General features: G+C 42.8%; 1 protein-coding gene across 1 annotated transcript; it reads right to left on the reverse strand.

The window, feature by feature from the left end:
* Positions 1-15,549: 15,549 nt before the first annotated feature.
* Positions 15,550-41,046, reverse strand: chrd (chordin). The gene is made up of 25 exons (XM_078210093.1): positions 41,017-41,046; positions 38,284-38,374; positions 37,814-37,917; positions 36,094-36,224; positions 35,854-35,993; positions 35,633-35,747; positions 34,213-34,309; positions 33,404-33,545; positions 33,155-33,295; positions 32,735-32,817; positions 32,019-32,166; positions 30,627-30,733; positions 30,263-30,379; positions 30,020-30,176; positions 28,315-28,556; positions 26,374-26,487; positions 25,714-25,920; positions 25,504-25,597; positions 24,425-24,475; positions 21,271-21,374; positions 20,391-20,493; positions 19,877-20,031; positions 18,523-18,616; positions 15,734-15,775; positions 15,550-15,614 (listed from the first exon to the last, which is right to left on the reverse strand). The coding sequence occupies exons 1-25, from the start codon at positions 41,044-41,046 to the stop codon at positions 15,550-15,552; spliced, it is 2,874 nt and encodes a 957-aa protein (XP_078066219.1).
* Between the last annotated feature and the right edge of the window lie 31,043 nt (positions 41,047-72,089).

Below are 72,089 nucleotides of genomic sequence, written 5' to 3' on the forward strand. Positions count from 1 at the left end.
AGTCGCTGGCCTCCCGAACACACTTGGGCCAGCCTCGAACCCCGCCCCCCCCCCTCATCGCTCCCAGCCCGCCTTGATGTTCCTCCCCTGCAGCCCAATCTTCCGATTTTTCTTTTCCCCCCCTCCACCCCCCCCGAATCCCACCCGCCACCGGCAGCCCCGGCCACCCACTACAGTCCCAACGCCCCACCCTGCAGCCCTGACCCCCCCAGCAGGCTGACTCCCCCCACTCTCACTGACCGCCCCCCCCCCAGTGGGCCTGCCCCATCAGGCCCACCCCCTTGGCACTGATTAATGCCCAGTGGGCAATGCCAAGGTGCCCTCTTGGCATTGTCACTTTGTCCCTTGGGGCTGTGCCAGCAGGCCCAGGCTGGCACTGCCAAGGTGGCAATCCCCAGGGGGCACCCTCCCTGGTGCCCAACCCTCTGGGGTGAGCCTTGATTGCCCCCCCCTTCACTCCAGCAGCCTCCATCTACCCGCAAGTGGGGAGCTATATTAAACCCCGGTGGAGTGAACCACTCCTGGCGAGGTGGGGGGAGAGGCAAGTGGGCCTGGAGATTTCAGTACCAGGCCTGCTAATATTAAAATTGTATTCAAATGAACATTTGCATAAATTATGCAGCTCAGCACCGATTTCTGGCGTGGAGCAGACGTTGCTGGAAATCCGATTGCCGAAGACACAGGGAGACAGTGGCACCCAACAGGGAACCCGCTTAATGGCCTCCACTCGAGTCTCCCGGCCTGCTGCACTACAAAACCAGTGCAGCTGGCTGGGAGAATCATCCTCATTGTTTCTCACATGCTTTACAGATTAAACATACTTTGCATAGAGTACATAGGGGAGGGGGAAAGGAAAGGGTGCACAATATAATGTTACATTCATAGCTAGGGTGTAGAGAAGAATCAGTTTAATATATGATATATCCATTCAAAAGTCAGCAGGGAAGAAGGTGTTCTTGAGTCTGTTGGTACGTGTTTTCAGACATTGGTATCTTTTTCCCGACGGAAGAAGCTGGAAAAGAGTGTGTCTGGGGTGTATAGAGGGATATTGGCCAAATGTGGGCAATTGATTATGCTGGCTGCTTTTTTGAGGTGGTGGGAAGTGGAGATCGAGTCAATGGATGGGAGGCTAGTTTGCATGATGGACTGGGCTATGGTCACAACTCTTTGAATGCTGGGGAAGACAAGGCTCAGACAAGAAGTCTGCCCTTGCCCCAGTTAAAGATCTTTATTGGTCATTTAATGGCCACTTAAGGCCCCTTCCGCACCCAGCCTCAGTTTTTAGGCTGGCAGACAGATGACAGCTCATTGGGGGAGTGGGGGGGGGGGGGCGGGGGGACAGAGGAACAAAAATAAAGTAAGTTTGATCTTAGACTGGAAAGGGTGGAGGCCCTCCACGTAAACCACCTTCTGACTGGTGACACCCTACCGTTAAGGCCCAGTGACCTCGGAACCTTGCTCCCCTCCCCATGACCCATTGTCATGTGGTCATCTCAGATTAAATAAAACCTTAACATTCAGTGTCATAGAGTCATAGAGGTTTACAGCATGGAAACAAGCCCTTTGGCCCAACTTGTCCATGCCGCCCTTTTTTTTAAACCCCTAAGTTAATCCCAATTGCCCACATTTGGCCCATATCCCTCTATACACATCTTACCCATGTAATTATCTAAATGCTTTTTAAAAGACAAAATTGTACCCGCCTACTACTACTACCAGACACTCACCACCCTCTGTGTGAAGAAATTGCCCCTCTGGACACTTTTGTATCTCTCCCCTCTCACCTTAAACCTATGCCCTCTAGTTTTAGACATCCCTACCATTGAGAAAAGATATTGACTATCTAGCTGATCTGTGCCCCTCATTATTTTATAGACCTCTATAAGATCACCCCTCAGCCTCCTATACTCCAGAGAAAAAAGTCCCAGTCTATCCAGACTCTCCTTATAACTCAAACCATCAAGTCCCGGTAGCATCCTAGTAAATCTTTTCTGCACTCTTTCTAGTTTAATAATATCCTTTCTATAATAGGGTGACCGGGACTGCACACAGTATTCCAAGTGTGGCCTTACCAATGTCTTGTACAACTTCAACAAGCCGTCCCAACTCCTGTAATCAATGTTCTGACCGATGAAATCAAGCATGCCGAATGTCTTCTTCACCATTCTCTCCACCTGTGACTCCACTTTCAGGGAGCTATGAACATGTACCCCTAGATCTCTTTGTTCTATAACTCTCCCCAACGCCCTACCGATAACTGAGTAAGTCCTGCCCTGGTTCAATCTACCAAAATGCATCACCTCACATTTGTCTAAATTAAACTCCATCTGCCATTCGTCAGTCCACTGGCCCAATTGATCAAGATGCCGTTGCAATTGGAGATAACTTTCTTCACTGTCCACTATGCCACCCATCTTGGTGTCATCTGCAAACTTACTAACCATGCCTCCTAAATTCTCATCCAAATCATGGATGGACAGTGGACCCAGCACTGATCCCTGAGGCACACCACTGGTCACAGGACTCCAGTTTGAAAAACAAACCTCTACAACCACCTTCTGGCTTCTGCAAAGAAGCCAAATTTGTATCCATTTATCCAGTGTAATAACAGAACTAAAGAACAGGCTAAAGTACAGCTTTACAGTCTTCTCGAGTTATCAGTACAAATTAAGAAATTGGGTTTGCCTGTCCGCAGATTTCCTTCCCCTGCTGTTGCCTTGTCAGTATAATTCTCCTCTGCTCAAATAAGGTGCCAAATCTGCTTTTGGTTAACTGGACAAGCTTGTGACAGTGACCTCCAATTAAACATTTGCTCCATCTGCCTGCAATATACTACACTCTTCACATTCTAACAAAGGATTGTACATGGAGTTGGTGTGAAACACGTTATCGCCCTAACCTCTCAGGTTTGCTTTGGCCTGATGGTAACTCTGATCACTTGCAATTGTACTGTACGATCTGCAGCCTCAGCAATCTAACAATCTGGCTGTCCACCTAACAAAATTAACTGTCCTGTTGTACTACGTTCTGCAGCTCCCGGTGACACTGATAGGATATTCATTAGGTATATTGAGATTGTATCTGCCGCTTGTCATTGAACAAATCCAGGCACTGTCAACTAGAATTGTTTCTATGCTGCTTTGGTCTCACTGATTCTGCTATCTGTTCACACCCAGCATAATCCTTAAACAGGCATTTGAAAATCAGGAGCTTTTATTTCTGACTTTTACAATTAATCTGACACATTTGACATTCCTGTTTTCCCATCTATCAAATGATTCCATCCATGTGTAGAAGAGTACTTCTTATAGGTAATTCTACCTTCGGCAACAGCATGATTTCAGAGTTTATGTTATTGATATAAAGTCCAATAGTCCTACCAACAAAACCTACTGCTATTGTTACCGTCATCGCCTGTAATCAGCGTTACTGTGGCTGCACAGTTAAAGTTATTTGGACATTCTCTTTGGGACAATGGATTTACGTCACTCAACACTGTGTTCATTAACCTTTTGTATCGAAAAACTAAAGTCATAATTCTCAGGCGGGCTTTACCCCAAAATTGGCAACATACCAACCTGTCGACCTGGTTCCTATCTGTATAATATTTCAGGAAATAATGTCGAGTTTTTCAGTGAGTCAGACAATTGTTTCCAGCCTTCATCCCTCTAAACAGAGGCTTTTGCCAAACTAAGCCAAAGGAATGCTTACAATCAACAAAACTGATAAAGTATAATTGTATTCAACGTACCTACCAGAGAGTTGTGGAAAAGTGAATAATTGGTCACTTTTGCTGTGGTCCTTTCTTCGCTCAAGATCACTGTTACCTTGGTCACCAATCTTCATTGAATTGATCAGGGAAACAATTGATTGAGAAAACTGATTCGTTCTTTTGTAAATCAGCCCTTCCCCATTCCTCAGAATGCTTTCACATATTTCGGAATTAGTGATAACTCTATGGCCTGAGTCAGAAGATTGTAGGATCAAGTCCTACCACAGATATTTGAGCATATAATCAAGGCTGGCACTGCAGTACAGTATTGAGGGAGTGCTGCACAGTTGGAGGTACTATCTTTCTGATGAGTTACTTAAACTGAGGTCTTCTCTGCCCTCAATTTTTTTTCATTGGCGGGAAACGATCTTCTGTCGGTATTTAGAAGAAGATATGGGAGTTCTCCCCAATGTCTTGGCCAATATTTATTGCTCCACTGACATTGCTTAAAAAAAAAGATGTTTTTGTGATCTAATTTCTGTTTGTGGAACCTTGTTGGGCAGAATTTTCCTGTCCCACCCGCCCAGGGAATCGTAACGGGCAGGACACGGGCCATGCAAGGGTCCGTTGACCTCGAGTGGGATTTTCCAGTCTTGGGGCAAGCGCGGCTGGAAAATCCCACCCGCTGTGTGCAAATTGATAATGACTATATTTCAAATGAACTTCAATGTTTGTAAAGGCCTTTGGGATGTGCGGAGGGTGTGAACTTGCTGTCTAAATGTCAGTGCTTTCTTTGTATCTAATTCAAATTTCATATATCAATCTTCCATTCTCTATTCAGCAGCCTGTCTGCCACAGTGGCATGTTTGCTGCAAGCTGTTACATCACTACTCTTGCAGCACTTGCAGCAATACTTTATAAGTCACAAGTATATTATAGACATAGGGTGGAACTTTATGAAAAAATTCTAAGGGCGGAATTTTACCGGCCCGAGTTTCGTATGATCCCACCTGAGAATGGGGTTCTCCGAGCCTCGCCCGCCTCCGGAATCGGGGTGGGTGTGCCGGTAAAATTCCGGCCTAAGTGCTGAACGAATGAAAATACAGGAGAGTTTCAGACTCATTTTTTGGGGGAATTAAAGTAATCTAGTAGTCAAAAAAAAAAGTGCCAGGATGTGAATCTCACCAATCAGGGGTGGGGGGAGCCTGACCTTGCTTCTCACCTGATCTTACTGGCTTGCCTCATTCGTCGAAAGATATAATAGATATGAGGCATTTAATTTTAATTATTCACTTATTAAAGAAAGGAGGAGAATGAAAATAAATCTGAGGAAAGAAAGAGAACAGTGAAAGGGAGGGAAGGACAGCAAATTGGGGAAAGAGGTTTGGACAGAATCACAGAATTGTTATAGCACAGATGGAGGCCATTCAGCCTGTTGCATCAGCACCAGCCCTTCAAATGAATAATTGACTTGGTGTCATTTCCCCAATTTCTTCCCTTAGTCCTGAACATTCTTCCTTTTCAGATAATATCCAATTCCCCCTTAAGTGCCTCGATTGAAACTACCTCCATCACACTACCACTCACTGTGCATCCAAGTTTCCCCTCACATCTCCACTGATTCTTTTTGCCAATTATCTTAACTCTGTGCCCTCTTGTTTTCCATCCTTCTGATAGGAAATTGTCCATATTAGCTCTGTCTAGACCCCTCGTGATTTTGAATACTTTTGTCAAATCTCTTCTTAGCCTACTGTTCTCCAAGAAAAACAGTCCGAACATTGCCAAACTGTCCGCGTAACTAATGTTCCTCATGCCTGGAACCATTCTTGTGAAGTCTTGCGAAGATGTTAAAATATATTTCCAAATCAAAGTACATTTCTGGAATATTTTCACGGTGTATAATTAATATGATGGTAATAGAACGGCCGATATCAAAATAGCTTTACCAATGTAATATTGGTATTAGTTTCTGTTTTATGGAGTGTGTGCTGGAAATATTTAGAAATATAGCTGGCTCAAGGAAACTGGAATTACCCAAAGGGTTAAAATCACAAAGTGCAGCATTTAAGATGGATGCGTCTCAATAGTTTCCATGAGTTAAAATTTCCACAGCTGTCTAGCAGATCAGCCACAGAACATAATGGTGATGGGTTCTAGCAGCACTTTGTTGGTAATTATGTAGAATACGTCACAGCAATTAATCTTGGGAGCACAGAGATTCACTGTACACCAGGAATGCCTGCTGCTGCTTTAGCAAGAAGCAGCACTTCTGTCAAAACCATTGCAAAGTTCATACTTGATTTTGGGACTTAAGTCAGAAATCATTTCTGTTCCTTTGATGTCAACCTACTGCCTATAGAGAAATTACGGGAACATATGTGCATGCATTGAACAGTCCAAGGTAGAAATTTGGGAAGAAATTGGTGCATTATGGTATTACAATTATATTTTGTTTTATTGTACAGCGAAGTACCAGGGTTCAAAGTACAAGCCACTATCAAGGGAGAAAAGCATAAATGACAAGTTGAAAACAAATCAGAAAGTAGTATTTAGATTTTGAAATCCTGAGTCTTTTAGAAGAAAGGAATATTGTGGGAATAAAGGATATTCCTCACTAACCAAGCTTCTTGAAGGCAGCTTCACCAATGGAGGAGACGCAGAAATTCTATTTGAAGCCACAAAGATGAAAAAAAACGATAAGGTAAAGTGTAAACAAACATCAAAGTTAATAAAATAAAAGCAAAATGCTGCCAGACCTGCTGAATTTTGCCAGCACTTTTTGTTTTTTTTAATATCAAAGCTAAGAAACTTTTTTGAAGAATAAAAACAGATTTTCCTTCCCCCTTGAAGGTCACGGAGAAGATTAACATGTAATGATTCAGTCACTGCACTGTGAGAGTTGCGGAGGTGGTGAGTATTGAAGAAATTAATTAATATAAAGTGGAATAATCAGAAATAGAGTAGATGGCATTGCATGATGACTGGAACAGATCCTTTACATTAAGTTGGAACAGGGTTGGAGAGGGGATGTCTCTTAGGAAGCCTTGAATTAATGGAAAAAGAGTCTGAGGACAGACATTAATGAGAACGCTGAAGAAGTAATTTGAGAGGAAATTAGATTGAATAAATGTAGCTTTGGTGATACAATGTTAACTTACTCAAAGTAATATGGCACCCAAGCTTGTGAAGCATTTGAGGGATGCCCAAGACAATTACAGATGATTCATCAAAGCATCAAACAATGGACACTTGCAGAGGCATAAAGAGCCAGTTTAATGGAATATTCGCCACATCAATAACTATACTGGTGGCCTTGGATCAAGGCACAATGAATAATGCAATGAATAAGCTGAAAGTCAATCGTAGCTTCTATAACTTTAGAAAATGCTGCTGTCACAGTAAATCAAAGGGTAAGTGGAATCACCATTCTTGTGATTTGGACAAACACAGGCAATTTCCAATGGAAAAGGAAAGATGGGCTTCGGAGTAAAACATATTGGAGAGATATAAACATATGAAAAGAAGAACAAGAAAAGACTATGAGGCCAAGAAGTTCATCTCATCCAATAAGCACCATTCATTCATTCTGAAGCCCAAGTGAGAAAAATCACCAAGACAGAGGTTTTATCAAATTCCAATAGGCAGACGTTCTGACAGATCTGCTGAGGTCTGCTGAAGATGCCCTCATAAGAACAGGATATGGCGCTCGACTCATCGATCAACAGTCCCGACGCGCCACAGCGAAAAACCGCACCGACCTCCTCAGAAGACAAACACGGGACACGGTGGACAGAGTACCCTTTGTCGTCCAGTACTTCCCCGGAGCGGAGAAGCCACGGCATCGGAGCTTTCAACATGTCATTGATGAAGACGAACATCTCGCCAAGGCCATCCCCACACCCCCACTCCTTGCCTTCAAACAACCACGCAACCTCAAACAGACCATTGTCCGCAGCAAACTACCCAGCCTTCAGGAGAACAGTGACCACGACACCACACAACCCTGCCACAGCAACCTCTGCCAGACGTGCCGGATCATCGACACGGATGCCATCATCTCACGTGAGAACACCATCTACCAGGTACATGGTACCTACTCTTGCAACTCGGCCAACGTTGTCTACCTGATACGCTGCAGGAAGGGATGTCCCGAGGCATGGTACATTGGGGAAACCGTGCAGACGCTATGACAACGGATGAATGAACACCGCTCGACAATCACCAGGCAAGACTGTTCTCTTCCTGTGGGGGAGCACTTCAGCAGTCACGGGCATTCAGCCTCTGATCTTCAGGTAAGCGTTCTCCAAGGCGGCCTTCACGACACACGACAGCGCAGAGTCGCTGAGCAGAAACTGATAGCCAAGTTCCGCACACATGAGGACAGCCTAAACCGGGATGTTGGATTTATGTCACATTATCAGTAACCCCCACAGCTTGCCTCCTGGGCTTGCGGGCTGTCCTGTCTGGAGACAATACACATCTCTTTAACCTGTGCTTAATGCTCCCTCCACTCACATTGTCTGTATCTTTAAGATCTGGTTGGCTGTAGGGATTCGCATTCTAATCAGTATTCTGTAACTTGATTTTGTGTCTCTGTGCCCTGTTTGAGAGCACATTTCCACTCCATCTGATGAAGGAGCAGTGCTCTGAAAGCTAATGGTATTTGCTACCAAATAAACCTGTTGGACTTTAACCTGGTGTTGTTAAAACTCTTACGAGGTTAGAATCTGCCAGAACAAAATTGAAATCATAACTTTTAGTGGCATTCACTTTATGGCAATTTTCCCAGTTTTTAGATCAATTATCTTAGAGAGCAAACAGTGATGTGGGAGGAATCCTTTCCTGTGTTAGATATCTGTTGCAGAGTTAACAACATAATGGAAATGACCATGACCAGGGATGGGACTATCCTTCCTCCCACCAAACAGCTGTGAGAGGAACCAAATATAAAAAATACAAATTTACACATTTATGAATATATATTTTATAATACATCTATAAAATATACAGAGAGACTAAGCAATAGTTCAGTCAGTAGAGTGGGGAACAGCAACAATGTATGTTTAGAAGGCATCTTTAACATAGTGAAACATTCCAAGGCACCACATGTGATAATCCCCAGGATTTATATGGGGAATCTCTGATTGACCTCCCAGCGGGACTCATAGAATATGAGTTCCTGTGGTGATTGGTAATTACCTTACCAGGTGGAACACATACCCCGGGTCCTTTATAAAGCAGCTCCTAAGTGGGCCCATTACTGTAACGTCCTGGTTAAGATCTGTATGCGTTCACCACAGGCTTGTGGTTTCACTTTACTTTTACATTGTGCAATAAGTGAGAAGTCTCACAACATCGGGTTAAAGTCCAACAGGTTTATTTGGAATCACGAGCTTTCGGAGCGCTGCTCCTTCCTCAGGTGAGTGTCCACTCACCTGGGGAAGGAGCGGCGCTCCGAAAGGTTATGATTCCAAATAAACCTGTTGGACTTTAACATGATGTTGTGAGACTACTTACTGTGCCTACCCCAGTCCAACACCGGCAGCTCTACATTATTGTGTAATAAAGCACTGTTCCTTTACAACTGACCCCTGAATTATTACACTGCACAAGAGCATTTGACCAAAATCTTGGTCATTGAGGTGGATTTTAAAGAGTATCGTAAAAAAGAAAAGCAAGTAGCGAGGCGAAGAGGAATATAAATTTCAAATTGAATTGAAATCTCAGTCACAGTTTGGAGATTTCCTGGCAAGGTAATTCATTCTGGTTAACCTTTACCATCCATATTGTAACCTGCATGGAAGTGTTATTTCTTTTTCCACTCCCTTACTCTGTCCTGATAAAAGAAACCCATCCTTTCATGAAAAGTTTAATATTCCCATGCTTACATTTATTGGTTTAGGATTTCTCATTTAGAAATTAGCTTTGTTCGAAAGACAAGCAAAAACATTTGAACAGCTGGGGCTGTTGTTTCAATACATACATCTGGCATTTGATGACTATTGTAGAGAATGGAAACAATGGTGATGAGACTTTACAGTAAATGTCCAGAAAATAATTGCTTTTCAAGTAGTCTTGTATTTTCTTGGAATACTTCTGTTCATTGACCTGTAACAAATGAAAATGTTTCCCTTCTCAGCTTCATAGAATCATAGAATCTACAGTGCAGAAGGAGACCATTTGGCCCATCGAGCCTGCACCAACAACAGTCTCACCCAGGTCCCATCCCCATAACCCCTCATATTTACAGTCCTAATCCCCCTGACACTAAAGGGAAATTTATCACGGCCAATTAACCTAATCCACACATCTTTGGACTGTGGAACGAAACTGGAGCACCCGGAGGAAACCCACGCAGACATGTGGAGAATGTGCAAACTCCACATAGACAGTCACCCAAGGCCAGAATTGAACCCGGGTCCCTGGCGCTGTGAGGCAGCAGTGCTAACCACTGTGCTGCCCTATTTGTTCTTCCTCCTGTTTAGTCTCATGGAGTATTATTCTCTATCGGAATCTTGTGCTTTGATTGTGAAATGAATGCAATGGCACTGAGCTCAAGTTATACCATTTTCCTGCACATAAGTATTACGGGCAAAATTATTGTGTCTGACTCTGGCCCCAGTTAGGAACAGCACTGTTATTATACACTGAAAACTAATTACCCAATGCCAGATTTTAAAGTTAGGAGGATCCTTGGTGTAACAACGTTGATCAGGCAATTGAGATTGGCCTGCTGGAATATGAACTCCCTGACTAAGGGCCAAATTGATGGGCCAATCAGGGAGCCTCTTGCTTTGTACCTAACCAGGAGTGTCAGTTCCTCTGGAACTCCTGGTGTAGACTGCTACTCTGTATGCTATTGTCAGACTTGTAAATAAAGGGATTTTGGTGAAGGGACTTCTGCCTCTGAGGACTTTTTACAATTGGTACAAAATTGGTTTTTTCCACAATGGGACTGTGGTTTTTATTTTGTATTGCTATGGCAGTAACTAGATATAATTCCAGAATTTTAAACAGATATTGTGGTTAATAGCCTCCTTACCCCTCATCTAAGCCTCATTTAACAAATAGCAAAAACTTTTTTTTACTGACATTAGGTATATTTGCCTGCATGGAAAACAACAACTTGCAATTCTGAAACACTTTTAATGCTACAAGTACACCAAGGCATTTCACCTGGGGTAGGTAAAGAAGGAAGGCCATGCAAACATTGAGTTGAGATGAAGAATTAAGGCAGGTGATCTATGGGCAAGCTTTGATAATGGAAGATCTGTAGCAAAACAAAAGGGTTGTGGAAGAGAATACCAGTGTGAAGGTTTGTAACGTTCCATGGAACTGTCACTGAAGGTGGAGCTGAAGGAGAGGAGAATGTGAGAGCTGAGAAGCAGGGGTGGAGAAGGGTGCAGAGGGAGGGCAGAGTGAGGCCATAGAGACATTTTAAAATAACAGCAATGATTTTTAAATGAAAAATTCTTTGGGGGATGGAGAAGCAGTGTAAGCCTGTGAAAATAGGGGAGATAGGGATCATAGAGGCTTACAGCATGGAAACGGGCCCTTTGGCCCAACTTGTCCATGCTGCCCCTTTTTTTAAAGCCCTAAGCTAGTCTCAATTGCCCACGTTTGGCCCATATCCCTCTATACACATCTTACCGATGTATATGTCTAAACACTTTTTAAAAGACAAGATTGTAGCCCCCTTTACTACTACCTCTGGCAGCTTGTTCCAGACACTCACCACCCTCTGTGTGAAAACATTGCCCCTCTGGACACTTTTGTATCTCTCCCCTCACCTTAAACCTATGCCCTCTAGTTTTAGACTCCCCTACCTTTGGGAAAAGATATTGACTATCAAGCTGATCTATGCCCCTCATTATTTTATAGACCTCTATAAGATCACCCCTCAGCCTCCTACGCTCCAGAGCAAAAAGACCCAGTCTATCCAGCCTCTCCTTATAACTCAAACCATCAAGTCCCGGTAGCATCCTAGTAAATCTTTTCTGCACTCTTTCTAGTTTAATAATATCCTTTCTATAATAGGGTGACCAGAACTGTACACAGTATTCCATGTGTGGCCTTACCAATGTCTTGTACAACTTCAACAAGATGTCCCAACTCCTGTATTCAATGTTCTGACCAATGAAACCAAGCATACTGAATGCCTTCTTCACCATTCTGTCCACCTGTGACTCCACTTTCAAGGAGCTATGCAAACTTACTAAACATGCCTCCTAAATTTTCATCCAAATCATTAATATAAATGACAAATAACAGTGGACCTAGCACCTATCCCTGAGGCACACCGCTGGTGACAGGCCTCCAGTTTGAAAAACAACCCTTTACAACCACCCTCTGTCTTCCGTCATCAAGCCAATTTTGTATCTATTTGTATTCATTGTATCCAATTTTGTATCCATTTGGCGACCTCACCCTGGATCCGATGAGATTTAATCTTATGCAACAACCTACCATGTGAAAGGCCTTTGTCAAAGGTGAGCAAGACTTAGTGCAGAGTCATTTTAAATGTGGCTTGTGTGCCACATCCACCTGAGAATCATCCACTACCTGTATCTGACAGTGACAATCAGGCTTTCTTCTTGACATCTTTATCCTTGTGGTTCTCAGTGCCATTAAACTGCAAAGATTTTGGAGACTGGTTAGGCCCATGACATGATTTATGGATTCAGATCAATCAGAAATCTACCAGTTTTTGTCAAGGAACATGCTCGTTGCAAGTGTAACAGATACAGGTGTATGTCTGGGCTAAGAAGAGATGCACTCAGAAAGTCAAGACAGTTATTTGGATATATCTCTTTTTCTCTGCCCTACATTACTTAAAGCACAGTGTCTAATGTTTGAAACATGCTGTCATTTATTACTGACTCTGAGATACATGGGTCTTTCATCTTTATTATTTGATCAGGTGTAGCCCTCAAATACTATTTGACAAATTCAAGTTGAATTGTAGCTGACACCTAGAATTAGTATCAAGATAGGCCTGATTATATTCATGGTCAATAAACATTATTGTCACCATAAGAGTATTAAATTGGAGTAGATTAGATTTCATTTATGACTATATAATTAATTTTCCTCTATATGACTCTCATATGAAATGTTTTATAAGGGATATCCAGAACTATGATTGATTATTAATTTATATTATTTGGCTAAAGGTTCAATTCTAATTCATCTAAAACAGACCATTTTAATGAGGGGGTAGTTGTATTTGTTACAAAATCCTTGAAGTGTGAAGCTTTGTGAAAGCCATTTTGAAGATCTTCAAATGTTCTTAAAAAGAAAGATGGTCAAGGCTTTAGCAAATTTTAGTTAATTTTATAATGAATAGTCTGAAGTTAAAAATGGCTAAAGCTAGTTCCATCTCCGTTCTTTCTCCTCAGACTCCAAGTTTATTAACCTGTGAGGTTATAGTCTGCAAACACTTAATGTTCCTGTCTGAAATTTCTATCTCAGCTATTTTAATGGAAGAGTTTATGTTCAGTGGGCTAACTCCTCTGCAAAACAGCAGAGAGAGGAGTTTTGGACAGTACCAAATGTTAAACATTAAAATAACTTGCATTTAAGTTGCACCTTTCACATCCTCAGGAGGATCCAAAATACTACACTGCCATTTCATTCTTTTTGAAGTGTTGTCACTGTTGATACACAGACAAATATGACAACTCACTGGCACAGTAAGATTCTGCACACAGGTATGAGATAAACAGCTAGTGAATTTGTCAGTGTCCCATCGATTCAATCAGGGACTCAATCTTCCTTTTCAATAAAATCAAATTATAATAAACCCTAAATAAATTGGCCTACGGAAGCCATCAGTGGAACCTTGGATATGGGCAGCACGGTGGCACAGTGGTTAGCACTGCTGCCTCACAGCGCCAGGGGCCCAGTTTCGATTCCTGGCTTGGGTCACTGTCTGTGCGGAGTCTGCATGTTCTCTTTGTGTCTGCCTGGGTTTCCTCCAGGTATTCCGGTTTCCTCCCACACTCCGAAAGACGTGCATTGGCCATGCTAACTTCTCCTTCAGTGTACCTGAACAGGCACTGGTGTGTGGCGACAAGGGGATTTTCACAGTGACTTCATTGCAGTGTTAATGTAAGCCTACTTGTGACACTAAAATAAATAAACTTTAAACTATCGTCAAGCAGCCTTTCTTTCTCTGTGAAGTTATTTTAAGTATTCTGATCCTTTCCTCTCTTGACATCCATTTAAACATATTTTCTTAAGGCAGATAGCAGCATAATGATCAACGGCAGGAAGTCTTTATATTTTTTCCCCTCCAGCTCAAAGGCATTGAGGCTAATCACTTGTTAATGAACGAACATTAATAAAGGAATTGGAACAATGCTGGAGTACGCAAATGACCGAGAAATCCATTTTCAGATATTTTGTAGCTTTGTTGTTCAGCAGAGATCAGGAGCAAATCTGGAACCTGCACCTCCCCAATAGTTCATCAGTATACCACTAGATAGGTGTGCCCACAGAACTGTTGGAGACTGTGCAGGGTTGGGGAGGAACCATCAGTGTGTTTAATCGTTGGTGTTCTGTTTATTACTATTTCTTCGCTATCGTATTTGTTGCTTGTTGTGACTCTTTCCATTTATCACTGTCTCAAAACTGAAGGTAGAATTTTATTTTCATTATTTGTGACTAATTGGAAGTAAAAATCAGCAAAGCAGGAAGTAAGAGTTCAAATATATTCCAGCACTGAGGTGTGATTTACTTACTATTTTACTAACTTCTGTTAAATAGAAATATATTGATGAGAACATTGAAAACTGAATGAACTTACATTATTTACATTGCACAACCTCACCTACAGCAGAGTCCAGGTCATCATTCACATTAACACAGCAACATGCAGTACAGACAGTGAGGGCATACTTCTATTTATATGTTGTCATTTACAGTGAATGTTAGCAGGTGGTCCTCGGGCACAGCCCTGCACCAACTGTCCTTTATGTCCACCACACTCAATCTATTGCATAAAGCTCTCAGCAAAAGCCTGCTTCCAGAGGTTTACAGATGAAGTCTGTATGAGGAATTTAGGAAGAGTGCAGCTGGTGCTTGCTGGCGGTGCGCATGTGAATCACCTCGTACACACAATCTAACACATCAATTATCCCACACTTTCCTCCCTGGGGTTTCACATATGCAAATAACAATCACAGAAGCGGCATCCCATTCACAGTGAAGATTAAAAAAAGGTCAAATGCAATGGGAGATCGAGTCACGTGAATTAAGCAGCTTCTCCCACTTGGGAATTTGCAACAGAAACTTAACAGCAAATTGTTAAAAGACAACGAAAGATATCACCTTCATTCATTCCAATGTGTTCTGAGCCTTTTTCTCAGGAAATCCCTCACTGGATGGAGTTCACACTCCCATGTGATTTTCTTAGCTTTAATAACATGATTCTGGATTTACATTTCAAGAAACATTTCACATATGGATGAGAAGCACAATGTTTTCTCCTTTGCAAATAAAAATGTCTAACAATACGCAAGAAATCCACTCCCTATATTTTCAATATCCTTTGAATAGAAGGAAGAATGGATGATAATGGTTCACGGAGCCCCTTTTGGGATGAATGTCATCTTTAGCCCATCCAAACACCTTTTGGAAGCGTTTCCAAACTGAGCTTCATGTAACTAATAGGATTCTTGCAGGTTATGAATGCTCCTTCATACTGGGACTGGAACATATGAGGTATGCACTTAAGAATTCAGCGTGAAGAGCAAATCACAGGCTTGCCGAGAGTATTCAACGTCTTTTGTTTTGCTTTGATTAACTGCACTGAGCGTCAAATCTACTGAGTGCGCTTAAAATGACTGATTTTTCTTCATGTGGCTTTCAAATGAAGCTCTCAAAACTCCAGCTTGATCAACTGAAGAAGACATTACAGCATTTATCACATGCATACACTGTCCATTGCATGTGTGGAGTGCATTCATCCAAATTTGGTCTATGGTTTAGAAACCCAGCTGCTCTTCCCCTTCTTCTGACCTTTAAATTTCTCTCCATCTTCATCATAATACGAAGACAAATCTAGAGATTTTTAAAAAAGTATTTAACTTGTTGGAACAAGCTGTTGGAAGCAATGTGTTAAAGGTGCCAGAGCAGAAATCATTAAGCAGGTCACCATTTATAACATTTAGAAAAACATACAGGTTTCTCCCTTGCATTTTAACTCTTTAGGAGGATTATTTCTTTGCCTCAAGATGCTGCTGCCTCTTGCACTATTCTGAAGATACATATGGATGAGGTAAATTGTCAGTCTAATAACAGCTTTGATATCTCATGTATAAATTTGAGAAATAGCAATAATATGCAGACAGTTTGCAAAGCTAACACACAAACTACATTTCACCCTTTGACCTTCTACCTTCCTTTTTAAGAAGCAAAAGATTCTAACTCAGCAATTAGCGAGATCTCTGCATTGTATTCTTAGATTTATTATTTGAGAAATTAATTGGCTCCCTGCTTCTGATGCAAAATGTACATGGAATAGATTGAGATACATTTTCAAATGTTGTTGCTCCTTGGAACATAAGAATATAGGACTTGAGAGTAGGCCATTTGGTCCATCAAGCCTGCTCAACCATTCAATAAGATCATGGCTGATCTGTTTGTGTCAAAGCGTCATAGAGGTTCACAGCATGGAAACAGGCCCTTCAGCCCACCTTGTCCATGCCGCCCTTTTTCTCCCCAACTCCACTTTGCTATCTGCCTCCCATATTCGTCACCAAAGTCTTGCTGCCATTTATGCCGGTGCGATCTTACGGTCCAGCCGACAGCGCACCCCCGCTACAGGTTTTCCGGTGGCAAGGGGTGCATTCAATGGGAAACCCTGTTGACAACGGTGGGACCATAAGATCCCACCACCAATGAACAGCGGGCTGCCTCCTGCCACTGCAAAACACATCAGGACAAAAATCCCACCCCTTGTCTATCAAAATTTTGTCTATTTCTGCCTTCAATGAATCCAATGATGCAGCCTCCAATACTCTCTGGGGAAGAGAATTTCACACAATAATGATCCTTTGAGGGGAAAACTTCTCCCCATCTAGTCAATAAGACCTCTTGTTTTTTAACTAGCTCCACAGTATCCTCCAGGTATCCATCCAATCAAATCCCTTCAGGATCTTGTATATTTCAATAACACAATTTCTCGTTCTTCTAAACTCCAATAGGTACAAGTCCAACCTTTCTTCATAAGATAAGCCCTTCATCCCAAAAATGACTTGAGTGAACCTTCTCTGATCTGTTTCAAATGCAATTATATATATTTTTCAAATAAGGAGATCAAAACTGTACACAGTATTCCAGATGTGGTCTCACCAAGGTCCTGTAAAGCTGCAGTAAAATGTCCCTATTTTTACATTACATTCCCCTTGCAATAAACAGCCACATTCCATTTTCCTTCCTAATCACTTGTTGGACCTGCATACTTACTTTTTGTGATTCACGTACCAGGACACCCAGATTTCTCTGTGCCACTGAGTTCTACAATCTCTCTTCAATTAAATAGTACACTGCTATTCTATTCCTCCTGCTCCATAAACATCCAAGGTACTTGGCAGAACTATGAACAATGATTTAAAAATTTAAATAAGGATCCAATGCTCATTGTAGGCACGGTGACAGAGTGGTTAGCACTGCTGCCTCACAGCGTCAGGGACCCAGATTCGCTCCCCGGCTTGAGTCACTATCTATGCAGAGTCTGCACATTCTCCCCATGTCTGCATGGGTTTCCTCCGGGTGCTCCGGTTTCCTCCCACAGTCCAAAAGATGTGCTGGTTAGGTGCATTGGCCATGCTAAATTCTCCCTCAGTATACCCGAACAGGCGCCAGAGGGTGGCGACTGGGGGATTGTCACAGTAACTTCATTGCAGTGTTAATGTAAGTTTACTTGTGACACTAATAAATAAACTTCTGTGATATTGGTCCACTACAGTGTCTCATTTGTCATGTAGTAATCTTGCTCAGCAACTCAGAATGCTAACAGGCTTGAAAGGTTATTGAGGGACACTATTAAAATAATTAATTCATGACGGACAGGTCACTTCTTGGTTTGCCCTATTAGGCGCTTGTTTATGTTATTTAGCTTGTATTCTTCTTCATAAAACTGAATGCTGACATCTGAGAAAAACCTTTGTCTGCTTTCACAACACTTTGATTGAAGTCATGGATGATCTGCTAGGGCTGCCTTTGAGCTGGAAGACCAGGGGGTGCAGCAAGAAAAAGTGGAGAGCAGGAGCAGATGGGGAGAGGGAGGAGTTGAGTACTGCACAGGGACTTCCAGGGAATTCTTCCTCAATGAACTTCGCTGAGGAGCATTGTCTCAGATACCTTCACTTCACAAAGGAGGTTATCACCCTCACCTCACCTGCTACACCACAACTGGGGCCACAAACTAAATCCTGTGGTTCCGAAGGTCATCGTGGCCCAAACTGTATACAACAGACTCTTCCGAGGTGACAGTAGGTGTTATTAGTGGCATCTTGCGGTCGACAACAGTCGACAACAGGAGGTTACTGAGTCACTCTACAGCAGGAGGAACCCCAGTTCACAATGAAGTGGAAAGCAAGACCAGAAAGCACAAGCCTTTGCATTCCTTGCAAGCCTCCCCGAGCTGCCATATACCGTGAATCATCAGCTTGGCAGCTTTCCGAATCAAACTCCCTCAATGGGCAGCTTCAGAAATACCTTCAGAATGCAATTGTCTTTAAATGGTGGAAAGATATAAGGAACTCTAAGCTGAGTTATTTTAAAGTAAATCTGCTGAGTTTTACCTTCACACTCTGGACAACACTTATGTTGTCGCTTTACAATGTTCTCACAGGTTAGGACTGGACACTTCCCTCGTTGACACTTTGTGGACCCTTCCTAAAATTCCAAAGCAAAGCACAATTATCAGATTTTGCTACACGTTCGTTTCCTGTAAGTCGCTGTTACATTCAGTGAATCTAATTGTAGTCTTAATTCCAATTCTAACTCAGTTGGTGTCAGCCTTGGCCCAGCATGACCACTCTTGTCTCTGAATCAGAAAATTGTGGGTGCACAATCGGTTTCCAGAGATTTGAGCACATAATCAGTACAGTCATAAGGGAGTACTGAACTGGTGGACACGCTATCTTTCAGACAAGCGTTAATCTCTTAACCAATATTAGCAAAACATATTTGGTCATTGTTTCATTGCTTTTTGAGGGATCTTGCTGTGCATTAAATTGTTCCTGTGTTTCCCTATTCCAACAGTGACCACACTTCAAAAGTAATTCATTGGCCATGAAGTGCTTTGTGTGATCAGAGATCCTCATGGGTACTTAGATTTACAAATTCTATCTTTCTAAAGAAATCTCAAAAATGAAGTTTAATATATTGCATTTCAATGATTTCATAAACGGTCAAACATTTAGAAGGCTCTCTGGAGGTATATTTGAGCAAAAACCTACTCAGTATTCAATAAACAGTTTCAATTGATTCATCTGCATCTCAGTAAATAGATCCTTTAAAGATCCCCTATATTTAAAACAGTGATTAAAATATCTCATTGGCTGTAAAGAAAACCCCCTGGTTTCTTTCCCCACTCATTTGACTTCTCTCTTCTCTCTCTCTCTCTCTCTGGAAGACATGCACCAGTTAAAGACAGAGGACAGGGGATGGGTTTCCATTAACACTGCTCACTTAGCTGAGAAAAGTATTCTCTCACTGAGAGAAGTACATTTTCTAATTTTCTCTCCTTCTCAGTAAGGACGCTCTGCTCTCTGTTTTATGCCCCCTGACATCAATGTGTCCAATCTCTGAAACTCAATAAAGTGAGGACTGAAACAGTGTCCCATCAATCCAGTCTGACACTGTGTACTAATGCTCTAATATACTATAGCATATAGTTATTATTTCTTAAGTGAACTCACAAAAACATATATGAATTACATGTTGCATGGAATTACCGTTATAATTATTCAGAAATCTCCCAAAACATCTTACAACTAGATTTAATTTTCTTTGCAAACCAGTAAAACAAATTACATCTTGATGACAGCATCTTTATAAATTCTCAAAATAATAACTCTGCATTTCAAGCAATATCAGCACTTTTGATGTGGTCTGAGGTATATGATTCTTAATGTTAAATAGAATACCTACATCACACCAGCAAGTAATGCATTTCATTTCCCCAAACGGAGGAACTTCAGGATGCCATTTATTATTGTTCGTGTATATATGACGCCCAAATTTGCAGGGCCTGGGCCCATCAGCCTGCATCATGTCTGTATGGTCAAAAGGGGCAATCTCTGTAACTGTGGTAAAAAAGCAAATTTCAGAAGCAAGTTCAGGGTATCTATCCACAACTATGTACAGTTTATTTCTTGATGGGCAGTGTATATGGGTATTCTGGGGTACTTTTCAATAGGTTGCTGATGTTGCCTGACACTAATATTTGAGCAAACGCCCATATTCACCAAACAGTTTCAATTGATTCATTTGGATCTCAGTAGATAGATCCTTTAAAGGTCCCCTACATTAAAACAGTGACTGAAGTACTTCACTGGCTGTAAAGTACTTTGGGATGTCCCGAGGTTGTGAAAGGTGTTACATAAATGCAATTTCTCTCTTAGATAAAAGATTGTAGAAAATTAAGCCAGTGCAGATTACTAACCTGGGCACTCTTTACAGCAGTCTGATGCATTCCTTCTAACAGGTTGGCTACAAGGCAGATGAGGGCATTGAACCTTCTCACAGTGAACCTCCCCAGTTGCCCCCTATGAATGAAATATAAAGAAATATTTTGACATTAAATTATACATCACCAATATTATTGTAAAGCATCACCACATATAATGAAGACCTTCAGATAGTTAATAATTTTACTGTTTTTTTAGTGAGCAAAATTATTAGTTCATTATTTTAGTTTAGTAAAATTATTACATTCATTTATTACTTTATATGAATGGTAATTTCATTCTCGTTCCACATTTCCAAAATTTTGCCGACCATCGGTTATCTTGAATGGTCCAGTCTCACTTCTTAAAAATTGAAACTACGCTTGGCCACTATCTAATTCTCCCTGGTTCATCCCACCTAATGAGCTCAGAGAGATCATTTATCGGATCTCTGCACTTCCTTCGACTCCTTCAGGATTCCAGGTTGTATCCCACTGGGCCCTGGCACTTGGTCTTCCCATAGCTTAATTAACTTAACTAAAATGTTCCACTTATCCATCACAATATCACACACTCTTTGGGTGTCACCTTATCACCAATTGAAAACAGAACCCTCTGTACATGTGCAAACTGAGTTCCCACCACAGTTCCCTTTAAATGATAGCAGCGGAGTGGGAACAGCTGTGAAGAGCTTCCCATAATATTCATGAATTAGATATTACTGATGTCAAAATAATTGCTCATTTTATTCACTTCTGGGTTCAAACAGTTCTAACAGTAGAGATCAGACTTTTCAGGAATATACTTTAGATCCTTTAAAGAAGAACTTTATACTTATCTGATTTAAGTTCAGAAGAATCTGAAGGAAATCCTTACCTTACAAGTGCACACTGCACATTTCACATAGCCAAAGGGTGGTACAAATGGATGCCAGGTTGTCCCAGCAGGATGCCATTTCTTGTCCCCATCAAAATAGCAGCCTGAAATATAGTGTGATTGACAGTTCATCAGAATAACTAGCTTCATTTGCTCCCTCTAGGGTCACGTTAAACATGTTTTCAACAATAACAATGACTAATATCTTATTATTCCAAAAAATAAAATTCTAACAAAAAAAATCAATCTTTCTCGACATAATTGCCTAAATTTTCTATAACTCATTTCCTCTCCCAATTTTACAAATCTATTTACTTTAGCTCTCTTGTAGAATATTCCCAGGATCATACGTCATTGCTTGGATGTAATATCAATCATGTAACCTGTTTCCAGCCTTCTGCTAATGAATGGGTCATTGGGAGAATGCTTGAGAGAACCCCAGGGTAATTGGCCCTTGGAGCTTTACTCATCATAGAATCCCACCACACTTTGGGATGTTTTGCCATATATTAATCAACAAATTAAAGCAGCATATCAGAAGAAATATTCACTTAAACAAAGCAAAAGCTGAAATGGAAAGAATTCTACTAGTACAATCAGTAACAAATATCAAAGAGCCATGAGAGATTACTGAAGAGAATTGAGCCATTTAGCCACCCCCATGCCAGCAATTTTGGTTGAACAATTCTAAAAGAGGTGGATGGAAAGAGAGTGGACAGAATTTAATGTGCCTCTCGGAGCACATGGGGGGTGGACTGCTGTTGGATTGGAAGGGAAGATGGGAGTGGAATGTCCTTCGCTTTCCTAATGCCATGGTATTCTCTCAGTGATGGGAATGGTTGAGGCAGTCTTCCCGCTGAGGCAAGGGCCACCTGCTTAAAAACCTCTTGCCAATGAGCACCCATTTCATCAGGGCTTTGCCGGCTGGTCCCAATGAGATGGACACCACCCCCCCCCCCCTCCCCCCCCCCCCCCCCTTCACCTTCTTCAGGTACACCGCAGCATCCATGCTGCTACTGAGGACTGGGTGCAGTCCCAGCAGCAACCATTGCTCCCAGTGAAGCCGCTGGAACTGAATCACTGCTGGCCCTCCAACTAGCTGACTACTCTAGGAGGAGGGATCTTAGCCCTTAAAGGTACAGGAGCCGTGGTGTAGGCAGTGTTAATTGTCTGACGGTCAAAGAGTATGCCTAGGACTTCCTGAAAAGGTTTAGGTTGCCTTGCCCTGAGTTTTCCAGCCCTCTGCCAGGGCCACTGCAGCCTCCACAAAATTCCACCCAGTAAATGCAGTGGCAGTGATCTTCCAAAATTCCCATGATTCAAGAACGGTCCCAGTGGATTAGATGGCAGCAAACATAACGGGAGGGATTTTACGGCCCCGCTTGAACCAAGACCAGAAAATCTCGCCCGCGGTCAATGGATATTTCCATTGTCCGCCCCTCGCCCAGTCCAATTCCGAGGCAGGCGGGGCTGTAGAATTCTGGCAAACATCACTATTCAAGAACGAAGGGAGAAAGAACATAGAGTAATTAGTCTGACATCTGCCATCCGGAGAATGATTGAATCTATTATTATGGAAGTGTTATCAAGACACTTAGAAAATCAAAGGATTAGGGAGAGTCACAATAGCTTTATGAAAGCGAAATCATGTCTCACAAATTTGTTGGAGGTTTTTATGGTATAACTAACTGGTTATATACAGGGGAAAAAAGTGAATGGAGTACATCTAGATTTCAAAAAGGCATTCGATAAGGTGCCACATAAAAGGTTATTACACAGGATAAGGGCTCAAGGGGTTGTGATAATAAATGAGTTTGGACAGAAGATTGGTTAATGGACAGAAAACAGAGAGTAAGGGAAAACAGAGCACTTTCAAGTTGGCAGGATGTAGCAATTGGGGTGCAAGGTTGAAGGGGCCAATGCTATCTACAACCACATTAATGACTTGGATGAAAATAGGGAGTACTGTATTTAAGATTACTCACAATACAAATTTAATTGGACCGTAAACTGGAAGGAGGGCGTAAAGTGGCTTAAAAAGATATGGACAGGGTTAAGTGAGGGGGCAGAAATTTGGCAGATGGAATGTATTTTCATCTTGGTGGTAGAGTGGGGAAAAAAATGTTTTTTAAATGCTGAGAAGCTTTTAAATGTTGATGTTTAAAGAGATATTGGTGTTCTCGTACAAAAAATGCAGAAAGTTTGTATGCAGGTACAGCAAGTAATTAGGATAGCAAAAGGCATGCTGGCCTTTATTACAAGGAGAGTAAGGAAGATTTGTGAGGCCATACCTCAAGTACTGTGTACAGGTTTAGTCTCCTCATCTGAGAAGGATACACTTGTATTGGGGGGGATGCAGTGAAGGTTCACTAGATTGATTCTTGGGATGATTGGGTTGCCATGATGTGGAGATGCCGGCGTAGGACTGGGGTAAGCACAGTAAGAAGCCTCGCAACACCAGGTTAAAGTCCAACAGGTTTGCCAAACCTGTTGGACTTTAACCTGGTGTTGTGAGACTTCTTACTATGATTGGGTTGTCCAATGGAGAATGGGAAGTTGAGTAAATTGGGTCTATACTCTTTGGAGTTTAGAAGAATGAAAGGTGATTTAATTGAAAGTTTCAGTGGGGCTTAACAGGGTGGACACACAGAGGTTGTTCCCCCTGGCTGGCGAGTCTAGAACACAGGGGCATAATCTCAGGATATGCTTCAATCACTTACAAATGAGATGATTAGGCAGTTCTTAGGGGGCTGCGAACCTTTGGAATTGTCTACCCATAAGGGCTGTGAATGTTCAGTTGTTGACTATATTCAAAACTGAGATAAGTAGGTTTTTTGAACTCTAAGCGGATCAAGAAATATGGGGATTGAGGGGGAAATGGTTAAATGGCAGAAGGGCTGTGTGGCCTCCTCCTCTTTCTATTTCTAATGTTCTTAAAAACATATCCCACTGGCCCATACAGCTCATAGCCCTGTGTCTTCTCTGCTTCAAACATGTAACCCCTTGTTGCTATAAATAAACAGCGGAACTCTTCCCTCTAAATTACCTGTTAGATTTCTGACCATTGTCCCAATTGATATCAAAACTTTACTTAACAACAGCACACTGGACCAATAATAACATTTTTATAAATGAAGTTATATTATAGACTTACCTTCAACCTGCTCTGCTTCTGTTTTCTTTTCAATTTTTGTTTCTACTTTATCTGTCAAAATTATATTAAAAATATCAAAACCAAATAAAAATTGACGTTATCAGTTCAGTAGTAAATATTTATTTTTTTCAGTGGTTATGAAATGAATTAAATATTTTCACTGGTTGTCTCATCATTGCACTGGACGGGGTGCAGAGGAGATTCACCAGGATGCTGCCTGGGATGGAACATTTAAGTTATGAAGAGAGTTTGGACAGGCCTGAGTTGTTTTCTCTAGAGCAGAGAAAACTGAGGGGCGACCTGATTGAGGTGTTCAAGATTATAAGGGGCATGGACAGAATGGATAGGGAGCAGCTGTTCCCCTTATTTGAAGGGTCAGTCATGAGGGGACATAAGTGAGGGGCAGAAGGTTCAGGGTGGATGTGAGGAAAAACATTTTTTACCCAGATGGTGGCGACAGGTTGGAATGTGCTACCTGGGAGGGTGGTAGAGGTGGGTTGCCTTACACCCTTTAAAAAGTACCTGGATGAGCACTTGGTACATCATAACATTCAAGGCTAAGTGCTGGTAGATGGGATCAGGTGGGAGTACAGGTGTTTCTCGAGTGTCGATACAGACTCAATGTGCTTCTTCTGCACTGTATGATTCTATGATTCTATCATTCTATACTGATGTACATTCCATATTTATAACGCAATGTGAGCTTACTGGGGACAGCAAATTATGTGACATGAGACACGGCAATTGAATTTTGAAAAGCAAATTGCAATAGTGTGACATATACAGAGTATAATTAACTTGAAACCTGCAGAACAAGGAAACTAATGCACAATTTAGAATCTAAGAATGAAATTTTACGGCCCATCGCAGTATGGGTGATGCCAGAAAATGAGCCAGTCAAAAATCCATCAGCTTCAGCAGGACCAGTAGGACAGATTGTAAAATTCCACCCTAAGTATCCCACCAAAGGGTCCATCCCTTTCAATTACTACTTTTTTTTCTATTGAGCACAACAGTGAAGGATTTGACAGTTGTTGTTATCTGTGTAGCACATCACATTCTGATAATTTAAAATATACCTTTACAAACAGGACAGCATTTATCCTCCACACGAACAACTTCCGAACAGTTCAGAGGAAGGCATATGATGGGGTCACATATAACAGTCCTTTTCTGAAATAGAAAGAAGTTGTGCAAAGTTTGAGTGAATCTGGTCAGACGAAAATCAATTAGCAAAATAAAATCAAACCAACTCTCAGTGTCACTCAAGCTGACTTTCATTCTGTCACCTGGCAACTACAGATGGAGCATTTCCTGTCATAGTCTGGTGCCCATCGAGACTCGTGAGCTCGCCGCTGCCCTTCAAAGAAACAAGAATTTGGATCTTTCTTCAACTCCTCCGGATCAGGTTTAATTTCCTGAAAGAGACTGTCTTCATAATCGGGTTCCTTGGGTATAACAAATCCTTTCGACTCGCACTGGTTTTGAATCAGAACCTGAAGAGAATGGCAGTTTTAATAAGATCAACTATGATTTTGAATCTGAAGCTCTGTTAATAACGACACGCAGTACAAAGTCATGGTCCATTTCAGCTACTTGGATAGATTACCGGGGCTATATCCAGCTGAGTGCTTTATTTAAGTGCAGATTTTCATGGTGAGATATTTTAATGATCCAGTTATGAAACAGAGATTTTGCAAAATATTTCTGTAGTACCTTATTATCCATTGTGGACAAACAAATGACTTTTTACATGAGCTATTAACCAGGATTCAGGTGAATTAGCTCAAAACATATCAGTTTAGCGCAGGAAAATGCTGATGTTTAAGCAGTTTGCTAAATATAGTGGATCTTTCTTCAAACTGATCTTTCTTTAATTTTCCATAGCAAAGTCCTTATTTACGATGCGCTAAGAGCACATTTTCAATAATAAATGCACCTATACATACCTGTCCTCGTATCTCTCCTTTTGGATTAAGTTTTGTGCTAACTTGAATAAATGCAGTTCCTCTGTTAAGATGTCTCAGAAGTTCAGTGCTGATATCCTTTAATATCCCTTGAGCCTAGGTGACCATCACAAAGTAAGTTAGTTAGGCCTGTGGTGAAAATCAAGGTATCACCATGTCAAAGCAGGACAAATGACTTGTTGAGATGTCACTGAAATTTCAAAATATCACTAATTAACTATACAATCCCTAAAATGCATGGGAACATTATTTTGCAGAAAGGAAATTCAAATACCATTAACTTGTTTAGTAATCATTCACATCACGTTTGGACATATTTAGAGGGGGACATTAAAATGGGATGTGAAGAGGAGTAAATATAGGGCTGAAGCGGTGTGAAAGTCATGAATTAATGGAGTACATATAAATGCTCTCAAAGGGTGGATTTGGTCTGTTTAACCTTCATGGTCTGAAGTTTTTTAAATTCCCTGCTCTTCAAAAGTGAAGAACCAGGCTGAAACTGTCAGTGAGTGTTAAAATAAAAACATCGGCTGCAGGACTGCTTGGATCAGCAAGCTGTCTGGAATAGGTTAGAAAAAACACTATCATCGGTTCATGCAATTTCAACAGAATTCTTTGTTGACATTTCCCAAGGACTACCAGTATGTTATTATGAATACTTGGTTGAATTTCATAAGCTACAATTATCTCAGCAGGATGTTCTAAGTTCACAGTTTAATTGACAGTTTAAAGATAATTAGCTGTCTTTGATGTGGAGTCAGAAATAAGTTTGTTTTTATAAGAGATTTACATTTGAGGAGATGTAAAAGCTTTTGAATGGGTTTCATGTGTGAGAAAATTTTCACTATCACGTATGTATGAATGACAGTTTTATCAGATTGTTAGAAGTTTATGTTTTTCATCTCCAGGTGGCTTCTGAGGGCTGTCAATGGTGGATACTGAGTGAGTGGCTATGCAGGTGCTTGTGGGGCATGGGGTGAAGGGGCCCATGAGTTGGCTTAGGGGCCATGGGAGGGCATGCGGTGAAGGAATTCATTGGCATGAACGGGGCAAGGTTAAGACGTGTGAGTAGTGAGAAGTAGAGGGTCTAGTGGGGGTTTTCTAAAACAACAAAGTCCCAGGGAACCAAGGTGGGCCTTCTCTAACTAGCTTGCCTCGGAACTCGCTTGCCTCCATGGCTACCTCGCATCTGCTTTCGGGATTGGCTCAACATAATTCTGCCCTCATCTCCTCAAAATGAAAATTGGGTCAAACAGGATGCTTTAAACCAAAGGAGATCGTCCCCTCAGTAGTGAAAATCTGGTCCAATCTGTCTGTAGAGAGTAAGATGATCAAATCCAAAGGCCCAGTCATCTCATAACGTAAGTATCACAATGTGCTACAACAAGAATGAGCTACACAGGAAATTACTTCTGAAGTAAAACAGTTTCTGCTTTTCCATTCACATTTTCTTCTATCGTCTACTGAAGGTGCTCACCTTCTGCCAGGATATGAGTCCTCAAGCACTTGAAGACCTTCAGATCCCTGATCTAGTGTCTATTCATTTGAGAATCTCAACAGAGAGCGTTGGCACACTACCTCAGCATGGGTCCAATCTATTCTCACTGGAAATCAGTACATGAGCACTCTTGCAACCATTGGATCCAGAGTTGGAACCCCAGCTGATTCAACTCTTTTTCATGGATGCTCAGTCAATATTAACACTCGGGCTACTGCCCAAGCTGAGATCAGCAAACTCAGAACCAACCAGGAATCAAAGGAATTGTTTAATGTGTCAATTACACATTATTATTGTTGTCGATGAATAACTTTCTGAAGGAAACCTCATGAAAATTCTGCCGCTAGTCAAATTCCCCCCAACTATATGGTTGCATGATTTTTCTTTCAAAATTACAGTATGGTACAACTTAAACAGTTTTGTACCTCTGATCCGTAGAAGCCTTTAAGGAGGCGCTTGTGTTCCCCACTGTTATCATCCATTTCCCCAATCTCAGCAAATCCGTGGAGGTGTGCATTAATAGTAATATCTTCAGCTTTACTAAGCCCAGACACAACTATCTCATAGTGCAGGTGGCAACGTTCATCCAAGGACACCCATGCATGGCCTGCTGAACCAGTCTTTATAGGAGGCACCACAAATTGTCCAGCGAGAGGAATCGGAAGCTCTGTGGAGGAGAGATTCTTTGCATTAATATTTTTAATATTTCACATTGAGCTGAATCACAAACAGGTTGAATTTTGCAGTTTTATCACAGAGCCCAAAACCTGATACAAGAGGTAAAAACAGAGTATGCAACCAGTAAACACAATGCAAAAGATACCAAATGAAAAATAGAAAATGTAGAAAACATTTATGAGAATGGTTCCAGAGATGAGGTAACTTCAGTAACGTGAATAGTTTGGAGAAGCTGGGTTGTTTTCTTGAAAGAAATAAAAGTTAAGAGGAGATTAGATATAGGTGTTCAAAATCATGAAGGATCTAGCATTTAGAGAGAAACTGTTCCCTTTGGCGGAAGAGGCAAGAACCAGAGAAGACTGATTTAAAGTGATTGGCAAATGAACCAAAGATGCCATCAGGAAAGATGTTTTTATGCAGCGAGTGGTTAGAATCTGGAATACATTGCCTGAGAGAGTGGTGGAGGCAGATTCAACTTTCAAAATGAGCTGGATAAGCACCTGAAGAGAGAAAGATTTGCACAGCCGTGGGGAAAGAGCAAGGGAGTGAGAATAGTTAAATTGCAGAGAGCCAGCACAGGTTTGGACGGGCTGCATGGCCTTCTGCTGTGCTGTAAATAGAGTAAAGGTTTGTTAGCATCTCAAAGGAAAAGACACTTAATGTTTGTGGTTGTGACCTCAATCAGAATTGATTTGTTATTTCTCACCTATTTTACTCAAACTCATAACATTACACCATTTACCAACCTGCCCAGATCCTTTTGAGTTACTGCCCATTGGCTCCTGCCATTAACACCCATGAATTTCAACAGTTGTCTATCCTCTTGAGTTATTTAGAAAACTTGTAAACAACAAAAACAGCAACACATACCTTTGGGACTCCTCTGGCAACTGGTTAGCATTTTAATACCTCCCCATGCACCACCACCCATTTGTTGGCTAATTTCCAGCCACCGCCAGTGCAGCAAAACACTTAGCCATGCATCTTGTGAGCCTTTAACATGTGTTTTAGTGCCTTTGCAAAAATGCCTTTACAAAATCCAAATTGATAACAATCCAGTAAATTGGTTGAAAGCAATCTGCCTTTTCTGAACCCATGTTAACCCGCATCTGTTCTTCCATCTGATCACTCATTAAAACCTGGAACACGTTTCCCCATAATCAAAAAAGGCTCACAGTCTTTCTGATTTGAGGGCACAACCCTTGCTATTGTTCTAAAAGGCAGGAGTCACATGCAGATCTGAATACAGCATTTTCTGTTTTTATTGCATAAAATTAAGTTGAACAAATTAAATGACAGGATTACTGCAATAAATGTATTTTTGTGTAAGATTTCTAACTAAATATATTAATTGTTTTGAATCAAAGGCTGCCATAAAATGGGCATCTAGCCGTCCACTCTCAGCTGAACAGTTGTAGACTTTTTATAAGATATGTCTTCTATTTTCTTTACCATAGTATCTTGCTTGAAGTCCACTATAGAGTAAAGAACTGATTTGTCCTCTTAACTCTCCCTCTTCATACTCCTTTGTTGCAATGTTGAGGAAAAGCTCATTCTGCAACAGCATATGAATGTCTCGAGCATTTAGCCTATTGCTAACTCCAATTGCCTAAAGTCACAAAAGCGAAAGTTAGAATTTATATTACCAATAATTATTTATCAATGCCTTTGTACTTTTTTCTCCAAAGTACTTACAAAACTATTCCTGTAGTCAGAGGTTATGTCATGTAAAATATTACGTTTATTCTTGCGCCGAGGTTTAGTTTCAATTGTGAGTCCTATAACTTCACTGGCTGTGCCGGCTACTTGTACCTGTAGTAAAATAACCACGTGCCACAATTATTTCCCAGTAACATTTTCAATTGGCTGTAAACAAGTATTTGGAATCATCTCAAATTATATTTCAAAGTATAAATGAAGTGAATATAAATCATGAAGTATAGAAATGGTAGATAATTTAGAAAATGTATGCGTGTAAGTTCATTAGAAAGGACTGTTTTTAATAGTTTTTGGTGTAGTTTCTTAGACAATAAACTGAAACAAAATGTGCAATTTTTACCTGGAATTCTAGGGTGCCATTATCATGCAAGATGAATTTGGCTGAGCCAACAGCACCGGTTTTAGTTGGTGTAAGAGCATTCCCACCTGATAGCACACTCTGAATAGCTAATAGAAAGAAGGAAAATCAGTTTTAAAAAATCAGATTGAATATATTCAACAAATTGGATTATACACAACAATACAGCAGTAGAAAACTGTGCAAGAAGCATTGACCTGGTCTAAGTCATGGAAGAATTTCAATATTAATGCTATTTAAATATTAACCATTAGGAGGCCAACGTCTGGGAGGGCAGACAGGTTTTCCCAGCTTTTGCTCTTCTACCAATCCTTATACCACCCGGAAAATTTTTGGTTCTGATGGAGGAATCTATTCAGAAATATGGCCAAAAACCTTCTCAGATTGTGAATGATAATTAAAAATAGGATTCGAGTCCAGAAATCATGTTTGCACTAATTGCCAGTTTGTTTGCCTACAAACCAAGAATAACTATATTTAAAAAGTAAATGAAATAACTATTAGGATGTAAAAGGCACTAAATTGCAAGTCCTTTCTTAGTGATGGGCATACTACTTAGTTTAATTTCTTTATAAGTGTGCATTTATATTAAAGTTAGTATAAATGTTACTTTATATTGGGCACACTGCTGACACATTGCGATATCCTGAAGTTAATGGCAGCCACATCTGGAGCTGCTAACCCTAATATCTCACTAGGTGCATTAATAAAGCAGCAATTACAGCTGGCAGAAATCCAGTCATGGCACAACATTGTTCCAGTGAGAAGTTGCGAAAGTCTCCCTCCACTGCAGGAGCCTCGCAAATTGAAATGAAGCTTTGAAGAATAAACAGAGGATGGTAAGGAGAATGATGTGAAATCTTACTGTTTTTCATTATAAAGATAGGTTCCAAGGTTTAGCGTTATTTATTCTAGAAAGGTTCAGACAGTGAAATTTGTTGGAAGTTAATTGATGGGATTGGTTCAGGCCATTATCTGGAATGGACAACGATGGAAGGACGAGATTTTAAGTCTATTAAATCCACAGGCAAAGAATTGGATGAGGTGCCAGGAATTATTTATTTTACCTGTGGAACAAACTTCTGCAAATACGGTTTGGTGAACAATTGCTATGGTTCTATCTCCAAATTTATAATAAAGCATTTGGCATTAGTGCAAAATGAAATTGCTTCAATTGTACTTGACTACTGTAACTTTGAAAAGCCTCAGAAAATCTACCAAAGCAACATAAATGCCCTCCACACATTTTTAACCAAGATTTCTGTGGCTGCTCCTCTTAAGTTACAGTAGACTAGTGGGATAAGCACTCAGAAATTCACCCCCAAACTCTCAATGTATTAAAGTAGTTTCAAGTTAACTAGATTTTCCACTTACTGTCGCATGTTTTCTTGCCTGTGATGAATCCTGAAATACGATCTGGATTTCTGCCCTCAGTCTCCAGGGCAATTTCTAGCTGGCCACGGGAAAGCAAGAACATCTCCTTGTTACTGAGATCAGTCAGCACTTCAGCAAAATCAGAGTCCTGGGCAAAAGGAAAAAAAGGCGTTTTCCCAACTTCATATAAATTAATAACATCATTGTGGATTAAAAAGCATTGTGCTATTAAAAAGCATCAGTTCTTAAGTATTAATAAATTAGCAACAATCTTAAATATGTTCACATATGAACTTTCATACCAAAAATTACCTCAAATTTGTTATCAAAATTAGCACTGTGAAGCACCAAAACTATATTCAACTTCAAGGTAAACTCTTAAGATTGAGAATTATGATCACTAACTATTAGTTAACTTTGAATTAATGATGTGTCTAATGGGAGTGCATCTCAGGTTTTTTGCACTCTCTCTCCTTTCCTTCTTCCCAATGTACTCTATGAACAGTATATTTTGGCTGTATAGCGCACAAGAAACAATACTTTTTACTATATCCCAATACATGTGACAATAAATCAAATCAAATCAAAAGGTGTGTTAAGGCTCAGTAAGGGATTTGCAACTTCTGGGTTAACCCACACTTGAGCCTAAGCCTGACATGTTTTGTTCATAATGTACCAGCTACTGCACTGTAACATGCAAGTAAACAAGGTCTTACATGAATGCTTATGTTGGCTCTGACTTCCCTCAGCGGTCTGTGTCTGTACAGCAACTGCACTCGCACGGGCACCATGCTGCGATCTGCAAGGGAGCACAAGAACTGTGAGCAAGCATTGCTTCACAAGGTTATGTGTAGATAAAGGGGGCGTTGCACTGTGCTTTATCAATTGGTCAAAACCACAACATGCAACAGTAGTAAATAAAACATAACTATCAAAACCTAAATAGGGCTGTGAAAATCTTATTATGTAAAGCACTACTGTCTTCAAAAAAAACAATAGTGTTGCCTTTTGTAATTTATACCAGGATGCTATCAAGTAGGATTATATTAAGAGAGAGGTTATAATGTCCCCGTCAGTCCTTTTGAGTTAGTATTTGAATTGAATAAACCGCCCAAAAGTTAGGGAAATGGTTTTACCTTTTTCACTCCTCTTCAGCAACCCCTCAAACATAATGATGAAGTGCAAGTTATTCTCGACATCACTGAGTGTCATCATGGCAATACCACCCAGTCCTGAACGATCAAGGTCAGTTGAGGTCAGCACAGAACTAAATGTTTCTGGGGAAATAGAAATATGTTAAGAACACTAGGTTCCATAATCCTTCACATAGTTTATTTAACCGGATGGAAGCGATTTCTTTTGCATTTTTGAAAGTTACAGCTCACCAGCGAAAAGTGCCCTGTGTTTGACAATCTTGCCTTGGATGCCAACATCTGGTCGGGGCTGTGTCATCAGAGCAACGTGGAGCTGGTCAGATTTGAGGAGCTTGATGTAAGGTTTATGCACATTCCTCCACATGCCGCAGATCTACAAAGACAGCCAGAGGCATAAAACAGAGAATGAACATCAGAGCATCATACAGTCGTAGTTTTACAGCACAGGAGATGGTCCTTTGGCCCATCATCTCTATGCTGGACATCAAGCACTTGTCTAATCCAATCCCATTTTCCAGCACTTGGTCCACCGCCTTGTATGCTATGGCATTTCAAGTGCTCATCTAACTGCTTCTTACATGTTATGAGGGCGCCCGCCTTTACCACCCTTTCAGGCAATGAGTTCCAGATTCCCACCATCCCCTGGGTGAAAAGGTTTTTCCTTAAATCCCCTCTAAATTTCTTGCCCATTACTGTAAATCTATGCTTCCTGGTTATTTACGCCTCTACTAAGAGGCAAGGTTTCTCCCTATCCACCCTATCTAAGCCCTTCATAATTTTCTACACCTCAATCAGGTCCCCCTCAGCCTTGTATACTCGAAGGAAAACAACACCCACCTAACCAGCCTCTCTTGATAGCTGAAACACTCCAGACGAGGCAACATCCTGGTGAATCTCCTCTGCACCCTTTTTAGTACAATCACATCCTTCTAGAACTGCACATAATACTCTAGCTGTTGCCTAATGAGCATGTTATGCCAGTCCATCATAGCTTCCCTGTTCTTTTTATAAATTTGGGTGAAAGCTGGCATATATCTTACCAGATTACTTTGCGGTGAAGTTGTCTTGTGGACAGGATGTTCAAATAAAACAGTACCATCACGGTCCCGAAAGCTAACCCTGATAGGACGGCTGACTCTATGGAACAGAGGGAAAACAGACCATTTTTAGATTACTGAGAGGGATTTCCTCAACTCCCATTTTTTTTCATCTAATAGTTAACAACAGCGGTATCTGCTTTCCCTAATCTTTGCTGTTTTGTCTGAGATAGAGAGCCAAACCTTTAGAAATGAATGAAATACAAATTTGCATCCATCTCTAAGGCAACATACAGAACTTTTTGTCCTTCTTAAATGTGGAAATGTATCAGGATATGTTACTGAACACCTGACATTCCCCCAAGGATTCAATACATGAGATTACACTTGAAAGATTACCTGATCTTTAATGGTGGAATGTCTGCAAGACAGGCATTTGTTGAAGCCCTTATTGAGAAGTCAATGTTATTAAATTGAAAGTAAATTTAAAACATACATATTATTGCACAAACTCAAACACTCAGGTTTCTGTAGTATCCAATTTGTGTTTTGCCATTTCATCCAGCTTATGTTGCAAGGTAAAATGAAAACAAATACAAAATCTGTGCACACAAAGCTGTTATAGATTCACAGTTCCCGTTTCACTATTTCCCATGTGGATTTTACTCCACACCCTGTGAATCATCACATCCTGGGTCCGTTTAAACAGGCTGAAAGCTCTGGCAGAAGGCAGCCAGGATAAAACAGAATCAGACCTTACCAGCTGGAAGAACTTTGCAGCAGAGGCAATGAGTTGATGGTTTTAATAGAATACATTGGGAAAAGCTGCTTTCATTTGATTGAGTAATGAAAAGTCATCAATCTACAAAGTTTTAGAAAATTATACTGACACAAACTCTCATCTATTTATTTTATTACACTGAGGTGGGGGGAATTCACCAATGAATGGTGAGCCTGTGGAATTCATTACCACAGGAAGTAGTTGATGCCAAAACATTGAATGGATTCAAGAGGCGGTTGGATATAGCACTTGGGGCGAATGGGATCAAAGGTTATGGGGAAAAAGCAGGATTAGGCTGTTGAGTTGGATGATCAGCCTTGATCGGAATGAATGGGGGAGTAGGGTCGAAGGGCCAAATGGCCTCCTCCTGCTCCTGTCTTCTATGTTTCTATGTTCCTATGAATCATTGAGTCTTGGTGATTTCGCTAGCTTCCTTATTTATCATTACCATTTTAAAAAATTATAGTAGATCCACGAAGTGCCACGAAAATTTGTTCTGTGCTCTCCCTCCAACGTGAAAGTGAATACAAAGTAGAAATGTAGTAAGTCTGCTATTTCCTTATTGTCCATTATAACTTCTCTTGCATCCCCCCCCCCCGCCCGCCCCAAGTCTCCTCCTCCCCCCGTCCCCATTTGAAATACCTTTCATAATGAATGGCGAATATCAGGTTGGATCTGACCAGGGCAAATCGAGCTTTGGCCACTCCTCTGGATGCTGACGTTTGTCGAGATGTTTCCGTCAGCAAAGCGACAAAATCTAGGGAGAGAGCGAAAAGCTAGGTGAATTCTCCACCACTAAAATCACACAGCATTTTTACACACAAGCACTGTGGTCCAAAAACTCGCGAGTGTCCAATGCATACCTGTTCTGCTGTCATCCATTGAAATGTCCTCGGTGCTGATGTAAGAGCGATCGTTGTGACTTTTCTGCAACTTGTCCTCTTTTTCAAGAGGGAAGTATTCAAATCCATCGAATATCGGCTCGGCTTTCTTCTGGGAACTTCTGGGGCTCTCTGCAAGTGAGAAAGGGCGTTCTGTTAGACCGCCTGGAAACTTGTCTAAAGATTGGGGAGTTGTAAATTGGTCGCCATAGCGACGAATGCTCACCTTTGGGGCAGCTTTTGCAACAATGTCCAGGCAGTAAGATGGGGGCATGACAAGGTGGCTGTGGGCAGTCCTGTTTAATATTCCTGCAGCTAACTTTGCCATTGATTTTACCTCTTCGATTCCTTTGCTTTAAAAGACGAAGATTTGAAAAAGAAAGCGTATATTTCTTGTTTGAAAGCAGGTCAAATACGACAGCACAAATAGCAGTGCATAAACCCATTACACATAAGGAAACCGCACTCCCAATATTTGATCCCAAAGAGAAAACGCTGGAAAATCTCAGCTGGAAAGGAGAGAAAAGAGCTGACGTTTCGAGTCCAGATGACCCTTTGTCAAAGCTACCAGACCTGCTGAGATTTTCCAGCATTTTCACTTTTGGTTTCAGCTTCCAGCATCCGCAGTACTTTGCTTTTACCCAATATTTGATCCATTGACAATATCACGTGGTGTAAGTAGATCCCACTGGATACATAGCTCTCCAACTCATATTCAAGAAGAGAAATGAAGCTTCATTGCCTAACAAATGTTATGGGATGGGAGAATGATTTTGCTTTGCTGTTCCATAATTCACAAATCCACTTACCCAACATAACGACCAAAGCCTGATTAGCAGGAATACAGTAACACGTTAGTTACTCAAATACACACTCAGTTCAGGGGGGAAGATGCATTAATCAGACAGCACCTCATTAGCAAGGAGTGTCAATTGAGGAGATGGGCGTCTTCCTAAAAATTGAACTGTGTATTACTCCCCGCAAACAGCACATAATCTCTTGCTAATGGGGAAATAATACATTGCGTAATTGGTTGTGGCTAATTTGCAGACGAGTCTGAAAGGTGATTGAGTGAAATTGGCTTATGTTAAATGCAGTGGAAAATGTTAATTCGTGGCCTGGCCTATCTTGTGGAGTGTGCTCCTAAACTCAATCCACAACCTTCAAAGTGCCAACATAACAACCGCAGAAAGCACCTCCTGTGAAATCCTACAGTGGAAACTTGAGAAGACGGAACGAGAAATAACCGTTCAGACCCACTGCCCATTTCCTCCTGTTGATTCACAGAAAACTCAATCCAGGCATTTGACTCTTTTTTCTAACCGGGGCCCCATACCGTGAACGCTGCGAAGCAGCTCCCAGAGCAGACCTCACAGAATGAATATTGTGAAGGTAATTTCTGGATACTGTAATAAAGATCTCATAACATCAATGTGAAGGAAATTAACACAGTGGCGGAGAGTCCGTAGTAAGGATGCTCTTAAATATTTAAGAATATTGTTGGGGAGACCCTATAACAATAATGTGGAGCCTATTGGATAAATATGCCAAAGGAATCAACAACTTAGATGCAGAAGATGAATACTGTGATGTGAATAAAAGAAATTACTACGGATGCTGGAATCTGAAACCAAAATGCTGGAAAATCTCAGCAGGTCTGGCAGCATCTGTAAGGAGAGAAAAGAGCTGACGTTCGAGTCCAGATGACCCCTTTGTCAAAGCTTTGAGATTTTCCAGCATTTTCTCTTTTGGCTCGTGATGTGAATATTGCGAAGACCCTGTCACTTTTGGAGGCAGTAACTGGATTTCTAATTGCAGTAGGAGAATCGCACTGTTTATAGCAACTCGTGGGTCTAAGGGAGGCATTTCTTTTCAAATAAAGTACAAACGGAATGACAGCAAGTTCTATTAAAAATACACCTGCAGGCCATAATAAACATACCGGCTCGCAATGGCAAACGACACAATGCATGACTCCGAAGGGCTGTCCCAGGTCAGGGTGCCAGGTGTCCCGAAGAGCGTACACTTTATCACCGAAAGAACAGCCTACAAAATGACACAAAGAGTACATCTGAAATCCCTTCGATACTTCACTTAAATACTTCCCACCAAAATCCAAAACTAATTTCCCAGCATTTTCTGTTTTTGATCCCAAATCGAGCCTTTACTCCTCTCTGTGACAATAATGAGTGCAAATTCAGAGATTTGCCGAGAAAGGGTGCAAATGACTTATTCCCCCCCCCCCAAAAAAAAATCTTTCCGGGTTCGATTTCAAAGATAGGGGGACATTTCCCAGAGAAAGAAATGGGGCAATTGGGAAAAGAAACTATGACTAGTTATTGTCACTTGCTGTCCATGACTTGTCCTGAAACATAGCGAGGTGAGGAACGACTGGAGTAGGGGCTGAATTACCTGTGGCTCCTTTAGAATGCATCTGGTCATCTTCTGCTTGGATGGGTAAAGAAGGAATCTTCGGTCGCAAACCGGCTGCTTCGGACAACAACTTAAAAATAAAAACGAGATGTAACACGGAAAGCAGATAATCTGTCTTCATTGTGTCTAGTGTATCCAATTCACTTTCTGCCTGGGCGATGATCCTTCCAGCTAACAGCAGAGGCCTTGAGAAGTTCTCGAAAGCTGCGTCAGTCTGTTGTGGCTACAAGAAAACCAAGCCTTCCAATGTGCCCCGCACTCCTGTGTGTTTTATACACTCCGAACAAAGCCCCTGAACATGCATCAAAGTCAACAAAGCCTTAATCATTGGAATATTCCAATCGACTCATAGAAAGATGATTAGCGGACACAGCGTGGGATCCTCTTCAAGCTCACTGGGCAAGTGTTAAAACAATGAAAAACAGACCTGGGCAAACTGGGAGCCGAGAACCAAGTGTGTATCTTAAAACCCGAGAACTGTCACTGTGAGATTGAATCAATTGAGTAGTGAAATACACTTTTCCAAAGCCCTGGGCGGTATTTGCATTTGTCTGAAGCGGGGAAAGAAAGACCGGGTGAACATTGTAAATTGTCTGTGAAATCAGCTCCAGCAAGCTGCAAAGTACATCTTATTTGATTGTGTTACTGCCCAGGTGTCTGTTTCTTTCCCCTGTAGCTTTTGCGATGTACCTGTTTTTAAACAAGAACTGTACTATGGAAGCAATTTTTGGATACTGTAATAAAGATCCCATAACATCAATGTGAAGGGATGGAACACAATGACGGAGATTTCATAGTAACGATGCTGTTAAATATTTAAGACTATTATTGAGGAGACCCTATAACAATAGTCAGATACAACTCATTAATTGACAATATTCTGCAATGTTAACATACGCATCAGATCCCATGTCAGAGAGTGAGCCACTGGCTTTACCCTCTATACAATAGAAAGGTAGAAATCTTGAGTTAAATTAAACCGGGTGACGCCGCCGCTGTTAGAGGTTTCATTCCCACGGATTTGAAGCAAATGACAGATTCGTGAGTTTAAGATGCAGTGGTTTCGGGACTCGGAAGCGATGTTATTTATTCCACAGACATGTGCAGCAGCCTTGGGGGATATTTAGATGTGACATGTTGTAGATTGAGGGAAATGTCTACATGGACAAATCTTTACTGTCGAACCAGAGGTGAACTCAAAGACAGTGCCCAGTTCTGGTGAGGTCAGGTGTGCTGGTCTCACAGGCAGTTAGTTACATTGAGGTTTCTTCCTCATCCCAAGGACCCAGGCAGTTTTGGCTACGAACATTCCCGCCTGCAGAAAGGGCCTGATTCACATCGTTGCAAAGAACCATATTTTTCCCATCTAACTGAATTGACACCAGTGATACGGTCCCATGTGAAACGTATTACAAACAAAGAACAAAGAACAATATAGCACAGGAACAGGCCCTTCGGCCCTCCAAGCCCACGCCGCTCCCCGGTCCAGGATTGAATCCTGAATCCAGGATCCCCGCCCAATTTTCCAGCCTATCTACATACCAATATCCTATCCACCGAGCTGTCCCTCACAGCTACGATGCTTTGTTCATTACAACCTATTAACTCACCCCCACCCCCCCCCCCCCATTCCAGACCATGTGATCTCCAGGGAGAGGCGAAAACCCAGAGTGAAAAACCCCAGGGCCAATATGGGGAAAAAAAATCTGGGAAATTCCTCTCCGACCCCCTGAGGCGATCGAAACGAGTCCAGGAGATCACAATGGCCCCGATCCGAAAATGCTTCCCAACCCTAGTCATTTCCACTTCCACGAACACCATATGAATTCCCTGCCCCCGAGACAGGTTCCCAACTATCCGCAGTAGTTCCCAACTATCCGCAGTGGTTCCCAACTATCCGCAGTAGTTCCCAACTATCCGCAGTATTGATTGATATCGCAAAGAAATACCATGAATAATTTGGGGGAAATTACCCCCTCCCCATCTCAATCAAATAGCTAGCCAGACAGATTACATATTTAATATAGGCCTGTTGACTGAAGTTCAGTAAACTTATTTCCATTACCCCTTCGCCATTCGGCTGAGGGAACCTTTGATATGATTCATTGAATTTCTTTAAAGTTGCGCTGATTCAGCAGAATCTAAAGACCGTTTTCACTCCAAAATACCTGAGCACAAATCCCAATCCCCCCCGCCCCCGCCCTCTTCTTTTGCTCAGTTGAGGGAAAACTCGAGACATCAGATCGTTTAATCCAGTTTGATGAGAATCAGTTGCTGGGTTATAGAATCTCCGAACGCCGTAAATAGACGGATTGTAACCCATCATAAGCTCAAGTTTGACATTTTACCCGCAACCAATCGTTCACTTGGAAACCGGCGTAGAACACGTGGCCGTATAATTCATAACTTTATTCAGTCTAAAGTAATACACATTGCAGAAGTGTAAACGTATCTAACTCGAGAATCTATTCGGCGGCCTGAACCTCAGAAGCCATTACAACGAGAGAAATGGCATCTCTTTCCTCAGCGAGGTCTAAGCAAAGGCAATGATATAGGAGTGAAGTTCCCCTCCCAGCTCCAGTGGGTTTACTGTGAGGTGTGACTACCACCCATTCCAATCTGCATCTCATCTTGAGAAGTTGCCTGTGCCAATCAATGACCAGTCAACGACACGCACTCGGTCAGGAAGACTTCACAACACAATACACCCACCAACTGACAGCGATAGCAGAATATCGACATATCGACCCTATCCCTCTTTGTGCAATACCTATTGCCTAACAGCATCCTGAGACCCACTTTCACTGATATGGATACCAGTGTGATATGACTAACTGGCCCTCTCTCCTAGTGTACCTCCCTGCAACATGGCCTTGAAGCTTCACCAAGTTTCTCAATTACTAATCATAGAATCTGAAGGGAAAACACTTCGAAAGCAATACACCGGCGTTTATTCCGTGAGTGCTGGTAACTTAGAAGAGCCCGCGTTAATGTAACCCGGCAGATTCAACACTATGTGTGTTATCTTCACATATCCCCTTCCACCGACTCGACCTATTTCACTCCAGTTCAGCAAGGACACAAGATACAGTTTGTAAATACAGCTTATATATTGTCTCAATTGCTCCCTTGTAAAGTTCCAAACAAACATATGACTAAAAATTTGTCTTTTAATTGGTTAAATTTCAAATGTGTCACCTCACGGGGCTACAATACCCCCAAATGTCATCTTAAACATTGAATATACGTCGACAGCTTTGGAGCTGTTACGAAAGAGATTATGGACCTGACTATAATATCAATGCAGAAAACAGATAGGAAGTTGGGAACAGGGACATGGAAAGGCTAATAAAGAGCGAACTCCAGTAGAAATACGGTATGCATATAAAGATCCTTTACAGTTAGCATTTCCAGGAGGCGTAAACTGGTGCTTATAAACCGTTCAGAGATGGGGAATATGGCATATATGAGGATTTCACATTGACCTTGTGATCCAGGGATAGATATCAAACACCAACCAGGTGTAATATAGGCGGCTGGGTTATTCTCGACACCCAGACAACCTCTTCCCCAAAATCTACACATTGGTCAGTCATTCCCGCCAATATTTTCAATTCTAATCCGAACTACACGTTATATTTCTTTTGAAGTTAAAGAGATTCACTTACAACAGCAAACATGAGCATTAAGAAGGACATTGCCGCATATAAATAGTGCGGAATCAGTCACTCTAACATTGTAGAAAATGCTGGAAATCTCAGCAGGTCTGACAGCATCTGTGGGGAGAGAATAGAGCCAATGTTTCGAGTCTTAGATAACTCTTAGCTCTGACGAAGGGTCATCTAGACTCGAAACGATGGCTCTATTCTCCCTCCACAGATGCTGTCAGACCTGCTGAGATTTTCCAGCATTTTCTGTTTTTGTTTCAGATTCCAGCATCCGCAGTATTTTGCTTTGACTCTAACATTGCACATGGCCTTGGCAAGGGCTTGTGCCGAGTATCTGAGCCATTTGCAGGCACCGTGTGCGGGATTAGAGTCAGGTCAGAACTGAAAGCTTTCCATCCAAAGTTGGAGTGGATTTGAATGCGGAGTTATTTCTGTTTTCTCACAAGCCACCCACCCCCGCGTTCATTTAAACATCCTGTTTAGTTACTCAGCTCATATATGCAAAACGGTATGTGAGCCTAACTCTGCCGAGGTGTAAATGAGAGCATTTGGAGGGATTCGGCGGCTAGCTGCGAGCCCCAGATGTGGGGCACAGAGCGCCACACAAGTAGACAGAGCGCAGCGACAAATATTTGTCCCAGAACTTCACAATACGGTGGCAGGAATTCATGCGGTCCCGCCAACAGCACTTTTCTGCTGCATTCGGAAAAATAAAAGACATTTCTTTTGTTTGGGACCGGGCTCAGTTCAAGGAGCCACTTGTGACAAATCCGAGCAGCGTTCTTTGAAATTCAGTTCCAGAGGTGTTTGTGAGAGGCTGTTAATAAATAATAGGGAAATCTCTGACTGCAATTCAACTCCCACGTTGTTTTACGAAATGTACTCAAACATGTTCGACTCAGAAGGTCAGGAAGAAAAAACAGATGTTTTAGGGGCTGCATTTTCTATTGATAAGCAGTTGCCACTTCGAACCTGCTTTCAATAGACACGCGTTATTGGGGCTGCACACAAACCAGCTTTAAATCCTTCAAATATTAGTGAGAATGTGTCCATCAAAGCGAGTGTATAAATGCATTCGTTGCAACAGCAAAGATGCTAGAAACACGCGTGGGTCAATGCAAGAGCTTAGAATACTTTTTCTTAAAACAATACAATGAATCAGTAAAATATCTTAAGGCCCACAAGAACAGTAAAGTAAAAGTAAAAGTAAACAGTAAAAAGTAAGTTTGTTTATTAGTCACAAGTAAGGCTTACATTAACACTGCAATGAAGTTACTGTGAAAGAACAGGGTAAATAACATCTAGGTAACCTACAGTGAAATCCTGTCAGACACAAAAGATTAGACAAAAGTTATGAAGAAAGGGATTTTCTGATGGCGGGGCTGATATATATCATCACAGACCTGCGACAGGCTAAAATCGTTACTTGTATTGAATTGAGACAGGAACAGGAATGAGTGTTGTGGATTTGAGAATGGTGTTTATTTCCATACTTGTGACTTGCCCAAAACATATTGCAGGCTGAGACAGAGCGTTTAATTCTCTTCATTTTCTCTGCACATTTTAAAGGTCTGGTGATTGTAAATAAATGTTAACAAACTGCGCATCTACCGCCCCTTCTTGCAACTGTAAGCAGCCCAGCGCCAACACAAGTCAGCATCACATCTGGTGGTCTAACAATGACTTTGAAAGGGGTGTTTTAAAGTTGATAGGGTAGTTAGAAAGATAAAAGAGCAGCAATGAGCAATTGATTAACAGAAGAACCATGCTCCAAACTCGGCTCACATTTTGCAAGCCACACACGACACCTCAGCTTAAAGGGCAGTGCTCGCTTCACAGAGCTGGCGTACAGAGAACTTTGCGTAATAACTATGTTAAAGAAACACAGCTGAAGAATTGCAGTCTAATCCTTTACTGGTTCAGTGAGGGGGGAAAAAACAGTCACCCCGCTTAAAACTATTGGAATCTAGGCAGTTACAGCGGCTTTCCCGCAATCCCTTGGAGATGGGATGGCATTTTGGAGCTATCACTTCTTCCCAATTTCAATAATCAGTAAATGTGATGAATCGAACTAATCTTTCATATCGAGATTGCAAAAACAATATGTGGCTGGAAGCTTTGAACGGAATCTTCCGAGAAAGGCAAGGCAGTTTTTCATAAATTACAAATATTAGATCAAACAAAAATAATTGAATAGGCCACAGGATGCAGATTGATGCAACAATTATCTGGACACTGCACCAGTTTTGTTCTGGTATTTCCCCGCACTATGTTTAAACAAATTACAGGAAGGTTTTTGCGGATTCTGCAGAGACTGACAGGAACGAGTCTACCAAACTGTTCCCAAACCTTAAAACCACATTATCATTCCCATTTTGTCAAGCCTGAGAAGTGGGAAAGGATGGACTCAGTTTAAATTTGCAAATTAAATGTAAAACTTGTTCAAGAGCAAATATGCTCGACTAACAGATGTTTATTATTAATTTGCAAATGCTAAAACCGAGTCGCATTAGTAAAATGTGTGAATCGCTGACATACAACAGACATTTACACATTCTCAAAATTAATTTCCTACAGCTGCCCTTCCTTGTGTGAAGGACCGATGCCGGCACTTGTAACACTTTCTTTCAGGATAACGAGGTGTATATTGATTCTAATTAGGAGTCATTTGTGCTTGGTTCACATCCTAGTTCAGAATGGGGGAGGAGAAGCCACATTGCACCCCGTCAAATCCACATCCAGTGTGATCATATGCTGTCATCATAAAATGTTTCCTCAATCCATTAAAGTGCGACCAATCGCAATCTAATGTTAAAAAAAACACGAGTGAAAGGGAAGAGAAAAAACTCAGGGGTGATCTTATAGAGGTGTTGTAAGATCATGAGAAGCATGGATAGGACGAATGCACTCAGTCTTTTCCCCAGTCTTTTCGAGAACTAGAGGGCATAGGTTTAAGTTAAGAGGGGAAAGAATTAATGGGAATCTGAGGAGCAACGTTTTTACACAGATATGTGGAATGAGCTGCGGAGGAAGTGGTTGAGCCAGGGACATTGAGGACATTTAGTCATAGAGTCATAGTCATAGACATAGAGGTTTACAGCATGGAAACAGGTCCTTCGGCCCAACTTGTCTATGCTGCCCCTTTTTTAAACCACTAAGTTAGTCCCAATTGACCGCGTTTGGCCCATATCCCTCTATAGCCATGTAACTGTCTAAATGCTTTTTAAAAGACAAAATTGTACCTACCTCTACTACTACCTCTATCTAAAAGGCATTTGGACAGATACATGGACAGGAAAGGTTTCGAGGGATATAGGCCAAATGCAGGCAAATGGGGCTAGCTTAGATGGGCTTTTTGGTCGGCATGGACCAGTTTGGGCTGAAGGGCCTGTCTCCATGCCTTGGATTCTGTGATTCTATGAAAATATATTTAAAATGTATATCCAAACCTTATTCAGACTGTCGATTATCTGGCTCGTTTGCCAGGTCATTTCACCGCAGCAATGTTCCCTCAATGTCTCACAGGAAGGTCTCTATAATAGGCCCAAAGATGCTGCAGTGTCCTAATATAAGTTCTGTATGGTTTTAAAATGGACATGTTCTGGTTAAACATTGCTCATTGTTGCGATGTGAGCAGCTTTCTCTGTAGATGCCGGTACCAAAGGACTCTTACTGTGTCTGATCAGCCTTACCTCCTTCAATTCTTGCCACTCATCATTTTCCTTTTGAGTGATGGAAAGACTGAAGATACAAAAGAAGAAAAGCCCAGAGAAAAAGGAACAATAATGAAACCAGTAGCAAGGTCTTTATTAAAGAATTGTTCCCATTAGAAAGAACTAACTTGTCTTTATATAGCATCTTTCATGTCCTCAGAATGACTCAATTGCTCAGTGTATGCAATGAATTGTGTTAAAATTGTCCTCACTATTTTGTAAGCATAAACAACAGCCAACTGGTACCCAGTAATGAGAAAAACGAATAGTTAACTGGTACCCAATATTGAGATAAATGAAGAGTTAACCTGTTTCTTTATGGTGTTGGTTGATGGATGAATGTTGGTCAAGGTATTTATCATCCCATGGGAAAGACAGCATTGCAACAATTCAACACTCAGTCAATACACAGAGCGGTTGCCTCGGTAAGCACTTGGAATTTCCACAGGGGGTTTTCCAATCATCCATGGGAAAGTCAGCAGACGATCATCAGATACACCATCTTTTTGGGGCTTCCATTGATTTTTTTTTACACAGGTTATGGCAAGAGATCAGGGAATCCTTGCAGAAATTCCATCTCCTTGGGTTAATCCTGGAGTGGATCTTGAATATAAGTACCAGGAGCAGCCTGGGTAGGCCACATTGCCTCTCAAGCTTTCTCTGCCATTCAATATGGTCACAGCCAATCTATTGCATCAAAACCACATCCGCATCCTGTCCTTGATTTCTTTAGTCCCCAAAAGCCTATCGATCACTATCTTCAAAGTATTCACTGACTCAGCATCTCCAGTGCCCACAGAAATTTCCAACCTTTGAAATTTCTCCTCAACTCAGTTATAGGATTCCTTGTCCTAGACTCTCCAGCTAGGAAACATAGAACCTCCTCATTCAGAGGTAAAAGGGCTATTCACTAGGAAAACTGTCATATATTTTTCAACAATTAAGGCTTTTGCAGAGCTTCCCTGAAATGCAGTCTCACCCAGCAAAAGGTATCCTAAGATAGGCACAAAGGGAAACCACAAAGGCGAATAGTTGGTTTACATTTGTTTTATTTATTCATTCATGGAAGGTGCGTTTCATTATCTAGGCCAGCATTTATTGCACATTCCGAAATGCCATTGAGAAGATGAAAGCGAGCTGCCTTCCTGAACTGCTGCATCCATGTGGTGTAGGTACACCATATATTGTATTATGCTGTATATGTTATACTGTTGGATAAAGTTGGCATGGAATGGCCATTTTGTGGTGTCTTTTGATTCAGGGTTTTTGGCCAAGTGCTGGTCCCTGCAGAGGAGTGGAAAGATGGGGAAGTGTGGAACAAGTGCAATCTGAGGATTTTTCTCAGAGGAACTGGAGCCTGATGAGACACTCACGGTTAATGTGCCAAGAGCTGATGCTGTTCCAGATGCCTTCTCACTTCATTCTCCACCCCCCCTCCCCTGCCCCTCTCCCTCCCAAGGTGGTTGCTAAAGACTTGGTAAAAAGGGTTGTGCCCTTGTGCTTTCCAAGTTGCTGAAAACACAGCAGATTATCACAAATCATATTGGTTAGAATCCCCCTTTTGAACATTCCAGGCCATGTAACTATTATTCAAGGATGCCAATGGTCAGCTCCATAATCTTTCTGACAACAGATGGCTCTTGTTGTAGGAACAGTCTGGTAGTGGAGGGGAGCCATGCGTCAGTGGTAGAGCAGATAGTTCTGGTCACAGAGTAGCCAGTCTCTTGTTCAATTTGCTGGCTTGCCTATGCCAGGAATTGCCTTGGGATAAAAGCATTGCGACTGCTGCCGGGATAGCAGACATTCATCAACATGATGCCCTGTGCATGGTCACACATTCAGAGAGTAAAATGTGGTTCATCTCCCCTTTGAGATGTGACACTCGTAGAACCATGTGAATGCAGCCCATAGCCTCTGCACTATTGGGAATCCCACTACACCCACTACAAGTCACATGTCTAGACATCCTAATCTCTTCTCCTGATGCAGTAATTACAGTAGTGAATAGCAAAATGAGAAATGTTAGTGGTAGAAATTAAGGGTAACTATGAGTTTGACAACCACTGACAACGTCGTCCTCACCCAACCCAGTGGCTGTAGACTCTGTGTGAGGAGGTGGCGCAGTTTAGGGGACTCTGGCACTGTTTCAGTCTATAGTGGGAATGAGAGAACAGTTTCTTCTCTGTGCTGCCTCTGCTCCACCTCCACGTTGTGCTGTAGACCAAGAAGAACTGCAACTATAATCCTCATAGCTGAGATTATAAAACGTATATTTCTATGTACTCCTTCTAAAGGTCCAGGAACGCTCATTTCTGACTCAAAGATTTTGTGTGAACTCCTCCAACACCTTATGCAGTACATCTACCAACCCTGCAGGGTGCCCGTACTCTCAGCCTTCCTCGCATGGCAATCAGTGCGTGCTGCACTAATGTCAGCATTTTTCTGAACTCTGGGCTTTCGTAGTAATGAAATCAGCAAATCTTGCAACCAAACAGCCACATTAGTGTTTGATCTGTATAGCTACCTCCATCCACTAGTTTTAATTGCCAATGTTTGCTGGATTTTAATAGCATCGATAATTTTTCTATCAATGGCCATAGGAGGAAATGCTATTCTTTAAATTTAAGTAAGAGAGTGGAATTGGGTGTCCACATGGACCCTCCTAATCATCCACTATAACTTCAGCAGAAATCATCAAGATACAGCGTCAATGGCATTTAAGCCATTTTTCCAAAATATGAGCTGCTTTCTTGCTGTACTTACTGCAGATAACCAAGAGAACCCTTACAGAATTGCCACACTAGCTAGAATTAGGTTTGCAATAGCATTTGTAAAATAACAACATTAAAATGATAATAGAGTGTAGGACAGAAAGGAAAACAGGGCACGCAGAAATAAATAGTATACAATTCAATTTTAAAATGTTCTTCGGTTAAGCAAGCTATTACAGTAATAAAGCTAATCCTCACACCCAAATAATGCTTTGTTCCAATGAATAGTTCAAAGATGTTCAGGTTAGGTGAATCGGCCATGCTAAATTCTCCCTCAGTGTACACAAACAGGCGCCGGAGTGTGGCGACTCAGGGATTTTCACAGTAACTTCATTACAGTGTTAATGTAAGCCTACTTGTGACTAATAAATAAACTTTACTTTACTTTATATTGATGTTTAGCTTAGCATTGCAGCATTCAGTTAAAATATCTTTAGTCAAAAATTGCTCGCTGAGAGAGACGGAAACATTCCAATGCAGAGGATCATCAAGGAACCACAGAATCCCTACAGCGCAGAAAAGGCCATTCAGCCCATTGGGTCTGAACCAACTCTCTGACAGAGGATCTTGCCCAGGCCCTCTCTGCTGCCCTATCCCTATTATCGCACACATTTACCCTGGCTAAACCATCTAATCTGCACATCTTTGGAGTGTGGGAGGAAACCAGAGCACCCGGAGAAAGCTCACGCAGACACAGGGAGAATGTGTAAACTCCACACAGTCACCTAAGACTGGAATTGAACCCGGATCCCTGGAGCTGTGAGGCAGCAGTGCTAACCACTGTGCCACAATGCCACCCTGATTAGAAACAGAGGTAAGGCTAGGTATTAGTTATATTGGAAAATGATGATCCCAAAATTGATGGATATGACCCTAACAATTGGTTAAATTGATAGTTCTTGAAGCTGTTTGGGAAATATTTATTGGCCAGTATAAGACTGGTCAGAAATCTACTTCAGTAGAATTTAAGTCTTGCACAAATAAGATTGAGAATTTACTGACATCTGGGGAAAAAAACTATTCTGATTTCCCTTCTCAGTTATTGCAATACTGTGGAAAAATATTGTCAGTCAGTTATGATTTACCTCTAACATGCTATGAATATTTTCCCTCAAACCAACATAAATAATTATTTCAGAAATGTGCGGAAACCTCTCTGCAAATGTAATTTGTAATTTCATACATGGGCGTCCCTAGAAACCACAGAAATATCAGGAATTGGACATAAGCCTTTGTTATAACTAGGTGCTTGGGAGCTAGCCTTACCTAATATGTAATCTGTATAGTGTTTAGACTTTGTTGCCAGGAATTTCCTTTAGGTTTCTCCTGCTCCATCGCTGAAACTTTGCAGAATGTGGCAAAAACCTGTTTATAAGATATATATATATATACATAAATAGGGTTTCCATGGAACTGCCAAGTCAAGGTGACAGAGTGGGAGAACTCCAGGGGAGAATTCCATCAACAATACCGTCAACTTTGTGAAGTTGATCTCACCTCTGGGTACACTGATACTTTGGAGGAGCGGCATGCAGGAGAAAGCAATAGAAAATGAACCAAAAAACAAGTTCAAATAAAGGAGCAAAAAATTTGGAAGAAAAGTCCCAAGATTTTGAGTTCCAAAAGAGTTTCTCTTTCAAGAAACAATCCAACCTGATTTGTAGACCCCAACAGATTTAAAATATGACTCAGAAATAAATACTGCGTCTCATCGTAAAAATAAAATTTTTCCAAATCAGAAAGCAGGACTTCTGAGATACAAGAGATCATTGAAACTTACAGGGTTTGACAGGGTAATGCAGGAAGTTGAGGGGTCTAGAAACAGGGAACACAGTCTCAGAATAAGGGATAGGCCATTTAAGACTGAGATGAGGAGCAATTTCTTCACTAAGAGAGTGGTGAATCTTTGGAATTCTCTAACCCAGAGGGCTGTGCAAACTCAGACTTAAGTATGTTCAGGACTGAGATCGATGGATTTTTAGTTGGTAAAGACATCAAGGGATATGGGGATAGTGCAGGAAAATGGTGTTGTGGTAGATGATCAGCCATGATCCAATTGAATAGCGGAGCAGGCTTATAGGGGGGACAAATGGTCAACTAGTTTCGATGCTCCTATGTGCATTGGGACACATAGTGGTCAATTCTGAAGTTGCTGCTTCCAGTAGTTGGGAGGTGAGTAGAATAAATCTGCTGCCAACTGGAAGCAGTTGGAGACCTGATTCATTTTCACAATCTGGTTTCATTAGAATTCTATTGGCAAGCTGCTTGCCCCGATGGAGTTAAATCATCACAGGGTCCTAAAATGCATGTGTTAAGAGATGTCCACCTCTTTTTGGCTGGGAGTTGGACCGCCCATTTCAAAGCATCCAATAGGCCATGGTGGATCAGATGTCAGCAAGAATGGGGCAGTGAGAACTGTGATTTTTATTGCATTAATTCCCACCCAATGGTGGAGAGGAGGGGAGGTGTGGGGCGGCAAGAATAACGAGTGAGTGTTAAGTGGCTGCAGACAGGACTTTCACCCCTCACTTGGGAGGACGTCCTGCCTTAGAGATTGGGCTGGCAGCATTCCACTATATTCAGCAACAGCGCTGCAGTGGACAGGGCTGCAAGTACAGAAGTACGTTAAAGTCTGGACAATGTCAGGATGCGAAGGGGGAGGGTGGTACAAAGAGGACAATCAGGCTCTCGGGGAGGAGTGGTGGGGGGCATTCTGGAGGTCATAGGACCTTAAGGGAGGGTGTGGGACACCTGAATTCAGAGAAGGGGGCTTCTGAGGGAGGTGTTCCCCCACCTTCCTGGCCGAGGTGTGTCTCTTCTTTGGGGGGCTTCCTCCATGGAAGTTCAATCCTCCTGCCAGTCTAAAAGTTGAGACTGAGTGGAAAACAGCCCTAAAGTAGTCGTGCCTGTCCCAGGCTATGATCACTGAGTGGTCAGTCAGGGGGGAGGGGGTGGAGGGAGCAGAGCTAAAAAAAACTGCCAGTGGGAAGCATAAAATTCTAGAGGCCCATATCTTCCCAAAAAGATCACACCACACTATGCTAATATAACAACTGAGTTTGTTCTTTAAATACAATGCGGCATGGTGGCACAGTGGTTAGCACTGCTGCCTCACAGTGCCAGGGACCTGGGTTCTATTCCTGGATTGGGTCACTGTCTGTGTGGAGTTTGCACATTGACTACATGGATATGCTCTGGTTTCCTCCCACAGTAAGAAGTCTCACAACACCAGGTTAAAGTCCAACAGGTTTATTTGGTAGCAAAAGCCACTAGCTTTCGGAGCGCTTGCTGCTCCTTCGTCAGGTGAGTGGGTCATTCCTCCCACAGTCCAAAGATGTGCAGGTTAGGTGGATTGGCAATGCTAAATTGCCCCTTAGTGTCAGGGGGACTGGCTAGGGTAAATGCATGGGATTATGGGGATAGGGCCTGGGTGGGATTGTGGTTGGTGCAGACTTGATGGGCTGAATGGCCTCCTTCTGCACTATAAGATTCTATGATTCTATCTATGAAAAGGAAAATTCACACGGCCTACAGACCTGCTATAGCAACAGACTCCCAAAATTAATTTTGCTAAGCATTTATGACCAGCTGGAGTCCAGATTCACCTCTTAGAAGGTTACAAGTAACTGCAGATATGAAGAATGGTCCACCCAGCCTGTCCCAGATAATTTTGATACCTAGTCCCGTGTTTAACTACTCAGGCGCAGACACCAAAAGTTGCCATAAGTTTTACAAAATAGTGAGAGTGAGTGCTGACAGTTTTGTCATAATTCCAACTGCAAATTCTGAGCCATTGTCTTTGACCTCAGGAAAGCTATCTGCTTATCTCTGCTATCCACCCTGCCACCGTGCTGTCCGTATATTCGGGTCTAGACATGTTGTGGAGAAATTTTGTGTACTCTTGCCTGATGGAATTTGCTGGAGGTGCTGAGGAATTTTCCCTTTGACTTTGAGTGTAAACTGAAATGACAGCACAGTGGCACAGTGTTTAGCTCTGCTGCCGCAAAGTACCAGGGGCCCGGATTCAATTCCAGCCTTGGGTGTCTCTCTGTGTGAAGTTTGCATGTTCTCCCCGTGTCTGCGTGCTCTTCCTCCAGGTGTCCCAGTTTCCTCCCACAATCCAAAGATGTCCGGGTTTGGTTGATTGGTCTTGTTAATTGTCCCTTAGTGCCAGGTGGATTAGCAGGGTAAATATGCGAGATTACAGGGATAGGGCATGTGTGGGATTGTTGTCGGTGCAGGCTCAATGGGCTGAAAGACTTCCTTCTGCACTGTAGGGATTCTATGATTCTTTTTGAATATTTATCTCCATCAGGGGGCAGTCATACATGAACTAACAAGAAATTGCCATAATTCTGTAAATTTGTAAATATGGAAGACAGTAAAACAGACAAAGGACTAAATGCTGTCAAATAATTGGACAAACAGACAATAAAAGCCACTGAATTGCTGTCACTGAGAACCATAACACATTGATGTGTGTGATATATAATCCTACAGCAAGAGATTAGGATTCTGGATACAACAATGATTTATGATCAGCACTACCTGGAGATACGTTTAAATAAGAATAATTTGTGCTGTGAAAGATATTCTCTGTTTGGCAAATAATACATGAGTTAATTCTAGGTGCAATGTGATTGGACTGGGTGTAGTTCAATGAAAAGAAATTTGGACATTACAAAACGTAAGTCCTAATAAATTGAAGCAGCTGTTATGAAGCATTAAGCTTTATGAAATATTATTGGGTGGCACCTGGATGGTCGAGTGAATTAAGCAGACCATCTTTTTTCCAGTTTTAAATCAAACAATTCAATGCAGTCAAAGGCTCCTTCCAGAAGCTCTAAAACTGTTACAAGCAAACAGAGCAGAATGTTTCAATCCCTTTTCAACCAAACTGAGCAACCTGCTCAGATAATGGCACGTTTGTAATCCCACTAACGCCAATTCTGGGATCCATCTTTCAAACCTCAACAGTCTTCTAGTTCTGAATTGAGAAAATCAGACTTGGGAAATTGGCCACGTGTGTGTGGATTGTCTGATTTTGGGTGTTTGTCATTACCCCGGCGGAAGTGATGCAGGCAGCATGCAAAATTTGTGCGACCTCGCTCTCCAACACACCACCATTGGTACTCCTCAACCGCAAGCTCCATGATTGTGATGTAGAGCCCAGTACTGAACCTGCTGCTGGGTGGCTGCCACCTCGGTCAGGGGCCCAATTTTGTGCAAGGCTAGCACCACTTAAAACCGGCTTGTGCTACTTAAAGACAGACTACACCTATTAAAGGCAAGGTGTGTTCTAGCTGCAGTAGGAGATGAAACTGTTGGAAAATATCTGAAGGCCTTTAGGAAGGATCCAAAATAGTACATCAGTCAATAGAGCATGTCCCTGGTTTTTAGATGTCATGTGGGAGTTACTGACGCAGGGTGTGAACAGTTTTGGTTCCCTATATTTAAGAAAAGATATCCTGACATTGAAGGCAGTCCAAAGAAGGTTCACGAGGTTGATCCCGCGTGTGGAGAGGGGAGTGGTTTTGTGGTTGAGTAGGTTGGGCCTGTATTCATTGGAGTTTAGAAGAATGAGAGGTGACCTTATTGGGACAAATGGAATTCTCAGGGGGCTTAACAGGATAGATGCTGAGAGGTTGTTTGTGGGAGGATTGAGGACCAGAGGGCATACTCTTAGAGTAAGCATTTAAGACAGGGATGACGAGGAATTTCTTCTCTCAGAGGGTAGTGAATCTGTGGAATTCTTTATTGCAGAGGGCTGTAGAGGCTGGGTCATTAAGTATGTTCAAAACTGAGATAGACAGATTTTTAATCAGTAAGGAAATCAAGGGTTATGGGGATAAGGCAGGAAAGTGCAGTTAAGAATCATCATATCAGACCAGTCATGATCTCATCGAATGACAGAGCGGACTCGATAGGCCGAACGTCCTACTTTTGTTTCGATATCTTATGGTCTAAGTGAACCAGAGTAAGAGTTTTAACAACACCAGGTTAAAGTCCAATAGGTTTATTTGGTAGCAAATGCCATTAGCTTTCGGAGCCCTGCTCCATCTGACGAAGGAGCAGGGCTCCGAAAGCTAATGGCATTTGCTACCAAATAAACCTGTTGGACTTTAACCTGGTGCTGTTAAAACTTTTACTGTGTTCACCCCAGTCCAACGCCGGCATCTCCACATCATGACTAAGTGAACCACAGCAGAGAGGTTCTCTTTTTTTAGAGGGCCAGGCTACTCCCCAAACATCTGCAGATAAATCAGTGAGAGCAGGTGACCGTGGCACCTAATGGCATCAGTTTGATGCTGAGGAATTGGATGCAGTTCCATGAGAAGTTTAATGATATCACACAAATGGTCAATGTCACTTAGTGAATCCTCACAGGTCACCTCCTACAAACTGTATCACTAGCCTTACATACTGTTCTGTTCACTTCACTCACCTACCAGCAATCAACATCAACCACAACTCAAATCTCATCATCACATGCTTCACCTCACTCTCATACACTCAGCACTGCTAGAAACTGCACACTCACTTCTCATCCACTGCCAGCTATTCAAATATGGTGGACACATCACCCAAACACATCACTACACGTTCTTTGACCAACTGTCTTCTCTTTTACAGGACAAGGCAGCCACAACAGATGACAACAGCAGCAAAATGGCAGGAGACAGGGACACTTGTCATTGCTGATCCTCATGGAGGACTCACAGCTTGGGTCAGCATTCATAGAAACATAGAAAACTACAGCAGAAAAACAGGCCCTTCGGCCTTCAAGTTGTGCCGAACATATCCCTACCTTTTAGGCCTACCTATAACCCTCCATCCTATTAAGTCCCATGTACTCATCCAGGAGTCTCTTAAAAGACCCTATTGAGTTTGCCTCCACCACCACTGATGGCAGCCGATTCCACTCGCCCACCACCCTCTGTGTGAAAAACTTCCCCCTAACATTTCCCCTGTACCTACCCCCCAGCACCTTAAACCTGTGTCCTCTCGTAGCAGCCATTTCCACCCTGGGAAAAAGCCTCTGAGAGTCCACCCGATCTATGCCTCTCAACATCTTATATACCTCTATTAGGTCTCCTCTCATCCTACGTCTCTCCAAGGAGAAAAGACCGAGCTCCCTCAGCCTATCCTCTTAAGGCATGCCACTCAATCCGGGCAACATCCTTGTAAATCTCCTCTGCACCCTTTCAATCTTTTCCACATCCTTCCTGTAATGAGGCGACCAGAACTGAGCACAGTACTCCAAGTGGGGTCTGACGAGGGTCTTATATAGCTGCATCATTATCCCCGGACTCCTAAACTCAATCCCTCGATTGATAAAGGCCAGCACACCATACGCCTTCTTAACCACCTCCTCCACCTGCGGGGCCAATTTTAGAGTCCTATGGACCCGGACCCCAAGGTCCTTCTGATCCTCTACCGTACTAAGAGTCTTTCCCTTTATATTGTACTCCTTCATCCCATTTGACCTGCCAAAATGGACCACTACGCATTTATCTGTGTTGAAGTCCATCTGCCACTTCTCCGCCCAGTCTTGCATCCTATCTATGTCCCTCTGTAAATTCTGACATCCCTCCAGACTATCCACAACCCCACCAACCTTCGTGTCGTCGGCAAACTTACCAACCCATCCCTCCACTTCCTCATCCAGGTCATTTATGAAAATGACAAACAGCAAGGGTCCCAGAACAGATCCCTGGGGCACACCACTGGTGACTGACCTCCAATTATAAAAAGACCCATCTATACACACTCTCTGCCTCCTTTGGGCAAGCCAGCTCTGGATCCACAGAGCAGCAGCCCCTTGGATCCCATGCCCTCTCACTTTCTCTAGAAGCCTTGCATGGGGGACCTTATCGAACGCCTTGCTAAAATCCATATAAACCACATCTACCGCTTTCCCTTCGTCAATGTGTTTAGTCACATTTTCGAAGAACTCCACCAGGCTCGTAAGGCACGATCTGCCTTTGACAAAGCCATGCTGAGTATTCTTGAGCATACTAAACCTCTCTAAATGCTCATAAATATTATCCCTCAGGATCTTCTCCATCAGCTTACCAACCACTGAGGTTAGACTCACCAGTCGGTAATTTCCTGGGCTATCCCTATTCCCCTTCTTGAAAATAGGAACCACATCCGCAATCCTCCAATACTCCGGCACCTCTCCCGTCTCCATCAACGACACAAAGATCATCGCCAGAGGCTCTGCAATCTCCTGCCTCGTCTCCCACAGTAACCTGGGGTACATCCCATCCGGACCCGGCGACTTATCTATCTTGATGCCATTCAAAGATTCCAGCACAACCTCTTTGTTAAAGTCCACATACTCAATCTTTTCAGTCCACCGCACGCCCACAGTACATCCACCCATGTCCTTCTCCTCTGTGAAAACCGAGGCAAAATACTCATTAAGCACCTCTGCCATTTCTACTGGTTCCGTACAGATTTTCCTGCCTTCACCTTTTATAGGCCCTATTCCTTCACATCTCATCCTTTTACTTTTCACATATTTATAGAACGCCTTAGGGTTTTCCTCAATTCTACTTGCCCCAAGGCCTTCTCGTGACCCCTCCTGGCTCTCCTAATTTCCTTCTTTAGTCCCTTCCTACAAGCCGTATACTCATCTCGATCCCTATCTTCGCCAAGCTCTCTGAACCTTTTGTACGCTTTCCTTTTCTTCTCGACTAGGTCCCGCACAGCTTTCGTACACCATGGTTCCTTTAACCTACCAACTCCTCCCTGTCTGCTCGGAACATTGTCCTGTAGAACCCTAGAAAGACATTCCTTGAAAAACTGCCACCTCTCTTCAGTAGATTTCCCCGAGAATACCTCCTTCCAATTTACTCCTCTAATTTGCTGCCTTATGTCTTCATATTTCCCCTTACTCCATATAAATGCTTTCCTAGCTTGCCTGATCCTCTCTTTTTCCAATGCAAGCATAAAGGAGATTCATGCTCTGAATAGGAGCACTGGACAAAGCAAAGGTATCCACAAGACAGGCACTAAAGGAATGCACAAGCGTGATGAGTATTGTGTGGAGTCCTGGACAAGCCTTTGGATAAAGTTGGTATTAAATGGTAGTTTGGTAGTGTCTTTGATTTCAGCATTATGGCCAAAAGGACCTTGTGACAATACCATAACTCAGGAAACACTCCATACCCATATTTGGAATCCCACTGATCACAATCTCCGCCTCCACCCACCCCATGTAAAAACCTCAACTAACTTTCCAACTCTGAGTCTCATCTCCCCAGCCCCAGCTCAATTAAACCTCCCACCTCTGAGTACCATTTCTTCCCCAACTTCAATAAATCCCCTGCCCAAGCACCATCTACTCACACGACAATTAAACCCCTTCCCTGAGCACCATCTTCCCTCAATATCAATTAAACCCTTCAAGCACCATCTCCCCCCAACCTCAATTAAACACCCACCAAGCACTATCTCACCAACCTCAATTAAACCCCCTCTCCGAGCACTATCTCCCCACAACCTCAATTAAACCCCCTCAAGCACCATCTCACCCCAACCTCAATTAAACACCCACCGACCATTATTTCACCCAACCTCAATTAAACCCCCTCAAGCACCATCTCACCCCAACCTCAATTAAACACCCACCGACCATTATTTCACCCAACCTCAATTAAACCCCTCAAGCACCATCTCACCCCAACCTCAATTAAACACCCACCGAGCATTATTTCACCCAACCTCAATTAAACCCCTCAAGCACCATCTCACCCCAACCTCAATTAAATCACCCCTCCGAGCACCATCTCCCCCCAACTTCAATTAACCCCTCCCCTGAGCACCAGCTCCCCACAGCTTGATTACATGCCCTATCAAGCCCCATCTCCCTTGCCACGATGATTTTTTAAAAATTCATGTTTTTACAGGATGTGGGTGTTGCTGGCTAGACCAGCACTTATTGCCATCCATAGTTGCCCTTCAGAAGATGGTGGCGAGCTTCCTTCTTGAACCACGGCAGTCACATCCACAGTACTGTTTGGGAGGGAGTTCTAGGATTTTGAGCCAGTAACACTGATGATAATGCCATTGAATGTCAAGGGGCGATGGTTAGATCCTCTATTGTTAGAGAGTGTCATTGTCTGGCACCTGGCATGGCAATTGGTAATCAGCAGGAAGTTTTATTGCCCATGTTTGACCTGGTGCCATGAGACTTCATGGTGTCCAGAGTCGATGTTGAGGACTCCCGGGGTAACTCCTTCCTGACTGTATACCACTGTGTCGCCACCTCTGATGGGTCTGTCCTGCCAATGGGACAGGACATACCCAAGAGTAGTGATGGCGGTGTCTGGGACATTATCTGTAAAGTATGATTCTGTGAATATGAATATGTCAGGCTGTTGCTTGGTGAATCATAAGACAGTTCTCCCAATTTCGGCACAAGATCCCAGATGTTAGTAAGGAAGACTTTGTAAGGTCGACAGGGTTGGATAAGCTATTGTCGTTTCCGATGCCTAGGTCGATGCCAAGTGGTTCATCCAATTTCATTCCTCTGTAGTTTCTTTGTAGCGGTTAAATAATACTGAGTGACTTGCTAGACCATTTCAGTTACCCACGTTGCTGCTGCTCTGGAGTCATCTGTAGACCAGACCAGGTAAGGACAGCAAGTTTCCTTCCCGAAAGGACATTAGTGAACCTGGTATGTTTTTATGACAATCAATTCATGGTCATTGTTTGACTTTTAATTCTAAACGTTTTGTTGAGTTTAAATTTCACCATCCACTTTGGCAAGATTCGAACCAGGGTCCCCAGAGTTTTACCGTGTGTTCACTGGATTACTAGCCCAGTGACAATACCTCTGCTCCACCATCTCCCCTAAACAGATTTCCTCTGAGAGCCCTGTCCTAATGCAGCCCTGTCTGGGCAGGAGTGTCAATCAGAAATGCCCAAGGCTGTGGAGATCATGTAGCTCTACCAGGAGAGCTGGGTACTTCTGCTCAATGTGGATGCGTCTTTGAATCATAAAATGGTTCGAATAGAGTGGCCACAGCTACCGGATCATTATTGTGGAGGGGGAGTCCTTCTCTAGGACTGTGGACACAGTTGTGACCCTTTGGCACCCATGGCTCCAGGGAGAAGGAAGGAATTAAAGGAGGCTTTCCTGGCCCTCGCCAGCCTGCTGCCAGGAGGGCACATCCAAGCCATCTCTCAATCTTCTGCCTCAGCAGGGAAGGGGCTTGGAGCTCCGAAAGCTTGTGTGGCTTTTGCTACCAAATAAACCTGTTGGACTTTAACCTGGTGTTGTTAAACTTCTTACTGTGTTTACCCCAGTCCAACACCGGCATCTCCACATCAGCAGGGGGACCCAGCCATTGTTAAGAAGATTCCAGTGGTGTCACAAATCTCCCCTCAAGTCACCATTTTATTACCACTAATTGACTGCCTGGCACTGCCAGGTGGATAGGCAGTTCCATTATGACCCTATCTCCAGCAAGAACACTCACAGGCAGGAACATATCAGATTGACAACCTGATGCAAATCTTTCAAAAAATCCTCCCTTCTCCCCAAGCCTCCCCATGGCTGCCTCTGCATACTGATAAGATTCTGCCAGTATGAGCCCACATCATACATTTTGTAATGCTGCTACTTATATACACTTGACATTTGTAAGGCAGTGCCACATTGTCAGATTATATTATGATCAATGAGATTAGAAATACGTTATTGCCATTAATAGCACTGGACAGAGAATAATTGTTTTATAAATCTGAGCTCGAGCAGAGAACTGAAAGAGATCTTGTGCAAAATACAATTCAAACTACAGAGCCACAATTTTACTGCATATCATTTTGTTGCCATGGATGTAATCCAATATTTAATAACCACTCCACTTCAATAATTTAATTTAACTTTAATTAGATATTTGATGCAGATTGAAACATTTATTTGGCTAGCTATTTTTTGAGTGAATCATTTAAAAGCAAGCCAGAATGCTATTATCTGTATGTTTTGACTTCGCAAATCATATTTTGTGTAATACTTAATTACTACTGCTTCAACTGGCTTGTTGTGCAGGAAATATTTTATATTTAATTGTAAACATGCATTGTTCACATACATTTTAAACTCAAACTGATCTTATTTCGTTTAAATAACTCATCCCCTTCTTCAACCTTGATATAATTGCTAATATAATTGCTGATTTCTTAAAATCAAATTCAATAAAGTCAGATCCTGAACTGCATTTCCTCTTAAAAATGAATCTGTTGAAATGAATTATTTTAGACAAGTTGTCATTTCTGATTTCATTAGAATTGCACTTAATTCAGAATTTCCAGTTGTTTTATTTTTCCTTGTATTAACTTTTCCCATTAACTCTTGCACACACATTACTCTCAACTAATAACTAACAAACTGTAAACTATAAACCGACGTCCCCTGAATGGTTCAGCATTACCACATTCCTGAATTAAATTTCACATTTGCATACCAAGAAAATAAATGTAAAACTCAATAAGTAATTTAAACGAATCTTAATTAAACCTAAATCAATCAATAAATAATTGTGAACTTCAAACTCTAACTTCACAGCTGGGATAACTAATAGAATGTGTCTAGTAAAAGGATTAATGCAATATTTCACAATGTGAAGTGTCACATTTTTCACTTTTGTCTCCAAATCAGAGTGAACTCCATTCTGAATTTTTCCACAGTCAAGCACATTTTTAAAAATTCATTTATGGGATGTTGCTGGCTAGGCCTGCGTTTATTGCCTATTCTTAATTGCCATTGTTCAAGAGGGCATTTAAGAGTCTAACACATTGCGGTGAGTCTGTAGGCTAGATCTAAAGGATATTAGTGAACCAGATGGAGTTTTTAACAGCAATGGTTTGTTGTTAGACTTTTAATTCCAGTGATAGTACCACTACACCACTGTCTCCCCCCACATAATCAATGGTGTCATGTCAGTACAGTATTGACAGAGTTCTGGATTTGTTTTAGATGACCACTGTTCAGCCTTTAAGTTCCCATAAGTTAGAAATAATCGCACTTCAGACTCAAAAGTGTTGGAGCTCCATCAAATTTATTTCTTTCTGCTCTCCCTGTGGCTGGTGGACTGATACATTGTTACTCGGAACATGACTACAGTGCAGCAATTAAATGAGGCATCACAGATGTACATCCTCATAAAAAACTAGTTCCTACTTATTTACAAATAACATAATAATATAACATCCCCCTTCCTTTAATAATATATAATGTATCTATATCTATATAACTGATCCAATTATTAACTGTTTTTTCTAACCTAAGTAAAATTAACGTTTACAAATAAGTGGAAATCTTTTTAAAAAACATATTCATGGTATAACTTAGGTTGTAGAATGTTGTGTCTCCATCTTGTAGACTTGGTATTCATTGCTCTGAGTGGTGAGATGGCAAGTTGCACAGGCAATGTTGTGCTTGTTACTCCCGGTGTTGTAGGGAGTCATGTTTGATGTCACTAATGTTGTGTCACTTGCTGGTGACGTTGTTGATGTTGCTCCACTTGTCAGTAATGCTGTTGATAATGTCACCCTGGTTAATGATGTTGCTGCTGTTGTTGATGACCTTTTCTGCTGTTCCAGCTCAGATGTATGTGGAATATGAACTCTGTTCCTTCCTGTTTGTTTACCAACGTTGGTCTAAATGATGGGTGACCTTGGGGTCTCAGCTTCACCAACAACATTTTCTGGGTTCCACGTTTTCATGATTGGATCCTGCACATGTACAGTTTGTCTTTTCAACAGCTCAGGCAGGGATTTAGATTGCTTGTTGAAATGTTGACCCCCTCCTACTTGTGCATCAGTGAGTATTTGTCTTACTTTCTTCTGGTCACTTGGAGGGATTGTCTTGCTTGGCAGAGTTGTCTGATAGTTTCGTCCATTCAATAGCCCTGCAGGTGATTTCATATCATCCTTGAGAGGTGTAGATTGGAGTGACAGAATGGTGTATACTTTAGAGAGGAACTTGCAAGTGATGGTGCTCTCATGCACCTGCTTCACTTGGCCATCTAGGTTGTAGAGGTTCGGGTTTGGGACCTACTGTTGAAGGAGGCTTGGCAAATTGTTGAAGCGCATTGTGTATATAGTACACACTTCTGCGGCCACTGCATTGGTGGAGGGGACAAATATTGTGGACATATTGAATTGGGTGTTGATCAAGCAGGCTGCTTTGTCTGGATGGTGTTAAGCTTCTTGAGTGTTGTTGGAGCTGCATTCATCCAAGCAAGTGGGAAGTATTCCTTCACAATCCTGAGTCTCATTGATGGTGGGTGGACAGGCTTTGTAGAGTAAGAGGTGAGTTACTTGCTACAAAATTCCCAGCCTCTGACCTGGTTTTGTAGCTACAGTATTTATCTGTCTAGTCAAGTTAAGTTTCCAGCCAATCATTGCCCCAGGATATTGATAGTGGGAGATTCAGTGATGGTAATGCCATGGAATGCTATGGGGAGATGATTAGACTCTCTCTTGTTGGAATTGGTCCTTGCCTGGCACTTGGAGGGAAAAACTGTTATTTGCCATTTGTCAACAAACCTGAAAGTTGTCTAGGTCATGCAATATCTGAGGGACCTGAGGGGACTAGTAAGATAAATACGTGGGGTTATGGGGATAAGGCCTGGGTGGGATTGTTGTCGGTGCAGGCTTGATGGGCCAAATGGCCTCCTTCTGCATTGTAGGCCTTCTATAATTCTATCATTAATGGAATTATAAATGAACACTACGCACTCATCAGCAAACATCCCCACTTCCCATCTTATGTTTGAGGAAAAGTTATTCATGAAATAACTGGTTGGGCCTTGGACACTACACTGAGGAACGCGTGCACTGATGTCCTGGGACTAAGATGATTCACCTCCTAGTTATGACTCCAGGCAGCGGAGAGCTATCCCCCGATTACAATTGACTTCAAATTTACCAGGGTTTCTTGGTGGACATTCAGCCCATTGCTGAGATGACTGCCAAGGGCAGTCATTCTACCTCACCTCTGGAATTCAGCTCTTTCTTTTCCTTTAGGCTTTGTTGTACTGAGGTCTGGATTTGAGTGGTACTTGTGGGATCCTAACTGAGCATTGGTGGGCAGTTTGTTCCTGTGTATATGCTGCTTGACAGCTTTCTTATTATTTAAATAATTGATCCAAATACATTATAAATTACAATAGATAACCTTTTTCACTGTCCACTATGCCACCAATTTTGGTGTCATCTGCATTCTTACTAATCATGCCTCCTAAATTCTCATCCAAATCATTAATATATATAATAAATAACAGTGGACCCAGCACCAATCCCTGAGGCCTGTCACCTTTCAGGGTTTCATCTTCCAAGCAAGGAACTACAAAAGGTTGTGAATGTAGTCCAATCCATCACGCAAACCAGCCTCCCCTCCATTGACTCTGTCCACACTTCCCGCTGCCACGGCAAAGCAGCCAGCATAATTAAGGACCCCACGCACCCCCCGGACATTCCCTCTTCCACCTTCTTCCGTCGGGAAAAAGATACAAAATTCTGAGGTCACGTAGCAACCGACTCAAGAACAGCTTCTTCCCTGCTGCTGTCAGACTTTTGAATGGACTTATCTTGCATTAAGTTGATCTTCCTCTACACCCTAGCTATGACTGTAACTCTACATTCTGCATTCTCTCCTTTCCTTCTCTATGAACAGTATGCTTTGGCTGTATAGTGTGCAAGAAATAACACTTTTCACTGTATACTAATACATGTGATAAAAATAAATCAAATCAAATCAAATCAAATCCAGGGTTACACCTTCCCGGGTTTCACTGCCCAGGGTCTCATTGCCTGGGTTTCACCTTCTAGGACACATAAGTCCCAACTGGAACCAAATTTTCACACAAGTCACCACCAGTACAACATTTCTCACACAAGTCCCATCCTGTCAATGTCTTCTTTCATCGCTTTGCTGGTGATTGAGAATAAACTGATGGGGCAGCAATTGGCCTGATTGGATTTTCCCTGCTCTTTGTGAATAGGACATGCCTGGCCAAGTTTTCACTTTGTTGGATAGATGGCAGTGTCGTAGCTACACTGGAACAACTTGTCTGGAGATATGGCTAATCCTGGGGCACATGTCCACAGAGCTATGACCATGATGTTTTTGCTGTATCCATTGCGTCCAGCTGTTTCTTGATATCACATGAAATTAATCGAATTGGCTAATGCTGACACGTGTAATGGTGAGCCGCTCAGGAGGAGGCGGAGATGAATCATCCTTTCAGTGCTGGTGGCTAAAGATGATGGAAATGTTTTAGAAAATTCTCTTTAGAATACTCTGCACTTTGAAGTTTACTGTAATGTGTTTTGGATGACCTCCGAAAACATAGAAATGCAAAGTGGATTTTCTGTGATTTAAACAGCTGTTGATCATTTTAATTAGCTTATCTAAAGGCTGAACAAATCAATTAAATCTCAACCTTAATGCCTATCTAGTTTAGCTGCATAGGTATAATGTGTATTCCAGGGCTGCAGCTGTATAATCTATCAGTAAAGTGTGTTGTGTCTTACCATTCTGCTTCTGATCATGATAGTGAGCTTTTGCTGGGCACACAAATAGCTGAACAAAATGATTACACATCAGGCTTTCTTGTTGCACACTTTGCACAAAACATTCAACCCAAAAAGGATAATATTCTGATATCACAGGCTGGATTTTATGCCATCCACTGACATATTTCAAATGGGGGGGGTTGGGGGTGGGGAGTGGGAAGGAGAGTTGGGGAGGGGGGTGGTAGTGACTTGTAAAATAAAGCAGATGGCTTTCCAACCATCTTCTCGCCCATCCTGACCTATTCCAATATTACAGTGGGTGGAGAAACCAGCAAGCCTGAGGCCTATTGAGGCCCTTAACTGGCCAATTGATGGCCACTTAAGGGCCTCATCCTGTCTCTGTCACTGTTTTATATGTGGTTGGGGAAGTCGGAGGCAAGGTGGGTGGCCCAGTAGCTTTCACTGCACAAGTTGCTGTCAGGCAGGAAGGGGGGTGTACTTCATTTGAGATGCATAGAATCCCAATAGTACAGAAGGAGGCCATTTGGCCCATCGAGTCTGTACCGACCACAACCCACCCAGGCCCTATTTCCGTAACCCCACATATTTACCCTCCAAATCCCCCTGTCACTAGGGGCAATTTAGCATGGCCAATCAACCTAACCTGCACATCTTTGGACTTTTGGAGGAAACCAGAGCACCCGGAGGAAACCCACGCAGACACGGGGAGAATGTGCAAACTCTAGACAGAGAGTGACCCAAGGCCAGAATTGAACCTGGGTCCCTGGCCCTGTGAGGCAGCAGTGCTAACCACTGTGCCTCCGTGCACCCCTATGCCCATCAGAGGCACCCTTTCAAGATCCTCCAAACCCTCTCCCTTCCACCAGATTCTCAAACTTGATTCCACCACACCCCCTCCCACTGGGATTTGCCAGCCTGGACTGTGTGACCATGCTCCATGGCTTCTTCCTGCTCGGGTACTGCCTGCGGCCTTAGGGGTGGTTGCTGCTCTACCCTGACACCGCGGGAACTACAGATTACAGAGCTAATGGCCAATCAGATTTTGCCAGCAGCTCTCTCGGGCATGACTTCCTCCCAGATGAGGGTGAAAGTTCCACTTTGAAACAGCTAAGGCTGCTCCCAGTGTAACATCACTGTCGGGAAGTAGGATCTGGGGTGGGCAAGTAGTCATCAACTTTTCAGTCATGGTGGGGAATGGGAGGTGAGGGGGGGGGGGAAAGAGCACTTGAAATATCATAGCATTCAAGGATATGGGACTGGTGCAGGAAAATGGGACTAGCATGCTTTATTGTTAGTTATTGTTAGTGCAGGTTCGATGGGCTGAAGGGACTTTTCTGCGCTGTAAAATCCAGCCCCACATCCATAAAAAGATATTTAAATAGATAAACAAATGGGCAGGCTGAATAGTAGCCAACACGTTTTCAGAAAGAATGGATTATGGTTAACGAACCGGAGTAATTTCTCTGAGGAAGTAATTCCCCAAGTAGATAGGGAAATGCCCCACAGCATACTGTACCTAAACTACAAACAAATTTGTCAAAGTCCCTCATGCGATGAGCTAAACCCAAATTTGGTGGGGATTTCAACAGGGCCTTGTTTTGAGAAATAGAGGAGAACCTGAGAGAAGTATAGAAGTGAAACAGGCCTTTTGACTGCTTGTGGAGAAGAGCGGTCAAGGGGCCTCCAAGTTGGAAGATCAAAAAGTCCTTGCTACGAATAAAAAAAACCAATCACCATTAATCCTCCTTTGGCCTCCTCCTTAGGAAGACAAGATACAAGGTCCACTGCCATTGCCCCTCACCTACCCCTCCCCAACCTCTGTTACATTTGGACACCTCTCCAAGACAAAGACAGGAAAGTGAAGCGACAGGGTCAGAAATACCCTGCTCCACCTCTTCCACAGCAATCCTTGGCCTGGAGTGGGCCCTGTCTTATTTTTCAGGGAAACCCCAGAAATCCGATGACAATGTAAATGGAGAGATACTTAACAAACCTAGTTGTCCAGGGGATAGATAGCCCAAGGGCCTCAGCTATTTCCTGAGTCCACTCTCAATGGAGGAGGCAATGGCCTAGTGGTATTATCGCGAGACTATTGATCTAGAAACTCAGCTAATGTTCTAGGGACCCAGGTTTGAATCCTGCCACGGCAGATGGTGTAATTTGAATTCAATAAAAAAATCTGGAAGTACGAATCTACTGATGACCATGGGATCATTGTCAATGGTTGGGAAAACCTACCTGGTTCACTATCGTCTTTTAGAGAAGGAAATTTTCTGTCCTTACCTGGTCTGGACGACATGTGACTCCAGACCCACAGCAATGTGGTTGACTCTCAACTGCTCTCTGAAATGGCCTGTGGCAAGCCACTCAGTTCAAGGGAGACTAGGGATGGGCAATAATTGCTGGCCAGCTAGTGACTCCCATGTCCCATGAATGAATAAAGAAATATCTCACGGAAAGGGCCCCCTGGGGTCTTTCCTATTTTTACTTGTTTTTCTCTTCTGTCTTTTTATCCTGCTGTATCTGTGATTTCTCTTTTTGTCTGATCCACCCACCAGCTCCTTTTATTTTCCTGTCCGAGTTTTCTTGTTTTTACTACATTTATTTTGTGCATGCATATTTTCGCACCACTCGGCGGAATTGATATTTTTAGCTCTGAGTTTTCTCGCTTTCACTTAAGTGTTTGTGACCATAGTTTCATTATTGTGTCTAGCTCAGTGTATTTTCCTTTGAGTCTCTGGATTAATTGTCCACGTGTCAGCCTATGTACTCTGCAGCTGTAAAAACACAGCATTCTTGCTTCCCTGAAACATTACAACATCTTCTTGAAAAATGAATGAACTGATGTAAATGAAGAAAAAAGACACGGACAATCGGAGATGTATCAATTTCTTGAGTGTGAACTACTCCCTACGTTGAAGGACTCAAGCCAGCCCAGTTTCAGGCTTGATCAATCAAACGTGGCGATTGTGGAAAAATTTCAATCACTATCTTTACTTGGTTTCACAGGATGTTAGATGGTACTTTAGGCAAAAAGGTAGGAAAATTGCGTTTGTGTTATTCAGGTCAGTCTGAGAGCAATCTCCTTGCGGTGCTGAGGTAGTGGAGATTTACAGAACCTTTTGATGAGTCTCCAGCCTCTGGTATTTACTTTAAATGTATATCTTGTATTACTTTTTCGGAAATAACTTAATCAGAATTTCAATGACATCCTACGAGAAGAACGAAGAAATATCTGAATAAAGTTTGCGGATTAATTCATTCACCTTTCTAGGCCAAATTGCTGAGGAAAAATGATGGCGGAAAAATAGTCACTCAGGTGCAACATGAATATTCTTTTTTAGCAGTTCAGACAATTCTGATAATTGACAAAAAAATCCTAACAATAAGTAATCACAGTGTCCTGCTTCATTTTGCCCCTAGAAATGTCTCCTGGGACTATGTTCCTCAATGCCAAAGAATTCCTCAATGCCCAAAAATTCCTCAATGCCCAAATATCAGGGATGTTTAATCATATTGAACTCTGCCAGTTGAATATTTTCAAAGAAATGTACTGTCTCAACTGGATTATTCTAAGTTATTCTAATAATTGTTTCAACAGAATTCCAGCCTAGTTGTGATTGGACCCCTCTGGGAGGTAGGCCCCCCCGGCAGAGCACACCCCTAACCTAACCTACCTCGATCGTGGTCTCCCTCCACCACCCTTCCCGCTCATCTTCAGTCTGAGGAACGAATATAAGACATCCTAACTTATTTTTGTAAGTACACAACTGCTGTCTATTTCTGTACAAAGTAACAATGAAATGTCGAGCCAGCATGCTTGGCATCGGCTGCTTGAACCATTGTGACAGCGTGGGATGGATTCCCCCAGCAGTGAGCTAGTTGCTCAGTTGGAACAGGCTGAACAATTTCACAGGCAATATCAGACAATCAGTAGCGTGCTGATTTCTGATCTCCTTTTTCAAGTAAGTCTGACTGAAGCAGACTAAAAGGATTGAGTATGACAAGTCTTTTCACTCTTGGTTAGTAAACACATGTCTCTTTTGAGATACCGCTGTGGACTTGTTCAGAAGTTTCAGCTTTTACAGATCAACAAGACATGGAGGCTGGCATTCCTCTTTCTTGTATGCAGCTGTGGAACACTCCCAGCCAGAAAAGGCAGCGGAGATCTCTGATCAGTTCTGCACCATTAGCACCAGCTAACAGTATGAGAAAGTATTTGAAGCCCTGCCGAGGAGTTTTAGCTCCACCTTTAAAGGTGTTGATTCAAATTCAGCTAGATTGTTATTGCATTGTACAGCATCAGCATCCTGCAGACTATTTTGGAATTTACAACCCAATTGTCCCAGGGATATTAGGGCTGAGCCCTCACAGAAGAATTATTAGAGTTCATAGAATCCCTACAGTGCAGAAGGAGGCCATTTGGCCCATCGAGTCTGCACCGACCACAATCCCACCCAGGCTCTATCCCCATAACCCTACTTATTTACCCTACTAAGCCCCTGACACTAAGGGGCAATTTACCATGGCCAATCAACCTAACTCGCACATCTTTGGATTGTGGGAAGAAACCAGAGTATCTGGGAGGAAACCCACGCAGACACGGGAGAGTGTGTAAACTCCAAACAGACAGTGACCCAAGCCGGGAATCAAACTCAGGTCCCTGGCGCTGTGAGGCAGCAGTGCTAACCACTGTGCCACATGAACATGAAGAAGTTCATGTTACCACCCTTTGCAGCTTTGGAGAGATTTCAAACACAGGGCCCAATTTTACCATTTGGAGTCTAATGGCCGGATCCGGGCGTAATACAGATCCGAGCCTGGAATCCGCTTTGCAGCGCGCCCATACGCTTTTTGCCGGCTCCAGTCCGATCTGCGCAGTGGGCGGGGCTTAGCACTGCCGGAACGATCGGAGCTCTGAACTGCGCATGCGCAGTTCGAAAAAAATCTGAAAAGCACGCCCGTGTCAGATCACAGATCTGAGGAGGACTTAAAATCATACCTGCGAGTAAATTTCTCACTCAGAATGACAATTATTTGTTAGTTTAAAAATTTAACCTGATCCTGTGCAAGCCACTCAGAAGCAATAAACACAGCTGGATGTATTTAACTACATTTGCAATTTGCATCATTCTTGCTGATCAGAAGTAACTTTTAATATTTCCATGATGCCACAAATCTGTGTTGTTAAACACAGATAATGGGCCCGATTTTACCAAAACTTCGCGCCCGTTTTCGGGTGCGAAATGGCGGTAAAGTTGGGCGTCGGGCCTATGCCGCGATCCGCACCCGATTCTGAGCGGATCGCGCCTTTACCAACGGCCAATTCGGGCGCCGTTCCGGTGCGCGCCCAAATCGGCTGGTGCGACGATTTAAATGCATTTGCATGCATTTAAATCGACTTAGTGAAGCGCGCGCCCAACTTTACCATCAATTCCCCCTTTACCAGCGTTCGGCCCAATTCACATCCGCGCCTTTACCGGCCTGATAAATAAAAGTCCAACTTGTACTTTTATTCGGCAGGGGAATCGCCGAGGCCCGCCCTTCGCAGTCACCCCATCTAACCACCTCGGCAGACCGCACCCCCCTCCGGGATTGGACCCCTCTGGGAGGCAGACCCCCCCCCCCACCGGGATTGGACCCCTCTGGGAGGTAGGCCCCCCCGGCAGAGCACACCCCTAACCTAACCTACCTCGATCGTGGTCTCCCTCCACCACCCTTCCCGCTCACCTTCAGCCTGCAGCACGTTCCTGGACACTGACTTCGAGCCACGGCTGAGGTGGCCGGGCTTCACACAGGTCCGCTGGTGTCCGGGTGGGTGGGCCCAGTTGGAACTCTGGTGGGGTGGGTGGGATGAGGAGAGGGGGCAGGTCCACGTCGCCCTCTTGGGGGGGGGGGGGGGGGTGGGGGTGGGAGGGGAGGGGGTGTGACGTCTCATCATCTGGGGGGGTGGGAGGGAAGGGGGTGCGACGTATCATCCTCTGGGGGGGTGGGAGGGGAGGGGGTGTGACGTCTCATCCTCTGGGGGGTGGGAGGGAAGGGGGTGCAACGTTTCATCCTCTGGGGGGGTGGGAGGGGGTGTGATGTCTCATCATCTGGGGAGGGGGCGTGGCGTCGCATCCTCGGGGGGGTGGGAGGGGAGGTGGTGTGACATCTCATTCCCTGGGGGGGGGGGTGGGAGGGGAGGGGAGGGGGTGTGACATCCCATTCCCTGGGGGGGGTGGGGGGGGAGGGGAGGGGGTGTGACTTATCATCCTCTGGGGGGCTGGGAGGGGAGAGGGGGAATGACGTCTCATCCTCTGGGAGGGGTGGGGGGGGGGGGGGGGGGTGGAGGGGGTGTGACGTCTCATCCTCTGGTCAGGGGGATTCCGCTGCCTGTCTGCGGCCGATCCCTCCTGGCACCATCACTGGTACACTACCTGCCGCAGCCATCTCTCCCGCTCTCTCACACCTGCAGGGAAGAGTAATCTGTGGCTGGTAGTGTACCAGTGATGGTGCCAGGAGGGATCGGCCGCAGACAAGCAACGGAATCCCCCCGACCAGGGGATGATAAGTCACACCCCCTCCCCTCCCTTCCCACTCCCCCAGGGAATGAGATGTCACACCCCCTCCCCTCCCCTCCCACCCCCCCCCAGGGAATGAGACATCACACCCCCTCCCCTCCCACCACCCCAGGGAATGAGACGTCACACCCCCTCCCCTCCCGCCCCCCCCCAGGGAATGAGACGTCACACCCCCTCCCCTCCCACCCTCCCAGGGAATGAGACGTCACACCCCCTCCCCTCCCACCCTCCCAGGGGATGATAAGTCACACCCCTTCCCCTCCTCCCACCCCCCCCCCCCCTCCTCCCCCCCGCGCCCCCCCTCCCCCCGACCAGAGGATGAACGGCAGAGAGGCTCTCTCTGCTTTTTTTTTTCGTGCCCGGGCGCGTTCTGCCCGATTTTTTTCCGAACTGCTAAGCCCCACCCATTGGACCGGCGCCGGAAAAAAAAGTGTATGGGCGCGCTGGAGCGCAGCCTCCGGGCTCGGATCTATTTGAGGCCCGCACCCGGCACTTAGTCTCTAAATGGTAAAA

Source organism: Mustelus asterias, chromosome 3 (assembly GCF_964213995.1).
Source record: "Mustelus asterias chromosome 3, sMusAst1.hap1.1, whole genome shotgun sequence".
Lineage (NCBI taxonomy): Eukaryota > Metazoa > Chordata > Chondrichthyes > Carcharhiniformes > Triakidae > Mustelus > Mustelus asterias.

Excerpts from the sequence above, each read along its gene's own strand:
- chrd (XM_078210093.1), bottom strand. The coding sequence starts at position 41,046 with ATGTCGATATTCTGCTATCGCTGTCAGTTG. Across the intron at positions 33,296-33,403 it reads ACACAGGGCACTTTTCGCTG|AAACATTTAGTTCTGTGCTG; the intron begins GTGAGCTGTAAC and ends CTATTTCCCCAG. Across the intron at positions 21,375-24,424 it reads AGAAGCAGAGCAGGTTGAAG|GCTGCTATTTTGATGGGGAC; the intron begins GTAAGTCTATAA and ends ACTATATTTCAG.